The sequence below is a fragment of the Theropithecus gelada genome, chromosome 12 (assembly GCF_003255815.1).
Source record: "Theropithecus gelada isolate Dixy chromosome 12, Tgel_1.0, whole genome shotgun sequence".
Classification (NCBI taxonomy): domain Eukaryota; kingdom Metazoa; phylum Chordata; class Mammalia; order Primates; family Cercopithecidae; genus Theropithecus; species Theropithecus gelada.
The window spans coordinates 106,675,233-106,747,321 of record NC_037680.1 but is presented as its reverse complement, the minus strand read 5'-3'; the positions used below and the strand labels follow the sequence as shown (position 1 = coordinate 106,747,321).

The window sequence follows — 72,089 nt, the reverse complement described above, 5'->3', positions numbered from 1 at the left end:
TCATTTGTACCATTGTTATGGATGGAGGGTGGGAAGCAATTGAGAAGAGAAGGATTAATGAATAGAAAGTGGAGAAAACTTATTTTATAGCTCCTCTCAGTTGGGTCATATTTTGGGTGTGTCATGGTTCCTGAAGAAATAGAAAATACAATTTCAGGACAGTACCTGTGATAAACCCCATTTTCCAAAGATGGTCACAACAATATCTCCCATCCCACCTGCTCTTCTTCAGTGTGACTTTGCCATTCCTAACATTGAAAGGTGGAATTCTAGCCCCCTTCCCCTTGCATCGGAATGGTCTAGTGGCTGCTTCAACCAATCAGGAATGTGCCTGCCATGCTCCGGACCACGTGCACTTAGAGCCCTGAGTTGCCATGTCAGTAGTCCGATGACACTGAAGCTGCCATGCTGGAGAGGCCATGTGTAGGCCCTCCAGCCAACATCACAGTGGAGCACCCAGCTGACAAAAAGCATCTGCTGCCAGCCATCAGAGTGCACCACCTTGCAGGTCGAGACCAGCTGACATCTGACTGTCCACATGAGGAGCCTTGAATCAGAATGGCCCAACTGAGCCCTTCCCAAGTTTCTGATCCACTAAATTGTAAGCAAAATTAAACGTTTGTTTGTTTTGTTTTCTGATGCAGGGTTTCACTCTCTCACCCAGGCTGGAGTGTAGTGGCTCATTTACAGCTCACTGCAGCCTGGACATCCAGGCTCAAGTGATCCCTGCAGCTCAGCCTCTTGTGTAGCTGGGACTACAGGTGCACACCATCACATCTGGCTTACTTTGTTTTTGTTTTTGTAAAGATGAGGTCTCACTATGTTGCCCAGGCTGATCCCAATCTCCTGGGTTCAAGCAATCTTCCTGCCTTGGCCTCCCCAACTGCTGAAATTACAGGCATGAGCCACCGGGCCTGGCCAAAATTAAATGGTTATTTTAAGCTGCTAAGTTTTGGTGTGATTTGTCACATAGCACTAGTAAATGGAATAGTACCTAACTGAAACCCTGAAATTACAAAATCTCAGACTGTTTTCTTCCCTGCATAATTATTTCTATTTTAGTGTTTTTCCTTTTCTTGGAGAAAGATCTGAAATCCATGCTCTGTGTATGTGTGAATCATGATAATGTTATGAGCTGACCACTTTCAAAGGGCTAAAAAGAGAATGCTGGTGTGTGGTTAACCCCACTTTCAAAGGTCGATTTTGCTCTGCTTAGAACAAAGCTGAATCTCCAAATTTTCAGCATAAGGGTAAACCTTGAAGTGTGAAGAAAAGAGGCAACTACCTATGTCAGGTTGTCTGAAAGGTATTTATTTCATTTCCTTCTTGTCAATGATCTAATGGTGGAATTACAAACATCTTCACAGATTGGTGGAAGAGATTACTGGTGAGAAGAAAATGAAATAATTAATCTTTGGGCCAGGTACGGTGGCTCATGCCTGTAATCCCAGTGTTTTGGGAAGCCAAGGCAGGCAGATCGCTTGAGTCCAGGAGTCTGAGACCATCCTGGGCAAGAGGTAAAACCCTGTCTCTACAAAAAAAAAAAAAATTAGCCAGACACGGTGGCACGAGTTTATGTCCCAGCTACTCGGGAAGCTGAGGTAGGAAGATGACTTGAGTTAGGAGGAGGTCCAGGCTGCAGTGAGCCATGATCACATCACTGTACTCCAGCCTGGGTAACAGAGTGAGACCCCATCTCAAAGAGAGAGATAGAGAGAGAGAGAGAGAGAAAGAGCAAGTTCTTTGGGATTATCTGACTCTAGTGTTCCAATAAAGTAGCAGGGAAAAAGAAGGAAGCAAATACAGCTTAACAGGAGAAGGAATCTTCTAGAATTAAAGAGCTGGTGAGTGTTAGGAAATGAGCTATCACAGGTGTTCCATAATTGAACAATCAGTTGTATGGGGAGGTAAACAGGGTTAGATTGGATGAGGTGTTGACAAACTTTGTCTGAAAAGGAGAAAATAATAACTATTTTCAGCTTTGCATACCGCAAAAGCAGCCCTAGACAATACATAAGTGGACACTGTATTCTACTAAAACTGTATTTCCCCCAAATGGGTATCAAGCTGGATTTGGCCCAATTTGCTGACTCCTGGTTTAGATAATCTCCAACATCTCTTTTGACCCTTGGATACTGGTAAATGAACTTTTAGAATGCCAGCACCCCCCAATGCTGGTCCCTTAACCATTTGAACACTAGCCTGGAATTAGTTTGCAATCCAAGCCCTCGAGAGTGGACACAGGGGGGCCCCCCACTGGGGAGAGTCAGTGTGCAGAGGAAGAGAAAGAGTTGCTGGAAACTCTGGTCCTGCTTGACTAACAGGCTGTACATGTCTTAAAAACAGAGACAGTCTTTATGTGCCCAGCTTCTGTTCCAGCCAGTCTCCCCACTGCCCACTGCCACCCACTCCCCACCCCCAGATGCAGTTCAGAAACAAGAAGAGTGCTATTTGCTTCTACCACCCTGTATGTTGAAATGAATGACACAGATGCATGTTCACAGCAAGAGCAGAGGAATGGCCAATTTCATCATCCCAGTAGTAAGGCAAGTTAAAAGCCAAAGCCTGCTAACCCCTAGAGTAAGAACCTTTACGCTGTGTAGATTTACTTGGGTGTGCATTCAATGAGGAGAGCTGGCACTCTAAGGGCCACTGAGGTGGGGCCTGGGGACCCGCAGAGGAACAAACCAGCTCTCAAAGGGTTAATAACAAGGAGAAAAACTGAGCACATCAGCATTTTTTTCCCTTTGGCTTTTTAAAAATTCTTTCCATCTACTAGCTTTATTTTATGCCATTCCAAACTGAGTCAGTGGCGTAGGAATCATCTAAGGATAACATGTGCATTTTAAGGAAAATAAAAAATTGGGGGCAGGAGAGAGCCTTCACTGCAAAGATATTATCCATGGTCAGAAACCTGAGATTTTTGTTCCCAAATTCCATGGATGTTAGGAGGCTCTTCCCAAATTGCACAGCCTCTTCCCTGCGATGTCACCTGGCAGACTCTGCCACGCAGCTGTCCAGCTCCTGTAGCCTCCAGTCATCCACCAGACTCCGAGAAATCTGTCCAGTGGCCTCTCTATCATGGTATTCACATTTTGTCTTCTCTGTTCCTGTTTCTCTGAGCCACAGGAAATGAGAGACTAGGGGCATGCAAGCATCTGGGCTTTTGTGGGGTATAGTGCATCCATGTGGGATACAGTACATCCCTGTGGGGATGCATAGCTCTCTCCTGCATTTCGTTAGGTCCAGCAAGTAGACCCTAGAAGGCTTACACATAGCAGACACTCAAAAACTATATCTTTGCACCAAATTTTTTTTTTTTTTTTTTTTTTTTTTTTTTTTGAGGTGGAGTCTCTCTGTCACCTAGGCTGAAGTGCAGTGGCTCAATCTCAGCTCACTGCAAACTCCACCTCCCCGGTTCAAGTGATTCTCCTGGCTCAGCCTCCCGAGTACTGAGTAGCTGGGACTACAGGCACGCACCGCCACACCTGGCTAATTGTGGTATTTTTAGTACAGACAGGGTTTCGCCATGTTGGCCAAGCTGGTCTTGAACTCCTGACCTCAGGTGATCCTCCCACCTCAGCCTTCCAAAGTTCTGGGATTACAGGCATGAGCCACCATGCCCGGCCTTGCAGCAAATGATTTAACTCAGTCCATTTAAATGCCTAGATGTCTAATGGACTGGGCATGGTGGCTCACACCTGTAATCTCAGCACTTTGGGAAGGCAAGGCAAGAGGATTGCTTGAACCTAGGAGTTTTAGACCAGCCTGAGCAACATAGTGAGACCTCATCTCTATATTAAAAAAAAAAAAAAAAAGTTTAAAAAGATAATAAAATATAAATGTACAACATAGAATTACAACTATTTTGTACAGCAATTTGGGAGGCCGAGGCCAGGAGTGATATTCAAAATATTTCATATCTGGTAAGGCAAGATCACCAACCAATCAGAATGAACCCAGCCTTGGCAGGAGACAGGTAAGGTGTAGCAAGGAACCAGGAAGCAGCTATTTACCCACTGACCAGTCATGACAGTAATGCATCAACATTTTCATACCCTATATGGCCATAATGGAAATACCAGCTGGGCATCAGTCCTGCTGTCCTCAAAATAGACTAGAAGACAGTTTGGGACTGATCACAGGGGACTGAGAATATTGTCCTTAAGTATTATTTTCCCAATGTATGAAGAGCCCAGGGCTGGAGCCCAGGACGTGCAGAGGCCCGAGGCCTAACTGATGGGAGCTGAGGCTTGGGGAGGGGGGTGAAGTAGGAGTAAAGAGTGCTTCAAATGGGAGGACTTGATTCAACAGTGTGGGCTACAGGGGTGTGACATTATCTGACCCTTACTTCTGAAATGCCCATCTGTTCTAGCTGGGTAACCAACAGTAATGTTACCACTAAGACACTGGGGACTCAGGAGATGGGCAAATTGAACGGAGAATGAGGAATGTAATTTTCAGCCATCTAAGGTAAAGCGTGTGGGAGAGCCAGCTGGACAGGAGTAGGGGGCCAACTGACCTCAGAGGCTTGATGGGCAAGAAACCACCTGGAGAGGAACTTCAGGAGGGAAAAGATGGGCCACTGCCTTGGGAACTGACTGGGCTCCAAAGACACTTAACTTACTTTACAACATTGCTGTGGACTGTCCTTGTCTACAGACAGTCCTGAGGTTCCGAACTTCAGTCCTTTATGTTAAGACTTCTCTTTTCCTGATCAGGAAGTGGCTCTCTCCAAATCCCATCCTCTCACAATCTTTGGGTTTCCTGCTAAATTTAAACAAAACATAGAGATTGTCTACCAATGATCTCAAATGCCCTGAGAGAAACTTCGAGAGAACACACCCTTCTCATTGCCAAGGTGGAGTTTCTAAGGAAAAGGGAACAGAGGAGCAGTGGTTCCAGACTGAACAAGTAAAAAGGTGCTTTCCCACAGCAACTTGGTTTTGCCGTTGGCAACTAGGGAAAGTTTGATTTCTAGAGAAGGAAGTAGAGAACAGGATCAGCAAACCAGAGAACGCTCTCCAAGGCCCCTAGGAACACCATGGGAGCCTCAAACACACCCAACAGCAGTGAGTGTGAGTTGCCCAATAAGTCCGTATGTATAACAAGATATCTACTCTATGCCCTGTGCTGCACAGAGAATCACATGTGTATCCTTTCCCCCTAGAACTCAGAACCACGAATCATCCTAATCCAAGGCACACGGGCCGTGTGTGCATCAGGATTCTTGCACTTGCATAGGATGAACTGCAACTCACGCTGACTCAAGAGCACATATGGTTCAAGTAACAGAGAAACACAGACAGAGATTCCGGAAAGCAAGGCTGGACCCAGCAGCTTAAATGAGGCCATGATTTCTTCGTCTCTCCAATTTTTGGCTCTGTTCTGTTTTCACTGACTTTAACTTTTGATAGGGCTGTGCTCCCATAAGGCAGCAAAAGTTTCCCCCAGCAGTTCAAGGCTTAGTTTCTATCAGGTTGGCAAGCCCAGCAGACGATGCCTCTTTCCCAACAGTTACAGTCAAAGAGCTGAGATTTGAGGTACAATTGGCTTGGTTTGGGTCATAGGTCTATTCCCAAGCCAATTTCTATAGTCAGAAAAAAAGTATGCCCTGACAGGATGGGCCTGGGATCCTGTAAAAGCAGCTCAACCCAGCTGGGCACGGTGGCTTATGCCTGTAATCCCAGCACTTTGGGAGGCCAAGGCAGGTGGATCACCTGAGGTCAGGAGTTTGAGACCAGTATGGCCAACATGGTGAAATCCCATCTCTATTAAAAATACAAAAATTAGCCGAATTTGGTGATGCATGCCTGTAATCCCCACTACGTGGGAGGCTGAGACAGGAGAATTGCTTGAACCCGGGAGGCAGAGGTTGCAGTGAGCCAAGATCATGCCACTGCACTCCAGCCTGGGTGATAGAGTGGAACTCTGTCTCAACAAAAAAACAAAAAAAAAACAAAACAAAACAAACAAACAAAAAGGCAGCTCAACCCTTACCAGAGATGGCTCACCATGGGGAAAACCAGGCTGCTGTTAGAGAAGAAAAGAAGATGTGGGCTGGACAGACAATAACAGCAGAAGTGCTCCACAGAGTACCAGACAAATCTCATGGGTTCATAAAAGGGGTCCTGTTCATTTTTACCTGAGCTGGCACAGTGGCTCACGCCTGTAAACCCAACACTTTGGGAGGCCAAGACAGGTGGATCTCTTGAGGACAGGAGTTCGAGACCAGCTTGGCCAATATCACGAAAACCCATCTCTGCTAAAAATACAGAAAAATTAGCCAGGTGTGGTGGCAGGCATCTGTAATCCCAGCTACTCAGGAGGCTGAGGCAGGAGAATCACTTGAACCTGGGAGGTAGAGGTTGCAGTGAGCCAAGATCACATCACTGCACTCCAGCCTGGACAATAGAGCAAGACTCTATCTCTTTCTCTCTCTATGTATATACAATCTATATATATATATATTTGATCTGAGAGATGTGACCATTAAGGAGCTAGCTTGAGTTGAATCATGACCAAAAAAAAAAGGGGGGGGGGAGAAAAAAGAAAGGATTATGATAAATTAAAAAGTACAGTAGAAGGAGATCCCAAGCCAAGGAAAAAGCACGTGGAAACGCAAAGCATGAATGTCTTCTGGAAACTGAGGGCAATCCACTCCAACCTGGAACAGTGACAACACAGGTGTAGCAGAAGAGAACACTTGAAACGTGAACTGGTTCAGGTCAAGGAAGCCTTTAAGCACCTGGTTAGGGAGACAGGGACACCTGTTCCTTAAACCAATTGTAGCCTGCAAGAAACAGGGGACATGTCTCTCAAGATTTTTTTCACCCCCTTGAGATGTGTACTCAACTAAAGGCAGCATGCTTTCATGGTTGATGCAGGGACTGCAGAGCTGGACTGCCTGATTCACATCCCAGCTCAGCCACTTACTAGCTTCATGAACTGGGGCAAGTTCCTTCACCCGTCTGTGCCCTTGTTTCCTCACCTGTAAATGAGAAAATAATAGCCTCTCCTTCATGGAGGTATTGTGAAGATTGAACAAAATAATTCATAAAGATGTGAGAATCCAGCCAGGCTCATTGTAAGCATGGTCAATGACTCTTCTTAACAAGCACACACCAGTGGTGGGCCAGTGGAGAGGCACCTCCAGCCGGCTGGCACCTCTGTGTAACCTACTTTGCTCAGGATGGGATTGGTCAGTGCCCACACTCTAAGCATGGACCATCCTTCCAATTCCACCGCCGTAACCAACTTTAAAAATCCCAATTAGCTTAGTGCGCATAGATTTAGACCTCCATCCTATAGCTAATTAGAAGCTCTGTGTTCTTGGGCAGGGAAGGGTGTACCAATGCTTATATTTTACTACTTATTATTGGGTGGAAAGCCTACTTTGTCACTGGGTAGCCCCAAACATCATTATTTTCAACTCAACCTTTTTGAGCCTATTCAGTTTCTCCAGGGAAGAATCTTCTAGTCTCCTTTTAGGGAAAAGAAGCCAGGCTACCCTCCTGGGAACAGGAGTGGTGAAAGGTACTAGGGTTGGGGTGTCCCACCACTTAGTGCACAGATGTCACCCAACCCCACAGCTCTCTGGGTCCTCAGCTCCACCTTCTGCCCTGCCTGATACCTGAATCTAGACCCTCTCTGGTTCAATTTCTCCAGAAAATAAACACCCTGTGAGGCGAGGGGTTGAGGATTTTTTGGCTAATTCTTCTGATGCAATTGGTCTGGAGTTTGGCCTGACCCAGGTGTTCTAATGTGTAGCCAAGGCAGGGAACAATTGCCTTAAAGCAATGCTTGCCACATGTCAGTTATTTGCCTACCATCTTGCTGAACAATTATTTATTTATCACTTTCTTTAAATGAAATCAGGTTTAACTTTCTTACTTTGATAAGAAGTGTCATATCATTTGTGTAAATGGAAAGCAAGTCTACCACTTGTAAATTTGTGAAAGAGCAAAAAATCTCCTCCTCACTCCCCTCACCCTGCTTTGTTTTATTTTATAATGCTTAGCACCTGAAATATTGCCTGTTTCACTCTCCCTTAGAATGCATACTCCATGAGAACAGGAACTCCTGTCAGCTTATCCAATATAGTATTCTCCATCACCCAAGACTCACCTGGCCCTCAATAACTATTGTTAAATAAATTAATAAGAGAAACCACAAATAAGTACCTAAAAACAACATATGGTTATTAAATTCCAACTAGGTAGGGGGGCTATTTGTTGATGATTCCGAATCTGAACACTGCTCTCTCTCTTAATAAATTATAAGTGTTAAAGACTCCACCCTGACTTCCTCCTTGAGTATTCAATGAACTGAAAAAGAATTGCACATGCACATGTTTATTACTGATGTGTCAGCATCTAGACACCTGGTGTCTGGCACCTTGTAGGAGCTCAGTACTCTTTTAAAATGCCTGAAGGAGACCTAGTGTTTGTTACTGCTAGTCAGTGTGGGTCTAAAATTACCAGTGCTCCCAGTTCGCCCTCCAGAAGATACTGCCTCAAATCATTCTGACAGTCCTGATACCCAAGAAGCACACCCTCCTATTTTTGCAACCAGTATAACCTCTATGAACAATGTCCTTCTCCGTCCTCTCACCTCTATACGTATTGAGGAGGATCAAACCATTTTTTTCATTCTTCCCATTGGTAGACCTCTTTCCATGGAGGTTTAAAACCCCATGAACTGCCTTTGATTATGGTTTTTGTTTTACCCCAAGTATCCTGAAGGCCCCACTGTGGTTCAAGTGTGTGGGAGTCTAGGCTAGTTACACATCCATATCAATGCTGGCCTTCCTTACAATGAATCCAGATGACTATGTTTTATTAGGCGCTGTCAAGTCACCAACAAACACAATAATTTGGTCCTCTCATCCCAAGGTAAAAGTCATTGAAGATTGGGTTCAGGATTTAGCCATCCATGCATGACAAGAGTTTTGAGAAAACTAACCCCAACTAACTAAACCTAAGTTATATTGCCCTTGTCTGGCCATCCTGGTCCCTAGGGAGCTAGTCACACAATAAATTGGGAAGGTAGGCATTTTTATGTGACACCACCCCTCCCCCATGTCTCACCTGATTATCCAATCCCACATGGGAGAGGAGATCATAGAGAACTATTTAAAAGCCTTCTGGCCGGGCGCGGTGGCTCACGCCTGTAATCCCAGCACTTTGGGAGGCCAAGACGGGCGGATCACGAGGTCAGGAGATCGAGACCATCCTGGCTAACACGGTGAAACCCCGTCTCTACTAAAAATACAAAAAAACTAGCCGGGCGAGGTGGCGGGCGCCTGTAGTCCCAGCTACGCGGGAGGCTGAGGCAGGAGAATGGCGTGAACCCGGGAGGCGGAGCTTGCAGTGAGCCGAGATCGCGCCGCCGCACTCCAGCTTGGGCGTCTGAGCAAGACTCCGTCTCAAAAAAAAAAAAAAAAAAAAAAAAAGCCTTCTTTGGGAGATCCACTTCTCTGCAAATATCCCACTCCTCTCTGCTGAGCAACCCTCTCCATGCTCAGCAGCAGGTTTCCCTGCTGAGGCAGAGGAGCCTGATCCACCCAGTCCTTCCTACCCTGGGAGCTACAGGTGGGCTCAGCCTCCACCAATAAACTGAGACCCATAAAAGGGGAGTGGAGAGAGGTAGGGAGGGCAGAAGGAACCAAGAGGAATAGAGAGGTGTTAAGTGTGAGAAAATGAAAGTCCTTGTAGCTTTTCTATATTTTCTTTTATGTTTTCTTTTCTTTTTTTTTTTTTTAACTTTTTTAATTAAAAACAAATTGTGCGTACTTAGAGGATGTGTATATTTATGGGATACATATTTTCTGGAACTGCATAAGATCGGAAACCAAACACTGGGAAACAGGAAAAGAAAAAGCAGTTAGATTAGCCAGTTTCCTGCAGCATTGTTAATGAAGGTCACCATAGCACTGTTGGATACTAAATGGAATTCGGCACTGCAAAAATTCAGCTAGAAAATAACAGCTAACACCCATGGGTGCTATGTGCCAAGGATCATTCTAAGAACTTTACATGCTTTTAAAAAATTGTTTTTTACTTCTAAATACTTCAGCGAGCATTTCTTTTTTAAAAAAAGACATTCTCTTACATAACCACAGTACTGTAATTGTTAAAATCTAAAAAAACTAATAGGCTTATAGTGTTATTACCTAATCTCAAGACCTTAATCAGATTTAGCCAATGGTCCCACCACAACCAGTAAAAGCAACTCTGGATCACGTGTTGCATTTATTTGTCATTTCTCTCATGTCTCCTTTAAACTGGCCTCTTCATGAATCTTTGCTTACCCTTGGTGATGCCAACCTTCTTGGGAAGGATAGGCTAGTTATTTTGTAGGATGTCCCTTAATTCAACTTTGTCTGATGTTTCCTCGTGATTAGACTTATGTATTTTTTGTCAGCAATCTCACAGAAGGGCTGCTGTGTTCCTCTTAGTATATATCTCATCAGGAGATACAGGTCAATGGACTTCATATACTCTTTTTATTTGAGACAGTCTCACTCTATTGCACAGGCTAGAGTGCAGTGGCTCACTGCAGCCTCAACCTCCTGGACTCTGGTGATCCTCTTGCCTCAGCCTCCCTTGTAGCTAGACCCACAGACATGTGCCACAATGCCCGGCTAATTTTTTCATTTTTCTGTAGAGACAGGGGTCTCATTTTGTTGCCCAGGCTGGTCTCGAACTCCTGGACTAAAGCAATCCTCCTGCCTCCACCCCTCAAAGTGCTGGGATTCCAGGTGTGAGCCACTGTACCCAGCCTTCACATACTTTAAATCATTTACCCATCACAACAACTCAAGAGGTAGCTATTATTATTATTATTAAAATATATTTATATTTTTATAAAATAAAATATAAATAAAAGTTACATTTATTACTTATAAAATAATAAAATATTGTTAAAATATTTATATATGTTATTATCATTATTAATCTGCTACTGTCTGAAAGTTTGTATCCCCTCCAAATTCAGACACTGAAACCTAACCCCCAAGGTGCTGCTATTAGGGAGGTAGGACCCTTGGGATGTAATTAGGTCATGAGGGCATAGCTCTTATGATTGAGATCAGTGTCCTCATAAAAAAGACCCCAGAGAGTGCCCTTGCCCCTTCTATCACGTGAGGACACAGTGAGAAGGTTTTGTCTATGAACCGGGAAATGGGCCCTCACCAGACACTAAAATCTACAGCACCCTGATCATGGACTTCCCAGCCTCCAGAACTGCAAGAAATAAGTGTCTGTTGTGCATAAGCCACCCAGTTTATGGTATTTTGTTACAGCAGCCCAAATGGGCTGAGACATTTTCATCTTACCTAAGATGACACTGAGATGTAGAGATGCTAAGCAACCTCATTAACCGATAAACAGGTGAGTGGTGAATGTTGGGATTGCAGTTCAGCAGTGAGGCTCCAGGCTTTATACTCTCAATGACTCATTTATACTGCCTCTCAAGAGGGCTCTCGTGTCAGGCAATTCTCTCTATGAGGTGGAGTAGGCTTGGATGACACTCTTATCACTACTTTAGAAATAAGTACCCTAATGATGTGCCGAGCGCAGTGCTGTCCACGTGTTATCTTACTTAATCCTCACAGCAACCCTTTGATGTAGGTGCTGGTATTCCACCCACTGCAGCGCTGATGCCGGGCCATGTACACACAGAGGGAGGAGCTGGGCTTTCGGTCTGGCTGACCTCGGAAACAGCTCAACTCTGTGCGTTCTTGGCTTTCGCCATAAATGCTCTGCTGCTTCGCAACAAGGAAGAGGAGAGCTCTTTATTTTCATAATCACTGATTACACAGTCCTAAAAGTTCTCTAATGCTGGTATTTGGTCTTGGCAATACAATGATATCTCCTGATCCTTTCTTGCAGAGGAGACAAAGTAAGCCCAGCTGGGGACTGGCCTGGTGAACCAGGGTTACAGAATCTGCCTGGGCTGTAAGGCCCACTGGTGTTTGGGGAGATGTCTTTTCATGGATTTAGGTCTTTAATTTCATTCAGTAATGCTTTGTAATTTTCAGAGTACAAACTTGGCACTTCCTTTAAGTGTATTCCCAATTTTTAAAATTCTTTTTGATGTTATTGTAAATGGAGTTGTTAGTGTATACAAATATCATTAATTTGCATACACTGATCTTGTATGCTGCAACTTTGCTGAATGCACTTCGTAAGTCCTATTTTTGTTAGTGGATTCCTTATGTTTTCTGTATATATCTGAAATAAATTATATATCTGAAAATAGAGATAATTTTATTTTCTTTTTTCTATTTTGGATGCCCCTTTTTTTAAAATTTGTAATCTTTCATTTATTTATTGCCTAATTCCCCTGGTTAGAACCTCCTAGTACAACATTAAATAGGAGTGGCAAAAGTGGATATCCTTAATCTTGTTCCTGATCTTTAGAGAAAAGCATTCAGTCTTTCACCATTAAGTATGATGTTAGCTGTGAGTTTTTGTAGATGCCTTTTATCAGGTTGAGGAAGTATCCTTCAATTACTAGTCTGTTGTGTGTTTTTTTTTTAAATCATGAAAGGGTGTTGGATTTTGTAAAATACTTACTCTGTATCTATTAAGATGATCATGTGATTTTCGTTTTTTCCTTTTTTTAATTTGTATTTATTTATTTATTTATTTATTTATTTTTGAGAAAGAGTCTCGCTCTATTGCCCAGGCTGGAGTACAGTGGCATGATCTCAGTTCACTGCAACCTCCGCTTCCTGGGTTGAAGCAATTCTCCTGCCTCAGCCTCCTGAGCAGCTGGGACTACAGGCATGTGCCACCGCACCTGCCTGGATACTTTTTGTATTTTTAGTAGAGACAGGGTTTCACCATGTTGGCCAGGCTGGCCTTGAACTCCTGACCTCAAGTGATCCGCCTGCCTTGGCCTCCCAAAGTGCTGGGATTACAGGTGTGAGCCACCACACCAGGCTGGTTTTTTTTGTTTGTTTTTTGTTTTTTGTTTAGATCTTGCTCTTTCGCACAGGCTAGAGTGCAGTGGTGGGATCAAAACTCACTGCAGCCTCAAGCAATCCTCCCACCCCATTCTCCTAAGTCGCTAGGACTATAGGCTCATACCTCATCCTTTATTTTGTTGATACTATCTATCATATTAATTGATTTTCAAATACATACCAACCTTGCATTCCTGGGATAAGTCCCACTCGTTCATAGTAAGTTTACTATTTTTATGTATTTATTTATTTTAGAGACAAAGTCTTGCTTGGTTACCAAGCCTGGAGTGCAGTGGCACCATCACAGTTCACTGTAATCTCAAACTCCTGCGCTTAAACAATCCTCCCACCTCGGCCTCCTGAGTAGCTGGGACTACAGGTGCATGCCACCACATCCAGCTGTTATTTTTAATTTTTATTTTGTAGAGATGGGGCCTCACTATTGAGGTGGCCCAGGCAGGTCTTGAACTCCTGGCCTCAAGCAGTAACCCTGCCTTAGCCTCCCACAGTGCTGGGATTACAGGGGTGAGCCACCACGCCTGGCTAAGTTAATTGTTTTTAATAATGAAATAAGTGTCCATGAAACCAGCATGACAATAAGGCACATCTAATCATACCCATCCCTTCTCTCTGTCATCCCTGACCTAAATCTCATGTTCATCTTTCTTTGCTTCCCTTTTTGGACAGTTGCACTGCACCTAGATGCATTCCAAACATATTTCGTTTAAGTTTTGTAATTTTGCATAAAGAGTATTTATGCAAATAAATACTTGTTTATTTATTTATAATAAATAACGCCGTGCCCGGCCCCCTCTGCTCAACTCTCCAGGGCTTCCTGTCTCTGCTTTTTTCTACTTAATATGTAATTTCTAAGATTCAAACATATGGTGTGTTAATGGAATTGATCCCTTTGATTGCTGTATAATATTCCGTTGTGTGACTACTACGTATGCCACATTAAAATAGTAATTATGTAAGCCTTAACTATGTATCCCATGTAACTATTAAAAATAGTAACTACTAAAAGAGCAACTATGTATGCCATATTAAAATAGTAACAGGTCCAAATCTGAACTCCTAATATCTCCCCCAAACAAGCTCCTCCTGCAGTCTTCCCATCTTTGTTAATGTCAGTTCCATTCTTCCAATCACTTAGGTCAAAACCTTGGAGTCATCCTTGACTCCTCTTTCTCTCACACATTCAATCTGAAAGCAAATCCTACAACTCTGCCTCCAAAGTATATTCAGATCCAATTTCGTTTTACGACCTTCATTGCCACTTCTAAGGTCCCAGTAGCCATTGTCTCTCCCTTGGATTATTGTAGTCATCTCCTAACCGATTTTTCTGCTTCTGCTCTGTTGTCCTGCATCCTCTTTCCAATCCAGTAGCCAGACATATCTTGGTAAGTGTCATGTCACTCCTCTACTCAACTCAACTCTTTTTTTTTTTTTTTTCTGGAGACAGAGTCTCTCTCTGTTGCTGGAGTGCAGTGGTGCCACCTCAGGTCACTACAACCTCCACCTCCTGTGTTCAAGCGATTCTCATGCCTCAGCCTCCCAAGCAGCTGGGATTACAGGCATGCACGACTACGCCCAGCTAACTTTTGAATTTTTAGTAGAGACCGGGTTTCACCATGTGGGCCAGGCTGATCTCAAACTCCTGGCTTCAAGCGATCCACCCACCTCGGCCTCCCAAAGTGCTGGAATTACAAGCGTGAGGCACCGTGCCCGGCCCCCTCTGCTCAACTCTCCAGGGCTTCCTGTCTCTGAATAAAAGCCAATTTCTTTTCTATGATTTTCAAGGCCTTAGGGTGACCTACAGACACTTCCCTCTGCCTCGTGGTCTCTGCATCTGCTACTCTTACTGTTAGGATGAGCTTCCTCCTGTCATTCTCATGGCTCGTTCCTGCACTTCTTGTTGATGCTTTCTCTCCCTTCTAAAATTTCCCATCACAACAACCCTTCAATTTCCCTGTCCTTGCCTAATTTTTTTCTTAGTGCTTATTACTAATTGTATACATATGTATGTCTATACATACATATATATATATAGAGAGAGAAATAAATACACATACACATATACGCATTACATATATATAACTTGCTTGTCTTGCTCACTGGAATATATACTTAGGGCAGAAAAGCATTTGTGTTGGTTTTGTTCATTGCTGTATCCCCAGCACTTCATAAAATCACACCATACAAGTTCAACAAATATTTGTTGAATGAAAAAATAAATGAATAGCTGAAAAGTAACTACTAGCACATACGGTTCATGGATAAAGCATAAAAATGAGGCCTTCCTGAAATCCGAAAGTAAATTTATGAGGCACCCAGAAGCCACGACCAATGTTATCTCAGTATGGTGGTTGTCATGAAGCTCCAGGCTGCTGAAGGCTGCTATCAGCCCTGCAACCTCCTTCTGTCCCCACGAGCCATGCTGAGGTCTGAAATCCCTGGAGGCTGGTTTGGCGGCAGGCAAAGACTGAAGATACCTGCCGAGACCAGATGTAACCAAGGTCCCCACTTGGTAAAAACATCTACACTTAAGGAAAGATGAATCCAGTCACAGGGAGAAAGCTGGGTGGGCACAGACTGACCCACCAAGCCAAGAGGTGGCAAGGATTTGGCCACTGCACTGGGTTTCTGGCCCTGTGTAAGAGAAAGCATTTCCTTCCTCCTTCATAAAGCTTCGTCTGGCTGTGCAGTGTGTGGCTAGCCCTGTGGTTTCTGAGCACACTTGCATTTCAGGCATATGTGTTTTGGGTTCTAGTCTTTGATCTCCCCACATGAAACTCAGAGGAGTGGGGAAGAGGGCTGCACTGAGCGACAGAGGATGTTCTTGGTGACCATGTGGGCTGCGGGTCATCTTTACATCTGGGCTGGTTACAACAGTGAGGCAGTCATGGTGACACTTTAAGGCATTTCTCTCACCCCTTCGATGTTCTGTGCTAACAGCTTCCTCAAAAGCTAATTCTATCCCCCTCTGTGCCTATTCTACACCATTAAACCACCAAAATTAAGGCACAGATTGTCCAAATTCTTAGTTTCACCCCACCTCCAATGTGGGATTATGAAATCAATTGAGAACATGATTAGAACTAAGAGAAGAGGCTTTTACAGGCAGCATGTGAATTAGTTTACATTCTTAAGAGGCAAGGTTGTTAACTAATGCAATTCAATTAAAGGTAAGATTGTTATTGAGCGAAAACATATAATTTGCCTAAAAATCAAGAGAGGATGTCAGGTTTCTCTACTTCAGATACGTGAAAAGAATTTAGTGCTTATATTTTACATCCTAATTGAAGGTGGATTACCTTTTTTTTTTTTTTTTTTTTTTTTTGGAGACAGAGTCTTGCTGTATCGCCCAGGCTGGAGTGCAATGGTGCAATCCTGGCTCACTGCAACCTCTGTATCCTGGGTTCAAGCGATTCTCCTGCCTCAGCCTCCTGAGTAGCTGGGATTACGGGCATCTGCCACTACGCCCAGCTAATTTTTGTATTTTTAGTAGAGACAGGGTTTCACCATATTGGCCAGGCTGGTCTCGAGCTCCCAGCCTCAGGCGATCCGCCCACCTCGGCCTCCCAAAGTGCTGGGATTACAGGTGTGAGCCACTGCGCCCGGCCTGATAGTGGATTTCTATTTATTTAACCCAGACATACCAATGTATGGGTCACAGTCCTCTTTGCTTTTGGCCTGTTCTCAATCCACCTGTGTCACTGAGAGACCAACAGACAGCTAAGAGCAATGAAACTTATGAAGACAAAATAATTGATCAGAAAAGCCTTCATGGTCCAGAGTAGAAGCTTCTCAGAGAGCCAGTTAAAGACTTCCTGGGTGTGTGAAGGTGGGATGAGGGTTACAAAGCAGCACAAGGAAAATTTTGGAGTCATTTGATTGAGGTGGTAGTTCCATAGACGTGCTGTAACTCATCAAACTGTACACTAAATATGCATAGTTCATACCAGATCCATCCCACCTCCATATGCTGAAATTCATCAAATTGGACACTAAATATGCACAGTTCATATGAGATCCATCATACTTCCATAAGTGGGCAAGTTTTCAGAGAAAAAAAAAAAGACTTAAAAATCTTACAGACTTCTTTTCAAACAAAATGGATCATCGAGAATTGAAGTGCTTGTCAGGAACCCTAATCTTGCTGTCAAAAGCCTGCTTGAAATGAGTGGATATGAGAGGCACCACCCAAGGGAACACTAACCATCCAGTTGCCCATATTCTTATCAGCAAAAGTAAGATATGTAAGCCACTGCAGCCTAGTACCTCATCAGAATGCCCTCACTTGGCCACAATTTCTCACAATTTTCAATCTTTTTTTTTTTTTTTTTTTTTTTTTTTTTTTTTGAGACTGAGTCTCACTCTGTCACCCAGGCTAGAATGCAGTGGCGCGATCTCAGCTCACCTCCCAGGTTCAAGCGATTCTCACCTCCCAGATTCAAGCATTATCATGCCTTAGCCTCCCAAGCAGCTGGAATTACAGGCAGGCGCCACCACACCCAGCTAATTTTTGTATTTTTAGTAGAGACGGGGTTTCACCATGTTGGCCAAGCTGGTCTTGAACTCCTAGCCTCAAATGGTCCACCTGCCTTGGCCTCCCAAAGTGCTGGGATTACAGGCGTGAGCCACTGTGCCCAGACTCAATTATTTTTAAATCAAGAGTTGATATAAGATTAGCTGGGCATGGTGGCACGCTCCTATAACCCCAGCTACTCAGGAGGCTGAGGCAGGAGAATCACTTGAACCTGGGAGGCAGAGGTTGTAGTGAGCCAAGATTGCCACTGCACTCTAGCCTGGGTGACAGAATGAGATTCCATCTCAAAAAAAAAAAAAAGGAGAGAGAGAGTTGATATAAGAAATAGCAATATAGGCTGGGTGCAGTGGCTCATGCCTGTAATCCCAGCACTTTGGGAGGCTGAGGCAGCCAGATCACTTGAGTCCAAAAGGTCAAGACCAGCCTGGGCAACATAATGAGACTCCGTCTCTATAAAAAGTCAAAAAAATTAGCCAGGGATGGTGGCGTGCACCTGTAGTCCCAGCTACTCAGGAGGCTGAGATGGGAGGATCACCTGAGCCCAGGAGGTTGAGGCTGCCGTGAGCTGTGATCATGCTACTGTATTCCAGCTTGGGTGACCGAGTGAGACCCTATCTCAAACAAACAAACAAAAAGGCAATATGAAATACATGTGACTTTTTTTTTCGAAGAAACGAAAAAGAAGGAAGAAAAGAAAAAGGGAAGGAAGAAAGAAGGAAATCTGTGCTGGCAGAATAATGGTCTCCCAAAGATGTCCACATCCTAATCCCTGGAACCTCTGAATTTGTTACCTTACCTGGCAAAAGGGGAATTAAGGCTGCAGATGGAATTAAGGTTGCTAATCAGCTGACCTTAAAATAGAGAGATTATCTGGATTATCTCATTAGACTCAATGTAATCCCCAGGGTCCTTAAAAGTGGAAAGGGGTGGGGGCAGAAAAGAGGAGACAAGGCAATGTGAGTATGGAAAGAAGACAGAATGACGCAGCAGTGCTAGCTTTGAAGATGGAGGAAGAGCCACCAGCCAAGGAATGTGGGCGGCCCGCAAAAGCTGGTTGCTCTCCCCTACAGCCACAAGAAGGAACACAGCCTTCAAGGTGCCAGCACCATGATCTTAGCCCAGTATGACGCATTTCAAACTTCTGACCTCCTGAACTATAAAATAGTGAATTTGTGTGGTTTTCCTCTGCTATTACTGTGTTTATCACAGTAATATCGCAGTTTATCACAACAGCAGTAGAGAACTACTGCAAAACCTTCAGGTGGGAAAAAAACAGCACAGCCTTCATCGACTCATGCATTCACCTCAATAATACAGAAAACTGTCCAAGGCAAAGCACTGTGTTGTGTGCCCTGCTGGGAATGAGGTAGGGAGACATTGAGATGAAAGTTGTGCCTGGTGCCCACGAAAGTAGGTAATGGACGTGCAGAAAGAGCAAGGAGAGGTGGGACCCAGAGTGGAACCAAGAATGAGGGACTGACTGGTCACGGTGGCTCAGCTTGTGATCCCAGCACTTTGGAAGGCCAAGGTCAGAGGATCCCTTGAGTCCAAGTGTTGGAGACCAGCCTGGCAATGTAGTGAAACTCATATCTCTAAAGGAGAGAGAGTAAGGGACTTTGAGTCCTCTTTGGCCAAAAATATTGCAGTAAGGGTCTGTTTCATCCCTTCTCTAGCATCTCAGAGAAATGGAGGCTACTGCTAGTCTCACTTGCATCCTGGATTAGGTTTCAGGACCTTTCCTCCAGTGATAAATGTGCAGCGCCTTAGTGGAACCTCAGCCAAAGCTATAAACTTCAACCGGCCACAAGAGTGTGCATGTGAGGTGACTACATTTTTTTTTCCCTGCCAAACCAGAATTAGCCGGTATAGGAATGAACGAGCATGAAGATTTGAAATTGCTCCGATTGGAAGGAAGCCCAGGTTAGGTTTGGGCACCTCCAAACGCACCCTTTTTAAAGCCACCTGGACTGCGGCGTCGAGCTTTCGGCTCCACCAAACGCTCATCTGGCCTGGCAGCGAGCGGCGGAAGACCCCGGGAGCCCGGCACAGAGCGCACCGAGCCCGGCGGAGAGCAGAGCTGTAGGCACCCGCATCTCCAGGATGATAGGCAACATTGCAACAAATCTCTATACCCAGCAGCTCAGGGGGCTCCAAGCAGAGCAGCAAGTTCGAGGATCCGGGCGTGGAACCGAGTGAAGCCGCAGCCCAGCGGGCCTCGGGCGGTGAGTATCCGAGGCCGCGCGCGCCGCGGGCCTGGGGAATGGAGCGGCGCTGGGGGCATCGGAGCCTGGTTTCGGATGGCCGCTGCACCCCAGGAACCCCCGGGAAGGGCTGGCCCCAGCCCAAGGCAGGCTCCGGAAAGGCTGCCCGGGCGGTGGAGGGCGAGGCTGTGCCGGGGCGGGTGGTAGTACAAAGGCCGCCGCGGGGGCTCGGGAACTGCGGGCGGGCAGAGTAACCGGCGGTTCAGGGCAGACCGCCAGGCGGACCCTGGGGACGCGCGCCTTGCTGCTCAAGCCGGCCGGGACCCCGCAAGCGTCATCCGGGGCACCCCCGTCTGGCTGGAGAGGCGCTCTCTGCCCGGAGCCCAGCCTCGCTGCCCGTCTGCTCTCCAGGCCGGTTTGGGACTCGAACTGGACAGTGATGAGGCGCAGAGCGGAGGACCCCAGGTTGCGCCTAGAGACATCGGGGGTTGCGGATGCCTCTCTGCACAGGCTGTGGTGCTGCAGCCTGCCCGGCTTCCCCGCGGGGCTGCTGGCTTCCGAACGCGCCGAGGGATGCGGGGTGCCCGAAGCGGGGACGTGATCTCGGGGTGCCGAGGGGGAGCACCAAGCGCGGGTGGGGGAGGGAGCTCGGAGGGTGGGGCGCGGAGGCCGTACCCCGCGGGCACGATCCCACGCCCAGGGCGCGCAGAGGCTGGGCCCCCTTAGCGCTTCTGATCGAGGCTCCTCAAGAGAGGCTGAAATGGGGTGAGGGACCGGGGACGGCCATTTCGGGGCTAAACGCTGCCAAGGCCATGACGATGTTTTAGGAGCTCAACTCTGCTTTCCAATTAAGCCGTGTTTTGCCTGAGGAAAAGTTGATTCGGGCTCATTAACAAGGATGACTGAGGGCCATTATTGGGGATTAGAGAGATTCTCCTTTGCCTTGTCTGGCTTCTTTGTTTGCGTGTGCGTGCGTGTGCGGCTGTGTCTGTGTGTGTGTGTGTGAGAGAGAGAGAGACGAGAGAAAGAGGAAAGGGGAGAGAGGGAGTGTTGGGGGTGGGAGGAGGTAAAACAGGCTTGGGATCCTGCAGGCCTGATTTCCGATTTGGTTTCCACCGCCTGCTAGTTTAACCCCTCTAAGCTTCATTGCTCCCATTTGATGGCTCAGATTCTTCATCTGTAAAATGGGGACATTCATGCCAATGGGACTGGATCGCGTTGGAGAAGCCACCAAGCACAGTCCGTGACCCAGAAGCATGTATGTGTTGAGTCCTCCTTATTCTGTGTGATTTTTTTGGTTCTGTTTTTCTCCTGGGCTGTCTCTGCACCAGCTCAGCTCCCCAGCCTTCTCTTCAGCCTGCTGGCTGCAAGTGCGCCCTCTAAAGGCCCCAAATGCCCTGTACACACCAGGTGGAGAGCGCGGAAGTGCCCGCGGAGCCGAATTAAGGGTGAACCCCGCACTCCCCTGCATGGGATGCAGAGCCGCTACCACCACGCTCTGCATAACTTTGGGGGAGACGGTAATTTTAATTTTAGCTTGGTGCCTCCCGCTTTCCTTATGTGTAATGAGCTCACCACATGCAATGTAATAACAATAGCCAAATTGAAAATGAATGACTTGGCCCGGCGGGGTGGCTCACGCCTGTAATCCCAGCACTTTGGGAGGCGGAGGCGGGTGGATCATCCGAGGTCAGGAGTTCGAGACCAGCCTGGCTAACATGGCGAAACCCCTTCTCTGCTAAAGATACAAAAATTAGCCAGGTGCGGTGGCACACACCTGTAGTCCCAGCTACTCGGGAGGCTGAGACAGGAGAATCGCTTGAACTCGGGAAGCAGAGATTGCAGTGAGCCAAGATCTCACCAGTGCACTCCAGCCTGGGCGACAAAGCCATACTCCGTCAAAAAGAAAAGAAAAAAAAAAAAGACTTGCTTGTAAAACTTTCTACACAGCTGTAGAAAATTTAATTTTGTTCCAATATCTGATACACCCTAGAAGGATCTGTTATTTTCATTTCTGCCTATTATCACGTAAATATGTAGCTGACCCAATTTCATAGCCTACATATGTTACCCCCCATTTACAATTTCTTTTTCATCGTCTATGAACTCATTTGGGGAGAATGGAAGGCTGACTATTGCTCCCGTAATCTTCCCATTTTCTTATTTCACCCTCTTCAGAACGAGGCCCTAGTATTTTTTGCCAAGCTTCCAATAGCAAGCTTGCTTAGAGTGGGTTACTGTTTACTTTTTTTTTTTTTTATTGGGGCAGAGTCTCCTTCTGTCATCCAGGCTAGAGTGCAGTGGCGACATCTCAGCTCACTGCAACCTCCATCTCCCAGGTTCAAGCAATTCTCCTGCCTCAGCCTCCCGAATAGTTGGGACTATAGGTGCACACCACCACACCGGCTAATTTTTGTATTTTTAATAGATAAGGGGTTTCACCATGTTGGCCAGGCTGGTCTCAGACTCCTGATCTCAAGTGATGCAACCCCCTCAGCCTCCCAAAGTGCTGTGATTACAGGCGTGAGCCAGCATGTTCTGTCACATTTTACATATTAATCCTTAGTAGAAGCCCCACATTCACTGCGTCAGTGTGCCACATGCATATTGTCCTTCTACATGTATGTCAGGATATAGAAAATGTAAGGGAGCTCGAAGGCCCTACGGTGGACAAGGATATGGAGCCTGGGGGTACAGATACACCCTCTAAGTTCTCCCTCTCGCCAGGTGTGGAGTAGGATTATAATATTAAAGTTATTCTTATATCTTATATAAATACATATATAATTATATATGCATATAATTATATGAATGCTAAAAGCAATCTTGGAGTTGAAGGGATAAACATTTGTTTTTCTGTTTTGTTTTCATTAACTAGTTAGAAAAGAAGTTAACCATGAATAGTCAAAACAGTAATTACTTTTGGAGAGATTTCAGTGTGAAACACAAAGGACTCCATTGCTTAGCAGATCTATAGGGGCCTCTTGAGGATCCAAAAGAACTTTTTGGGCCAGGCATGCTGGCTCACGCCTGTAATCCCAGCACTTTGAGAGGCCAAGGCAGGTGGATCACTTGAGGTTAGGAGTTCAAGACCAGCCTGACAAACATGGTGAAATTCCATCTCTACAAAAATACAAAAATTATCTGGCATGGTGGTGTGCATCTGTAGTCCCAGCTACTCAGGCATCTGAGGCAGGAGAATTGCTTAAACCTGGAAGGTAGAGGTTGCAATGAGCCGAGATCGTGCCACTGCACTCCAGCCTGGGCAACAGAGTGAGACTTCGTCTCAAAAAAATAAAAGAACTTTTTGCCCCACCCCTGCCTGCCGCCACTGCTCTGCATTTGACACTACATTCTACATGCACCCTTGTGCCTCTTGAATAAAATTTGTCCATTAAATGCTATTCAGTGTCACTTATTTATGAACAAACTGGAAATATCAAGAGCAGTTTGATGGCACCTACATCTCTTCACCCATAAATAATTCAGTAAGAATATAAAGTTCTTAACATTGATTTAGAAAAGTGCTTAATATTTCAACCCATGGGCTGAAAAACTATAACTTTTGTATTTTTGTTGTTGTTATTCGTTAGTTTTGAGATGGAGTTTCGCTCTTGTTGCCCAGGCTGGAGTGCAATGGCGCGATCTTGGCTCACTGCAACCTCTGCCTCCTGGGTGCAAGTGATTCTCCTGCCTCAGCCTCCCGAGTAGCTGGGATTAAAGGCATGCGCCACCACACCCGGCTAATTTTGTATTTTTAGTAGAGACAGGGTTTCTCCATGTTGGTTAGGTTGGTCTCACACTCCCAACCTCAGGTGATCTGCCTACCTCGGCCTCCCAAAGTGCTGGGATTACAGGCATGAGCCATGGCGCCCGGCCTAAAAAACTCTAACTTTTAAATTTGTATCACTTCAAAGCCTTTCTTGTTGTAAATGAACTTCAGGAAAACGCCATGTGTTGTTGTTTCATCATATTAAACACAGCTGAGCATTGTCCCATGGTTAGCAAAATGATACTTCTATGAGCCGTTCACACCTTGTGTCAAGCTGCCTGGTTCCCCTTTTTCTGGCTCCTCAGGATTCTGCACACAACAGAGGCAGAGGGAAGACAACCACCAGCCATCCCTTCTGAACCCTCTTTGGGCTCATCCACTGGCCCTTTGACAGTGCAACTCTGCCCTGCGCTGTGAGCTTTGGAGAGCAAGGGCTGCCCCATCCCTTTCTAGCCCCAAGCAGGCTCAGACACCGGGAGGGTGACAGACACACACACACAGACACACAGACACACACACACAAGCCCGAAACCCAAGACAGACTGGAAGACTTCCCAATAGAGGTCATCTTGTTTTGTTTTCTCTTTTGCAAGTCAGCCACTAATTTACCTGAAGGTAAGAGGCTGATCCAGACAATATTTAAAAGATATGCCGGGCGCGGTGGCTCAAGCCTGTAATCCCAGCACTTTGGGAGGCTGAGACGGGTGGATCACGAGGTCAGGAGATCGAGACCATCCTGGCTAACACGGTGAAACCCCGTCTCTACTAAAAATACAAAAAACTAGCCGGGCGAGGTGGCGGGCGCCTGTAGTCCCAGCTACTCGGGAGGCTGAGGCAGGAGAATGGCGTGAACCCGGGAGGCGGAGCTTGCAGTGAGCTGAGATCCGGCCACTGCACTCCAGTCTGGGCGACAGAGCGAGACTCCATCTCAAAAAAAAAAAAAAAACATTAAAAAAAAAAGATTTTTTTAAAATATAGTTTTTTTTTTTTTTAAAAAAAGGAAATATGTATTTATTAAGGAATTTTTTTTTTTTGAGACAGGGTCTCACTTTGTCTCCCAGGCTGTAATGCAGTGGCATGATCACGACTCATTGCAGCCTCAACTTCCCAAGCTCAAGCAATTCTCCCACCTCTGCCTCCAGATAGCTGGAACCACAAGCATGCCTCACCACATGCGCCTGGCTAATTTTTTTTTACGGAGACAAGGTCTCACTGTTGTCCAGGCTGGTCTTAAACTCCTGAGCTCAACTAATCCTCCTGCCTCAGCCTCCCAGATTGCTGGGATTACAGGCATGAGCCACCACACCTGGCATATTGAGGAAATTTCTCACCACTAAGATATGTAGAAAGAAGGGGGAAATTCCTGATAAGACCATCGTTCAAAGAATAATCTCCATCAACATTTTTCTTTGTTTTTCTTTCTTTGTTTTGCTCCAGTCTTTTTTCCTATGGATACATGTCTTGGTAGAAATAACAAAGAGATGATTACATATGTCAAAAATAAAGCTGTCTAGGGCTCTTTGAAAATGTAGAGGGTCACGCTAAAGTGTGAACTTTATTATAGATGACAGACCTACATTGTCTAGCTATGCTACAATCGATTGATTTAACAAATATTCTGATGTTGGAATAGTAAAGATGTTTTCAGGGTCTTTTTTCACTGTTTCAGGGTTTCACTATTAAAAATTAGCTGAATCTTGAAGGATGAGCAGAAGAGGGTGAGGAGGCCGGAAGGAGAGAGGAGGGGAAGGAGAGAAAATCACACACAATAGCTGGGAGAAGGTGCTGAAGGGACTCCATCCTAATGATAACTCGAAGGGATGAAGAAATTGGCGTTTGCTTTGTTTTGTTTTGTTTTGAGACGGAGTTACGCTCTTTAACCCAGGCTGGAGTGCAGCGACGTGATCTCGCCTCACTACTGCAACCTTCGCTCCCACAGCTTCAAGCAATTCTCCTACCTCAGCCTCCCGAGTGGCTGGGATTTTAGGCGCCTGCCACCATGCCCAACTAATTTTTCTCTTTTCAGTAGAGACGGGGTTTCACCATGTTGGCCAGGCTGGTCTCGAACTCCTGACCCCAGGTGATCCACCCACCTCAGCCTCCTAAAGTGCTGGGATTACAGGCGTGAGCCAGTGCACCCGGCCTGGAAATTGGCTTCTGAGATAAACATTTTATCACTCCCAGCAATCTGGATAATGGCAGGTAGCGAGATGTGTGAAGGAGGAAGGACCCAGGCCAAGAGCAGCACTGCACATAGGGGCTGTAGTGGCTGAGGACTGGACAGCTGTTGAGGGATGGAATAACTTAAAAGGTAAAAATAATAATGAGAACAAGGTGTGACAGAAAGAAAGAAGATGAACCCCAGACAGATCCACTAAGTTGCTCTTCCACTGGTACCCTTGGTTCCCCTACACTCATTTTTCCCCAATAAACCTTTAGCCAGAACCAATGCTCTAGTCCAGGGGTCAGCAAACTTTTCCTCTAAGGGGTCAGAGTATTTTAGGGTTTTGGGGAAACATAGCCTTTAAAAAGGTAAAGTAATCGAGCACTTTGGGATTGCAAAGCAGGAGGATTGCTTGAGACTAGGCTGGGCAACATGGTGAAAGTCCATTTCTACAGAAAAGTTTTAAATTAGCCAGTTGTGGTGGTGTGTGCCGGTAGTACCTGCTACTCGGGAGGCTGAGGCAGAAGGATCACTGGAGCCTGCTAGTTCAAGGCTGCAGTGCGCTAAGATTACACCACTGCACTCCAACCTGGGTGACAGAACAAGACCCTGTCTCAAAAAAAAAAAAAAAAAAAAAAAAAAGGTAAAAACAAACAAAAACTTCTTAACTCAGGTGCGGATAGAAATAGGCTGTAGGCACTGTGCAATTTGCCACAATCTGCTCCTCTCTCCTACCCGTCCACATCAGAACACTCCTGAGAAGGGCCCTACAATTCGAGACTTCTTAGTGACTTTGACACCCAGAATGGATCGTTTTTTACATCACCCTCTGCCATGGCAACAAAATGATTTTCAGTAATAATCATGTAATGGTCAGTAATACTCATTATGTTATTTTTCTTCTGTTTAAAAGAAGAATATATTTCAATTTTAAAGATATTGAGCCGGGTGCAGTGTTTCACGCCTGTAATCCCAGCACTTTGAAAGCCGAGGCAGGAGGATCACTTGAGGTCAGGAGTTCAAGACCAGCCTGGCCATCATGGCGAAACCCTGTCTCTAATAAAAATACAAAAATTAGCCAGGTGTCGGTGGCACATGCCTACAGTCCCAGCTACTCAGGAGGCTGAAGCACGAGAATTGCTTGAACCCAGGATGCAGAGGTTGCAGTGAGTCAAGATTATGCCACTGCCCTCCAGCCTGGGTGACAGAGCAACACTCTGTCTCAAAAAAAAAAAAAAGGTATTGTTCAAATTGAGAAAACGTTTCAAGTATTAATTTAAAATGTAACTTTCCAAACCAAGGTTTTGTACCTCACAGTCTTCACTGTTTCACTATTTTAAATTGTAAATTAGAATCTCCAAGTGAGTACATAGAGTGACAGAAGTGAAGTGACTCGAGATCTGGTTCTTTTTCTGGACAATAATTGTGCTGGCACAGTTTACCTAGAGTGTTCTGAGAAAGGCGGGAACACGTAACGCCACAGGGGTTGTGGGTGTGGATTTTGCCAAGTGGGTATCGTTTTACCAACAATTCTGAACTCTTAGGAGCTTCCTCTCCCAACTAATGTGTGTAGCTGGCGCTACACACGTGCCAGGGTCAACTGTAAAACCAGGAGTTCTTGAAATAACTTCCGTGTAGAATACAATGTTTACAAAAGGATGAGAAATGAAAACTGACTAATTTGAAGCATACACATACATAATTAAAACTCAACATAATTGGAACTTAGACCAGCTAAACATTTTTTTCAGTGTAATTGTCTAGAATTGCTGGCATGTAGTGATGATTTAGAAAGCAGACCAACTTTTAGCTGTTGGTTGTTTTTAAGTCCTCCAGCTTATTGCAAGCTCCGGGGCAGAGTGCTCCCTGGCTCTGTCCTTGGTGCTCCATGGCCATAGCTGGGTAGTGGGACCCTGCAGGGCTCAACCTGACCTTTGAAACTGCCCAGCAATCATTTCCACTCATTGTAGGCAACAGTCTCTTCCATTATTTTGAGCATTAAGGCTCCTACACAACCTCCGCCCTCCTCATTCTCAGCCTATAACCTAACTTCCTGCTTCACCAAAGAAATTAAACCATCAGATGTGACTTTCCATCCCACTACTTACCATCATAGGTCCATCCACCCGCTCCTTCCTCCAGACTCAGAGGATGGGTCTCTCTTCCTAATCAAGACCAATCTGTTTCGCCATCTCCAGGATTAGTCATTATCATCATCATATCATCATATCTCTGTCTCTCCACCTGCAACTCCTGCTCCTTATCCTGTCTTTGTACACACACTTAATTCTCATCCAAAAAAAAAAAAAACTATGAAAAATGAAACGGGCCAGGCACAGTGGCTCACACCTGTAATACCAGCATTTTGGGAGGCTGAGGCAGGAGGATCGCTTGAAGCCAGGAGTTCAAGACCAGCCTGGGCAACATAGTGACATCCTGTCTCTACATACATACATACATACATACATATATACATAAGAAAATTAGTCAGGCATGGTGGCATGTACCTGTAGTCCCAGTTATTCAGGAGGCTGAAGTGGGAGATCCCTTGAGTCTAGGAGTTCAAGACCACAGTGAGCTATGATCACACCACTGCACTCCGGCCTGGGTGACAGAGCGAGACCCTGTCTCAAACAAACAAAAGAGGAGCTAGCATCCTCTAGCTCCATCTAGCCTCCCTCCTCTCATTCAAACATCTTGAGAGAGAGATCTATGCGAAGTACCCATCTCATTATGTCTCCTCCTGATGTAAATTCAGCCAATGGCTGTTCGTTATGTACAAGATAAACTACAAGCCCCTTATTTGACTCACAAGAGCCCTGCATGATCTACCCCCTGCCTACCTGGTAACCTCACCTGGTGACCTGTATGTCACCATAGTATCTATTCAAACTCCTTTAGTCTGATACCCTATTTTTGAAGTAATTTTCTAGTAACGAATTAAGTGCCCCATGTAAATACTAGGAATGGGGATGCGTGGAGGGGGGTAAAGTATGTGTCTTGCATAATGAGACATAAGTACCACCATTATTAGAAAGCTATGTCTTTCATTGTAATCAATTGGCATTATCAGTCTCTCCTGAGTTGGGTTAGCATGAGCCAGACCCCCTGAGGCTAATCCACTCTGGATGCAAATTAACAAATTAACATTTGCACCCACAAAAACTGAGAACCAGATCCTCTTCTAGGGGCCCCACCAAGGTGAAGCTACCCTGAAAGGCTGCCAGAAGCCAGATGTTCCTTCTCTGACATCTTTCTTGTCACCTGTCAGTATCCATCTCTGTAAGGGAGACAGGGTATGGGGTTTGGAGTCAGGACTAACTGGGGTCAAATCCTAGTTTCCCAACTGACCACACTAAATACAGGCCTTAGAAAATCACCTTACTTCTCTGAGTCTATTCCCAAGATTGTAATACCTATATATGTGATGGCTGTAAGATGAAATGGGTTTCATAAAAGCATCTGATCCTGGGAAACAGTAAGGAGCATCTTCAAATCTGTATGGTGACAAAGATGAACCTGAAGATCAGATGTGATACTGGAGCCACTTTGACCATGATGGGGAGGTAGAGCTGTACAGAGAAGATGAAGGTATTTTTCATTTAGATGTTCCATGAAATTATTTGTTATATGTATTTCAGAAAAATCTTGGAAAATGTATACCAGTCATGAAGATATTGGGTATGATTTTGAAGATGACCCCAAAGACAAAAAGACACTTAAGCCCCACCCAAACATTGATGGCGGATGGGCTTGGATGATGGTGCTCTCCTCTTTCTTTGTGCACATCCTCATCATGGGCTCCCAGATGGCCCTGGGTGTCCTCAATGTGGAATGGCTGGAAGAATTCCACCAGAGCCGTGGCCTGACCGCGTGGGTCAGCTCCCTCAGCATGGGCATCACCTTGATAGTGGGTATGTTCACGTGTGACCTGTTGTAAAACTGAATCATTATCAAATGACAATTTCCCACTGTAAGTAATGTTTTATATTGTTGTAACATTTGATATTGGATGTGACTAGCTACTATTTTTTAATTGTGATAAAATATGCATCACATAAAATTTACCATTTTAGGCCAGGCACGGTGGCTCACACCTGTAATCCCAGCACTTTGGGAGGCCAAGTCGGGTGGATCAATTGAGGTCAGATGTTCGAGATCAGCCTGGCCAACATGGTAAAACCCTGTCTCTACTAAAAATACAAAAATTAGCCAGGTGTGGTGGTGTGTGCCTGTAATCCCAGCTACTCAGGAGGCTAAAGCAAGAGAATTGGTTGAACCTGGGAGGTGGAGGTTGCAGTGAGCCGAGGTTGTACCATTGCACACCCGCCTGGGAGACAAAGCGAGACTCCCTTTCAAAAAGAAATAATTTTACCATTGTAAAATTATTGAATCCCATTAAGTACACTCATATTGTTGCACAACCATCACCACCATCCATCTTCAGAACTTCTTTTCATCTTCCCAAACGGAAACTGTATTTAATAAACACAAATTCCCCATTCCCATCTCCCCTCACCCCTGGCCACCACCACTGTACTTTCTGTCTCTATGAATTTGACTATTCTAGGTACCTTATGTAAGTGAAATCATACAATATTTATCCTCTTGCCTCTTGTGTGATATAACAATTTAAATACTTTAAACATTTGGATTATTTTAAAAATTCATCATTTTGGCTGGTCCAGTGGTAGTGGATTATCAGAACTTATTAACATTAGTGTCACTAAAGTTGGTAAACAAACCCTGACTGCTAAATTTAACTGGCTTAAAAAAAAAAAAGAAAAAAGAAAACTTTCATTTAAAAAAACTTTATTTAGCCCCAAAGTCTGTTTGCCTAACCATTATAATTCATTATCTACCATTATAAATATCTGCTTATTTAACATTTATGAATATTTGTAAAGATAAAAATGTTAGATAAAACACTATAAAAGTCCAGTAACAATCTCATTTCAGAGTTCTGATTTTTTTTTTTTTTTTTTGGACAGAGTCTCGCTTTGTCACCCAGGCTGGAGCAGAGTGGCACAATCTGGGCTCACTACAACCTCTGCCATCCAGGTTCAAGCAATTCTCCTGCCTCGGCCTCCCTAGTAGCTGGGACTACAGACACCACCACACCTAGTTAATTTTTTGTATTTTTAGTAAAGACAAGGTTTCACCATGTTGGCCAGGCTGGTCTTTAAACTCCTGACCGCAAGTGATCGCCTGCCTTGGCCTCCCAAATTGCCGAGATTACAGGTGTGAGCCACCGTGCCCAGCCCGAATTCTGATGTTTTCAATTTGAGATATTATTGATCACTCATTATTGAAAAATCTTCTAAACTGTCTCTAGAAAGCTTACTGATATATAGCTAACAGAAAGTAATAACAATATATTCTTGTATTTTCTTTTTTTCTTTTGAAATGAGGTTTCTCCATGTGGCCCAGGCTGGTCTCGAAATCCTGGCCTTAACAGATCTGCCCACCTTGGCCTCCCAAAATCCTGGAATTACCGGCCTGAGCCACTGTGTCTGACTGCATTTTCTTTTTTTAAAAAAATTGTTTAACATGGGAGCATAGATTCAAGTTTTCCTGAATATATACTACCTATTGTTGTACTTTCTAGTGAAACCTAACCACACAGCAATCTATGAAGTCAAGTCTTATATAGCTGGAGATACTAAACCTGGGAAGTTATTATAAATATAATGCTATGATGGCTAATGTGTTTCAGTTTGAAAATGAAATAACTCTTACTGTCAATTAATATTTAATAAGCATCTATTATATACTAGGGGCTTTCCCTTACATTATCTCATTTAATTTTATTTCCTTCCCTTAACAATGCTCTGAGGTAACCACCACTCTGACGTTTTTCAGTTGTTTCACTTGAAGGTGAAAGCCATATATTTATATCTAATTGTTTGAATTTAAAATATTTATAATATATTTTATCCTGGAAACATAAATGGCCTCTAATCTGTTTTTGGTTTTGTGCGAGTATGTGTATGCCAGGCCAATGTGTGTCTGATTGGAATCTGTGCTTTTCAATGATTTCCAATTAGTAATTAATTTCTTGAATCCAATTCAGAGACTTGTTGATCTTGGCTGGCATTCAACTTATTTTTGTTGTTGTTGTTTTTTACTTTTTTTAGAAACAGGGTGTCACTCTGTTGCCCAGGGTGGAGTGCAGTAGCACAATCAAAACTCACTGCAGCCTTGAACACCTGGGCTCAAGCAATCCTCTCACCTCAGCTGCCTCAGTACTAAAACTACAGGCATATGCTAACATGCCCTGCTAATTTTTAAAACTTTTTTGTAGAGATGGGGCCTTGCTATATTGCCCAGGTTGATCTCAAACTCCTGCTTTAAGAGATCCTCCTGCCTCAGCCTCTCAAAGTGCTGGGATTACAGGTGTGAGCAATGTTTTGTTTTTGTTTTTTTTTTTTTGTTTTTTTGAGACAGAGTCTTGCTCTGTCGCCCAGGCTGGAGTGCAGTGGCACAATCTCAGCTCACTGTAACCTCCGCCTCCTGGGTTCACGCCATTCTCCTGCCTCAGCCTCCCAAGTAGCTGGGACTATAGGCGCTTACCACTATGCCCGGCTAATTTTTTGTATTATTTAGTAAAGACGGGGTTTCACTGTGTAAGCCAGGACGGTCTCGATCTCCTGACCTCGTAATCCACCTGCCTCGGCCTCCCAAAGTGCTGGGATTACAGGTGTGAGCCACCGCACCCAGCCAAGCAATGTTATTTTTGATAATACAAACAATATTAAGGCCAGGCGTGGTGGTTCATGTCTATAATTCCAGCACTTTGGGAGGCTGAGGCGGGCGGATCACCTGAAGTCAGGAATTTGAGACCAGCCTGGCCAACATGGTGAAACCTCGCCTCTACTAAAAATACAAAAAATTAGCCGGGCATGGTGGCAAATGCCTGTAGTCCCAGCTACTGGGGAGGCTGAGGTAGGAGAATTGCTTGAACCCAGGAGGTAGACATTGCAGTGAGCCAAGATGGTGCCACTGCACTCCAGCCTGGGCAACAGAGTGAGACTCTGTCTCAAAAACAAAAACAAACAAACAAAAAAACAACCAATATTAGTTATAATGGTAGTCCTAATGATAGACAACAAGGACAAAGTGTTATTTCTCAAGTTATGTGGCATAAATCATTTTTGTCTGTAACATTATTGAACTGACTTCTTCAAATCTGCATTTGTTTTGTTAAACTAGGACTATTTGTCATAGGAAACATGCAGGTAGGTTTATTTCAGCGTCGGGCATGTTCAAGTTTTATGTCAGTTGTAATTCTACTTTCTTAGTAAAGGAAAACTGTGTTTCTATAACACTTAAAATCCAGCTTTCTCTCCTTTTTAAAAATATATTTGTAAGGGGTAAAACAAAACACATGTAGATTTAATCTTGGAAGTGTACGCACACAGTAATGTCAAAAAAAAGACTCAGAAGAAGGCCAGGATATGAAATGTCCCAATATTTTCCAAACCATCCACTAAGTTGGTCTTAGATATTATGTTTCATAAGTCCTATGGAAATAAGCAACAGAAACCAGTCCTGAAATGATCGGATATGGTTTTAAAGATGATTCCCAAAATAAGAATCCCTAACTCATGGTGAAATGTGATGGTCACACTTAATTTAATTGAGAGGTAACTGTGTGTTCAGAATTTTGTGTGAGAGTCCTCGAATTCCAGACTGTGGAATTTCAGATTTTAGACTAATCTTTCTACAGGGAAAGCTGCCTGCCAGATAAACATTTTTTGCTCTGAGTCTCAGAAATCATAACACAGCAGGCCTCATAGTTACATAAATGAAAGGTCTTTTATTCTATCTATTTACCTAAAATTACTGTTCATTATCCCAAGCCTCCTGGTACAGGGTGGCTGCAGATTTGTTGAGCAACCTCAGGGAAGTTTTTCAAGCCAGAAACCAACAGTAACAGCTCTCCTTTATTGAGCACTTACTGCATGCCAAATGCATGTTAATGTACACGATCTCATTTGATCCTACAACACTGGAGGACAGACCATTGTCTGTATGTTACAGAAGAAGAATATGCAACACTCAGAGACATTAAGTAACTTACTGAAGGTTGAACAGCCAGTAAGTGTAGGGCTGGCTTTAAACCTGGTCCATGGGACTCCAAAATTGTGTCTACCATGACACTGCCTGCCATTACATCAAATGAGAACTGAAAACATACTTGAAATGAATAATACAAATGGTTTTTATGTTCTAATCATTGTAAGCACAATTGGGCTACCTCTTAAATTTAAAAAGGTCCTTGGTTTTTTGTTTTTTCTTTTTTTCTGAGAAGGAGTCTCGCTCTGTCATCCAGGCTGGAGTGCAGTGACACTATTTCAACTCACTTCAATCTCTGCCTCCCAGGTTCACACATTCTCCCGCATCAGCCTCCCGAATAGCTGGGACTATAGGCGCCCGACACCACACCCAGCTAATTTTTTGTATTTTTAGTAGAGACGGGGTTTCACCGTGTTAGCCAGGATGGTCTCGATCTCCTGACCTTGTGATCTGCCCGCCTCGGCCTCCCAAAGTTCTGGGATTACAGGCATTAGCCACTGGGCCCAGCCAAAAAATCCATGATTTATATGACAGCAGTTAAAAGTCCTCTCTCTTGGGCAGTGGTTTGCATATGGCAAATTCAATAAATATGCATCGTTTCCTTCTTTTTTTTTTTTTTTTTTTTTTGAGATGGAGTCTCACTGTGTCACCCAGGCTGGAGTGCAGTGGTAAGATCTCGGCTCACTGCAATCTCCACCTTCCGGGTTTACACCATTCTCCTGCCTCAGCCTCCTGAGTAGCTGGGACTATAGGCGCCCACCACCATGCCCAGCTAATCTTTTGTATTTTTAGTAGAGACGGGGTTTCACCTTGTTAGCCAGGATGGTCTCGATCTCCTGACCTCGTGATCTCCCCTCCTTGGCCTCCCAAAGTTCTGGAATTACAGGCATGAGCCACTGGGCCTAGCCAAAAAATCCATGATTTACATGACAGTAGTTGAAAGTCCTCTGTCTTGGGCAGTGGTTTGCATATGGCAAATGTAATAAATATACCTTGTTTCCTCCTTTTTTTTTTTGAGACAGAGTCTCGCTCTGTCACCCAGGCTGGAGTGCAGTGACAAGATCTCGGCTCACTGCAACCTCTGCCTCCTGGGTTCAAGTGATTCTCCTGCCTTAGCCCAATGAGTAGCATGGATTTGCCACTGTCCTGCAGAAGGTCCCAACTTTTAATAAAATGTAACCACCTCATTTGTATTGTAAACCAAAAAATATCTGAGACTGGTCTCAATCAACCTGGAAGTTTATTTTGCCCGAAAGAAATAAACACAGGATCACAGAAACAGTCTGTTACCTGTGCCTCTCTCCAAAGATGATTTTGAGGACGTCAATATTTAAAGGGGAAAAGTGGCCTGGAGGGGAAAGGGAGGCTACAGTAATCCACGTGTTGCAAGAGAAAAGGTGCAGGTCAGGGAATCATCAATTTCGTATTCATCTCACACTCAGTAAATCGGCACTTTGACATAAAATAAGGTGAACATAGAGCAGCTACCTGTGGAGCTGTATAACCCTTTCTCTGTGGCTATCTGCTTAGGAATAAAAGGAAAAGCAGTTGCTTGCATGAGTCAGCTTTCAGCTTAATTTTTTTCTTTTGGCAGAGTGAATTGGGGTGCCAAGTTTGTATTTTCCTTTGACAGTATCTATAGCAGCCTTTGTGATAACTGCTCTCTGAATAATTCTTGGTGGATGCCTTATCGTTGGGGGAATCCACAGGCTACACAAGATAGATTACTTGCTAAATCACTTTAGAGCAGTGATTGTCAATCTTGATTGCACATCAGATCCACCTGGGGAGCTTTACGCTCCCCACCCCGTGCTCAGGCTGCACCTGGGATGGGCTCCAAGTATCAGGATTTATTTTAAGCTCCTAAGCGACACCACTGTTCAGCTAAAGCAGACAGTCATTGATTTAGAGGCTCCTAACTCTTTACTATGATGAGGGGTTACCCTAAGAGACCTGGAGTTCAAAGAACTACCTACTTCCATCCCCCAGCACTGCCAAGGCTCACCTGTGATTGCTCCTCTCTTCACTGGTGCTTTTTCTCCCCTATCAGCTGCCAGGATGGGTCAATAAAATATAACTTCCTGAGGGTGTTCCCCACAGCAATGGGACACTTTTTGTTTGAGATGAAGTCTCACTCCGTCATCCAGGCTGGAGTGTAGTGGAGCAATCTCAGCTTACTGCAACCTCTGCTGCCCAGGTTCAAGCGATTCTCCTGCCTCAGCCTCCCCAGTAGCTGGGATTACAGGCACCCGCCACTGCACCTGGCTAATTTTTGTAGTTCCAGGCTGGTCTTGAACTCCTGACCTCGTGATCCACCCGCCTTGGCCTCCCAAAGTGCTGAGATGACAGGTGTGAACCACCACACCCGGCTGGGACACTTTATTACAGTGGGAAAGGGTCCAAGATTCAGATTCCTTCTGAAAATGAAAAAGATAATCTGGATAATCTCATCCCAAAACACTGAATTACTCTATAAAAGTGTGAGTCGTGGTCAAAGGATTGTATCTCAATTGTATGATTTCCCCTTCTCCTTAGATTGTGTGGGAACTTCTTTTATTTTCTTGAAATGGTGGTTTGATTTTGGCAATGCTAGTGGACCATCAGTAAACAGTGTGCAGAAAATGAAACTGAGCCGGCGCAGTGGCTCATGCCTGTAATCCCAGCACATTTGGAGGCTAAGGCAGGTGGATCACCTGAGGTCAGGAGTTCGAGACCAGCCTGGCCAATATGGGGAAACCCCGTCTCTATTAAAAATACAAAATTAGCCGGGGTGGTGGCGCATGCCTGTAATCCCAGCTACTCGGGAGGCTGGGGCAGGAGAATCACTTGAACCCGGGAGGTGGAGGTTGCGGTGAGCCGAGATCACGCCATTGCACTCCAGCCTGGGCAAAAAGAGCGAAACTCCGTCTCAAAAAAAAAAAAAAAAAAAATATATATATATATATATATGTACATACACAAAAAATTAGCTGGGCATGGTGGCGAGCACCTGTAATCCCAGCTACTCAGGGGGATGAGGTAGGAGAATCACTTGAACCCAGCAGGCAGAGGTTACAGTAAGCCAAAATGGCGCCATTGCATTCCAGCCTGGGCAACAAGAGTGAAACTCCATCTCAAAAAAGAAAGAAAGAAAGAAAAGAAAGGAAGAAAGAGAAAGAGAGAGAGAGAGAAAAGAAAGAAGGAAAAAGAAAGGAAGGAAAGAAAGGAAGGAAGGAAAGGAGGGAGGGAGGAAGGAAGGAAGGGAGGGAACTGAGAGTCAAAGAGCTTGGTTTTTTTGTTTTTTTTTTTAAATGTACATATATTTTGTAACCATGGAGAAGTCACAGCATTTCTGGGTCTCGCTTTGCTCATCTGCAAAACACAAATGACTGAAGCCCCAGCATGCGAGAGTTGATTGAGTTGATAACAGTGTCTGGCTGTTTAGTTAATGTTTTTAGCAGTAAAATAGTTATACTTTATTTAATTTATAAAATTCCTCCAGATATGAATATTTGCACTGAGTTTGGAATTTTCTCCTTTTTTTTTTCTTTTTTCTCAAGCGCCTTTTTAATGTAATGTTTCATAAAGCACCTCAGAAAAATTTGCTTCTGGGCCCTTTCTGTGAAGTGGAAAACATGATTGTGCTACTGAACTGTGATCTGCTGACCTTTCAAAGGGCTATAAACAGCAAACTGACAAGTCATGCATTTTTCTGTTTTTTACCCACTCATCCAAGCTAGGCGTAGTCAAGTAACCATGGGTTTAAAAAAACAAAAATAAAAATGTGTGAAGAAATCAAATAAGTATGTCTAACTTATGGTATGTGAATTTCATTTAACCCCAGTCATTCCATCAGATTTTTAATCAATGCATTTATTTTATATATTATTTCTATAATGTGCATATTTAATAACATTTATATAAAGTATGTTTAATATATTAAGTCTAGGCCGGGCGCGGTGGCTCACGCCTGTAATCCCAGCACTTTGGAAGGCCGAGACAGGCAGATCATGAGGTCAGGAGATCGAGATCATCCTGGCTAACACGGTGAAACCCCTTCTCTACTAAAAATACAAAAAAAAAAAATTAGCCGGGCGAGGTGGTGGGCGCCTGTAGTCCCAGCTACACGGGAGGCTGAGGCAGGAGAATGGCATAAACCCGGGGAGCGGAGCTTGCAGTGAGCTGAGATCGCGCCACTGCACTCCAGCCTGGGCAACAGAGTGAGACTCCGTCTCAAAAAAATATATATATATAAAAAAATATATATATATATATAAATATATATATATATAAAAATATATATATATATAAAAATATATATATATATATAAAGTCTATTCTAAGAAGTTGATTTACTGAATTATTTCCTGTAATGCAGCAGAGTTAATTATATTAATAAGTCTTTACCTTCATAGTTTTTAGGATTAGGCACCCACAAAACCACTAGACAAAATAAACTCATTAGCAGACTCTATCTAAATATACACATGAATATAGTTAGAACTTTAAAGGAAACTTTATTTTAGTTTAAGCCAAAAGGGAAGCTCTTTAAACAAGTTTTTAACATGGTTCTTCTGCATATAAGGTTTCATAACTTTGTAAAGTAATGATCAACAATAAGATGATGATTAAAATATGCCATCTTACTGAATATTGAGTACTAGCTCATATAAATCTGGATTCCTATTTGAACTAGGAATCATTGATCACAGGATAAGCATTCAGCTCCAGTGACATCAGAAATTACCACAAAATCAGGAGAACAAAGAAGGTTGACAATTAAGAACTAGAAAGTCAGCCAGGTGCCGTGGCTCAAGCCTGTAATCCCAGCACTTTGGGAAGCCAAGGCAGACAGATCGCTTGAGCCTAGAAATTCTAGACCAGCCTGAACAACACGGAGAAACCCTATCTCTATAAAAAATACAAAAGTAGCAGGACATGATAGCACAAGCCTGTAGGTCCAGCTACTCAGAAGGCTGAGATGGGAGGATCACTTGATCCCAGGGAGGTCAAGGCTGCACTGAGCCGTGATCACACCACTGAACTCTAGCTTGGGTGACACAGTGAGACCCTGTATCAAAACAAAAGCAAAAATAAGAAAACAGAACAAAACTAGAAAGTCAGCGTAAAGGAAACAATCAGAATGCATTTCATAAAATACTGTGCTCTTGCGAGTGTTGTCACAACTTACACAATGGAAATGGATTCCCGAATCTCCATAGCCTGATAGGTCTGGTCAGAGACTGCACACCAGCAGGGATGGGAGTCTGCATGAAGTGATGACAACTAGTTCTTTTCAGCTTGGTTTCAATCTGGGTATCCTCATGAAAACAGGCTATTAGTTTTCTGCCTGAAGCACAGGAGTTCTGAAGATTCCCTTTCCGTACTCCCTTTTGGTCTCAGTTTCCTTATCTGAAAAATGGGTATAATGAAGAGAGCTTAGTTTACATGGTTGTTGAAACCATTAAATGACATAATTTGTATAAAGCACTTAGCGAAGTGCTCGGTAAATGATAGCTAATAGATAAATATGGTAATATATATACATATAAAACATATAAGCTTAAGTATGTATCTTTCAATAGAAGGTGAACATAATAACCTTCTGTCCATATAAATCCCCAAGTTGCTTCTTGTAATGTATATCTATACACACACACACAAAGCACTTCTGTATCTTTGAAGCATAATTTAAAAATCATTGATTGAAGGACCTGATAACAGTTCTTTTTTTTGCTCATTATACATAATACATTTTTAATATTTCTATTTTAGTCAAAAACTGAATTTTTTTTTTTATTTTGAAAGAAGCCAAAGAAATAATGTAAGTGAAGCCAGGTTTTAAGACCAGAGGGAAGGATGGAGACTGTAGCAAACTGGAAAGGGTGTCTCCCAGTCAAACGGGCTCAGTCACCGCACAGCTCCAACTAACTTTGGTCCTGTGGGAAGGTAGTCTGTGTTGCCACTGGACTTTTTGTGAATACTCTTCATTTTTAAACATCAGCAACTAATTCCAGACATTTTTTAGACTTTGTATGGGATCGACAAAACGCATCCACAGGCTAGAGATAGCTCCTAGACCACTGGTTTTGTTGTAGACGAAAGAATGAATGTCTATTTATTTCAGGTCTGCCTTTCTTGAAAACCTAGAACCTTTGCTCTCTGATGAAATTACTTAAAATCATCTTTGCATGCTAAAAATGTTTGGCATATAAAGCAATGGGGGCTTTTTGTTTCATTTAACAGCTCTAGTAACATTTTATTATGTGTCTTCACATGAAGATTTATGAGAAAGAATGAAACTGAAGCGCCTTTAGTCAATTCCTTTTCCAATGCTCTGTGACAGGCCCTTTCATCGGCTTGTTCATTAACACCTGTGGGTGCCGCCAGACTGCGATCATTGGAGGGCTCGTCAATTCCCTGGGCTGGGTGTTGAGTGCATACGCTGCAAACGTGCATTATCTCTTCATTACTTTTGGAGTGGCAGCTGGTAAGCATGTGGCTTTTTTTAAACTCGATTTTAAATGTTTTATAAGAAATCTTGGCAGTGGATTTAATTGTGGGGAAGAGACCCATTAAAACATTCTGTTCTGTTTCCTCTATCCCACTTCACCCCAACCCCTCCCTACACTCCAGGAAATACATTTTAACATTACATTTTACTATGCCTTAAGTGGGGGAAGCCCACCCAGCAACAATACTTGGCCTCCCTAATAGAATCAAATTCTATTTCCATGCCTGGTTCTAAATGCCAGTGCTATCTCCAGTGAGGGACAGGAAAAGGAAGGCAGTAATGTTGACTTAGGTGAATGGACCAAAGATTAAGGAAATTACATCAGTGTGGTGTGGGAAATAAACTAAATAATAGGCCAGGGGCAGTAGCTCATGCCTGTAATCCCAACACTTTGGAAGGCTAAGGTGGGCAGATCCCTTGAGGCCAGGAGTTCAAGACCAGCCTGGCCAACATGGTGAAACCCCCGTCTCTACTAAAAATACAAAAAAAGAAAAAAATTAGCCAAGTGTGGTGGCACATGCCTGTAATCCCAGCTCCTCAGCAGGCTAAGGTATGAGAATAGTTTTAACCCAGGAGGCAGAGGTTGCTGTGAGCTAAGATTGCGCCACTGCACTCCAGCTTGGTTGACTGAGTAAGACTCTGTCTCAATAAAAATAATAATAATAAAGCCTCCTGTGTGAAAATAGAAAAGAAAAAACATAGATAAGTAAACATTAAAAAAACAAAGACTAAGGAAATCAATAACATTCATTTACTCTTTAATAATCATTTGCTCTTTTTTTTTTTTGAGATGGAGTTTTGCTCTTGTTGCCCAGGCTGGAGTGTAATGGCACAATCTCGGCTCACTGCAACCTCCACCTCCTGGGTTCAAGCAATTCTCCCGCCTCTGTCTCCCAGGTAGCTGGGATTACAGGCATGCACCACCATGCCCAGCTAATTTTGTATTTTTAGTAGAGACGGGGTTTCTCCATGTTGGTCAGGCTGGTCTCAAACTCCCGACCTCAGGTGATCTGCCCGCCTCGGCCTCCCAAAGTGCTGGGATTACAGGCATAAGCCACAGCACCCGGCCTTATAATCATTTACTCTTTTAGCCCTGTTCAAATTCATAAAATAGCATAAACCACACATATATGTAGAGACTAAGAAGCAAATCTAGAGTACAGTTAGGTTGTCATTCCCCCGTGAAGAGGTTAATATTGGCTGCCAGGTACCACAATCTGCATATCTATTATGCAAAATATATTCCCAGCCACAATTTCCTTTATCAACAGGTAGTGTGATTCACACAGATGAGTAATTACTTGTACAATTGCATTTTAAATAAACTGAATCTCCAGCTTGACATTCTTTTTGAGTACAGAGCGACAATGAATGTGTTAGCATAAGAGTTAAAAGTTAGCTTGGAATTCTGGCTTTTCTTTTTTCATTGCTATTATCTGTGTGACTTTGGGCAAGTTATTTAACCTACTTACACCTCAGTTTCCTTTTCTGCAAAATGGGTATAATGAAGAGCTTAGTCTACATGGTTGTTGAAACCGCTAAATGACATAATTTGTATAAAGCACTAAGCAAAGTGCTCAGTAAATGTTAGCTAATAGGTAAATGTGCTTTTATATATATATACACACACACATATATAAAAAACATATAAGCTTAAGTATGTATCTTTTGATAGGAGGAGAAAGTGAACATAATAACCTACTGTCCATATAAATCCCAAGTTGCTTCTTGTAATATATATCTATACACATACACACATAAAGCACTTCTGTATCCTCTGAAGCATAATTTAAAAACCATTGATTGAAGGACCTGATAACAGTTCTTTTTTTCCCTCATTATACATAATACATTTTTAATATTTCTATTTTAGTCATAATTGACGATGGTAAATATTTGTGGAGTCAAATGTGATGTTCTGATACATGTATATATTGTAGAATGATTGAATAAGGCTAATTGACATATCCATCACCTCACATACTTGTGATGAGAACATTTAAAATCTACATTTAGCAATTTGAAAAATATACAATATATTATTACTAAGTACAGTCACCATATTGTGCAATGGATCACTAGAACATATTCCTCTGGTGAAAACGGTTCTTTAAAAATATCAGATGTTGGCCAAGAGCAGTGGCTCACACGTGTAATCCCAGCACGTTGAGAGTCCAAAGCAGGTGAATCGCATGAGCCAAGGAGTTTGAGACCAGCTTAGGCAACATGGTGAAACCACGTGTCTACAAAAAATACAAAAATTAGCCACACACGGTGATAGTCCCAGCTACTTGGGAGACTGAGGTGGGAGGATCATCTGAGCCTGCGGAGTTGGAGGATGCAATGAGCTGTGGTTGCACCACTGCATTCCAGCCTGGGCAACAGAGTGAATCCCTGTCTCAAAAAAAAAAAAAAAAAAAAAAAGTCAGATATTTTCCCTGAGTACATTAGAAACTCTTCCCTATAATCGTCCAATAATAGGGCTAGCACGGGGGTTTTTGTGTTATAGGTGAGGAAATAAACACTCCTTTTGCTGAGACTAAGGAGCCAGGTTGGGGTGTCTGGACACATAGTGCAATCAGGGGAGGCTAAAGACAGCAGAGGTCCTCAGAGAAGCCATTCATTCTCCCAGCAACTTGCTAAGCACATGCTGTCTGTTCTGGGCAGTCCTGGGCATACCAGTGGTGAAAATACATGGTCTTGCCTGTCTGGAGCTTATATTTTTCTGATGTGAGAATGCGGCTCCATTTTGTTATTGGAGGAACTTGTGCCGCAAAGCCTGTTGGGAAAAATGGCGGGCTAGAAACCTGCTTGGCTGGATGGTCTTTCTGCCGCTTATCCCTGAGGGCTGCTTTTAAAATAATCACTGTTACAGCTTTGTCAGAAATAAAAAAGCGTAAATAGATGCTAATTAAGGAAATGCAAGTGATCTTTGCTGCAAATTCTGGATCTGGCCACTGATGTTGCACCGTGTCTTTTCTTCCCCTGTCGGCCTGTGCAGGCCTGGGCAGCGGGATGGCCTACCTGCCAGCGGTGGTCATGGTGGGCAGGTATTTCCAGAAGAGACGCGCCCTCGCCCAGGGCCTCAGCACCACGGGAACCGGATTCGGTACGTTCCTGATGACTGTGCTGCTGAAGTACCTGTGCGCAGAGTACGGCTGGAGGAATGCCATGCTGATCCAAGGTGCCGTTTCCTTAAACCTGTGTGTGTGTGGGGCGCTCATGAGGCCCCTCTCTCCTGGGAAAAACCCAAACGACCCAGGAGAGAAAGATCTGCGCGTCCTGCCGGCGCACTCCACGGAATCTGTGAAGTCAGCTGGACAGCAGGGAAGAACAGAAGAGAAGGATGGTGGGCCCGGGAACGAGGAGACCCTCGGCGACCTGCAAGCCCAGGAGTGCCCCGATCGGGCCGGGCACAGGAAGAACATGTGGGCTCTCCGGATTCTGAAGACGCTCAGCTGGCTCACCATGAGAGTCAGGAAGGGCTTCGAGGACTGGTACTCGGGCTACTTTGGGACAGCCTCTCTATTTACAAATCGAATGTTTGTAGCCTTTATTTTCTGGGCTTTGTTTGCATACAGCAGCTTTGTCATCCCCTTCATTCACCTCCCAGAAATCGTCAATTTGTATAACTTATCGGAGCAAAACGACATTTTCCCTCTGACGTCAATTATAGCAATAGTTCACATCTTCGGAAAAGTGATCCTGGGCGTCATAGCCGACTTACCTTGCATCAGTGTTTGGAACGTCTTCCTGTTGGCCAACTTCACCCTTGTCCTCAGTATTTTTATTCTGCCGTTGATGCACACGTACGCTGGCCTGGCGGTCATCTGCGCACTGATAGGGTTTTCCAGTGGTTATTTCTCCCTAATGCCCGTAGTGACTGAAGACTTGGTTGGCATTGAACACCTGGCCAATGCCTACGGCATCATCATCTGTGCTAATGGCATCTCTGCGTTGCTGGGACCACCTTTTGCAGGTAAACTCTGTGAGGTTTTAAGAGCTCAGAGTGCATGTAGATATGGTGTGTTATGTTATAAAGTTCAAGATAAGAAGGAGGTTTCCATTTGTGCACATGTTCCTTTTATCTTCCTATTCCTGCCCCTAATTTCTCATTTATACATTTGAGTAAGTTAAAGGCTATTCTTTCTTTTCTTTTGTTTTCTTTTCTTTTTTTTTTTTTTTTTTTTTTGGAGACGGAGTCTTGCTCTATCACCCCAACTGGAGTGCAGTGGTGCGATCTCAGTTCACTGCAACCCCTGCCTCCAAGGTTCAAGCGATTCTCCTGCCTCAGCCTCCCAAGTAGCTGGAATTACAAGTGCACACCACCACGCCCGGCTAATTTTTTATGTTTTTGGTAGAGATGGGGTCTCACCATGTTGGCCAGGCTCGCCTCGAACTTCTGACCTCAGGTGATCCACCTGCCTCAGCCTCCCAAAGTGCTGGGATTACAGGCATGAGCCACCGTGCCCGGCCAAGGCCATTCTTTTATGTAGAATGTAGATGAAATGTAGATGAACTTTCGATCCTATCCACATGATAAGGCAGTCAGGCTGGTAGAGTGAGGAAATAAAGCGGATGGGTTGATGGAATACTGCCGGGCTCCTTACCCATTTGAAGAAGGTGGCCTCTGGGCAGTTCCAGCTGATTTCTGTCACCAAGAAATACTGAGAATTGTTGCCAGATCTTCTGGGTGTTGTTTCTCCCCAAAGGGAAGCTAAGAATCTGTACTGTTAGGTAGCACTAACAGATTTCCAAAACACCATGTGGCAGGTGCAACAGAACACATCCATGGACTCAATCCAGCCCTGCATTCGCTTCCTATTGTTGCTGTAATAAATTGCCAGAAACTTATGGTGGCTTAAAACAATGCAGATTGGCCAGACGTGGTGGCTCACACCTGTAATTCCAGTACTTGGGGAGGCCGAGGCAGGAGGATCACTTGAGCCCAGGAGTTCGAGACCAGCCTGGCCAATACAGTGAGACCCCATCTCCACACAGACACACACACATGCATGCATACACACAAGCACGCACACACACACACACACACACAAATACAGATTTATTATCTTACTGTTCTGGATGTCAGCAGAGCTGAATTCCTTCTTGAGGCTTTAGGGGAGAATTTGTTTCCTTGTCTTTTCCAGCATCTGGAGGCCACTTTCATTCTTTGGCATGTACCCTCTTGCTCCATCTTCTAAGCCAGCAGTGTAATGTCTTCCCACCTCTCTCTGATTCGGACTTCCTGCCACCTCCTTTCACCTTTTTTTTTTTTTTTTTTTTGAGATGGAGTCTCCCCCTGTCACCCAAGCTGGAGTGCAGTGGCATGATCTCAGCTCACTGCAACCTCCACCTTCTGGGTTCAAGCAAGTCTTCTGCCTCAGCCTCCTGAGTAGTTGGGATTACAGGCATGCACCACCATGCCTGGCTAAATTTTTTTGTATTTGTAGTAGAGATGGGGTTTCACCATATTGGCCAGGCTGGTCTCGAACTCCTGACCTTGCGATCCCTCCCACCTCGGCCCCCTGAAGTGCTGGGATTACAGGCGTGAGCCACCATGCCTGGCCACCTCCTTTCACTTATAAGGGTGCCTATGATTACATTGGGCTCACCTGATCCTGGATCATCTCCCCAGCCCAGGTTCTAAATTAATCACACCTGCAATGTCCCTTTTGCCCTAATTAGGTCACATATTCATGGGGTAGAGAAATTAGGGATAGGAGCATTCTGCCTACCACAGGCCTGAAGGCCACTAGCTGGCAACATCTAGGATACGATCTCTGTCATGTATTCCCTTCATTTACAAGAGGCAAATTCACCAGAGAACTTGGTATTCGGGCATACCAGAAGCCTTGGGCATCAAGGAATCTTGTGTCTGGTCCAGTGCCTTTGTGGAAAGGCAAGTCAGGTTTGGGCAGGTAGACTCATGCCCCAAGACACCAGTTGCTGGGTGAAGATAACAAGGTCTATCTTCTGTCCAAGAACTGGAGATAGGAGTCTGCATAGCATGGCAAAGGCTGGGGCAGAATGCCAATACAAAGGTGCTCTCTGGTGGTGGCCCTCAGCCAGCCAGCCAGGGCTGGTAGTGATTGTCAGAGCTGCTGGAGGTTTTGTGCAGAGCCTCGAGCTAACCCAGTGGAGCCTCACCTGTTCAGATGTCCCCTCCCCCAGCCACCCCCAAGCACCCTCCTGTCTGGGCCCTACAGGCTCTTTATTCTCATATCCTCTGGCAGGAGTATCTCTCCCCAGTGGGTGAAGGAATCCCATGGGTACAGGACAAAGCCCTCCCTGCCCCTTTTTTCCTAGTCTTTCTATAAGTCATAAAGTCACCTCCTCCCTTAAGACCCCCACTGGCAGAGAGCTTGTGCCAACAAACACGCTTTTAAATCCCCTTGAAATCTAAAGTACAAGAAATCATAGATTTTTGCCTATGCAGCAGACAACACCGGCAGTCGGCTGACTAAAGGTTTAAGGTCCAAGAGTCCCCTTAGGAATCCTCAGGGCTGCATATAGGGCTCCTCCTGGAGCAAGCTGCTCCTGGTGTCTGCCTGTGCACAGAGATGTAGATGCAGCATTTTTAAGTGAAAATGGCTATAGCAACAGAGCAAACTATATTGGCAGTTGAAAGGTCTAAAATTGCTCACTGATCTCATGTAAAATTCTCTGTCAGGTAGGTCAGAATGCATTTGATTATAACATCCTGACAATGATGGTTTAAGCATATTTCTGTCACATAACCAGAAATATAGAGTTCAGGGACTGGAGGATGTTGGGGCAATGTCTCAGAGATCCTCTTGGCCCTTTCCTCATGCTAACTGCCTCATGGTGACATAATGGTTGCTGTATCTCCAGCCACTGCATCATCATTTATAGCAGGGAGAAGGAAGTGGGGAAAGGCTCAGTCCCATCAGAATTCCACTTACATCTGATTGGCCAGAACTATATCACACAGCTAGTTCAAGCTTCAAGGGGAGCTGTGAATGGACTATTTTGCTTTCCAGCCTCTGTACTAGAGGAAGGAAAGGAGAAAAGAATTGGGATTGGCAGTTCAATCAGTCAGCCAATGGTGCCTGCTAGAGATGTTAAATATCCATTGGAGGTATAGGGACCTAGTAGTTGCTCCTCTGCCCTCTGATTGGAGGTCCTTCAGATACATTGTATGCATAAATGGACTCTGTCACTGATGGTTCTTTGCATGATCCAGGGGTACTTTCTTCTAATGGGCTGGCTCGGGTTGTTTTGTCTTGATCCATCAGATTTCAATGGCAGCATCACAACACAACTGTGAGGTGTGGCCTGAGTAATTCTCGTGATCAGTGTTAGTCAAAGCACCAGAGTTTGCCAGGATAGTTTTCTTATCCCATCCCTGTAGTCCTGTGCTGTCCATTCATCTGCATTCTAGTGAGCTTTCTTGAGTGGAAGAGAGAGGAATGACAAGTAGAGGACAGGGAGTTATACCCAACCCTCAGTCATCAGGTCTTATCTCTTGACTGCTTCGAGGTTCCTCCCTAGAGGTGGGTTCTGTAGTGGAATGGGATCCACCATGGATGATAGAAAACGTTGTGTTAATGGTTGGGAGCCTTCTATGATTCGTATCATGTGGTGCTATGGAAACCCCAAAATCAACATTCGGATGTGCCTGTCTAGGCCAGCAAGCTAAAGGGGACTTTGTTTATTTGCATTTGTTGGTTTCTTCATCTTCCATTGAATTCGTGCACTAAGGAATGATGAACAACATTCGTTGGCTACCTGAATGATGTTTCATTTATTGACTTTCCAGACCAAGGAGCCAACATTGCAATGAGATGCAAGCCACCATTTATGTGCACTGTAGGCTCAGAGCAACTGGCAATATGAGTGACTAAATGACCACATTACACTCTTGCTAGAAATTCGAAGTGCACTAGAAATTATTGCTTAGCTGGGTTTGCTGCAAGGAAAATTACTGTTCACATTTCCTTTTTTTTAAAAAAAAAATTTCAAGAATGTACAATCAGAGATATTGAACAGACATTTCAACCATATCATTCAGCAGCATGGACTTCTTGATCTAATTTATTTATAATATTGTTGGGTGTTTTGTTCAATCCCTTTAAAGATATAATATAGGCCGGGTGCGGTGGCTCATGCCTGTAATGCCAGCACTTTGAGAGGCTGAGGTGGGCGGATCACCTGAGGTCGGGAGTTGGAGACAGCCTGGCCAACATGGTGAAACCTCATTTCTACAAAAATACAAAAATTAGGCACCTGTAATCCCAGTTACGTGAGAGGCTGAGGCAGTAGAATTGCTTGAACCTGGGAGACGGAGGTTACAGTGAGTCAAGATCACGCCACTGCACTCCAGCCCGGGTGACAAGAGCAAGACTCTGTCTCAAAATTAAAATAAAATAAAATACAAAATTATGTAACAGTAGTACATACTTTCCTAGATGTTTCAGTGTATAATATGGCAAAACCTCAGCCACCAGATTTGACTGACCAATATTCCACACACATCTCTTCCAGTCACATAAAATCTAACACCTTAATAATCTGAAATGTTTTCCACCAAAAGCCAGGGCCCTTATTTAATTAATAAGAAAAACAGCATTACTTATTTGACAGACTCAAATGAAAAGAAAATGTACTTTAATCGGGAACCAGATTTTACTTTGAAGCTATAGGTTTGAATTGGTGCTTGGATGAGGGTTGCCAAGAATCCTGGGTTGCCAAGAATCCCAGGTTCCAAATGCAGGAACTGAGGTCAGACCTCCAGGATGGGTGGTGAAGGATGCATGAGGAAGGCAGCTTGTGGGAACTGTCTTTTCTCTGAAAAAGTTGTGTCAACATGTGCTGAGGGTCAAAGCTCCTGGTAGAGTCCTGTCTCTCTTGACCTGCTTTACATCTGACTGGGTTTGAATTCAAACTAGCAGAAATATTAAAACAGGCACCAAAGGGAGATGGCAGGATCCAGAGTTATTTATAAATAAATCCTAAAGGTAGATTGGAGAAAACCTATGGGATTAACTTAACATGAAAGTTAGGACTACTCCTACAGTTAGTGCTATGTTAAATTGTTCAGTAAAGTTGGGTGTGCTTTTTTTAAAAAAAAAAAAAAAACTGATATGAGTTACATTTGAAGCTTGGGCATGTGGAGATGTTTTTACAAATATTTATATTTTTAGAGGAAAGAGGACCATTAAAAATAATAATAATAATGAATTTGGCCAGGCGCGGTGACTCACGCCTGTAATCCCAGCACTTTGGGAGGCTGAGGTGGGTGGATTACCTGAGGTCAGGAGTTTGAGATCAGCCTTGCCAACATGGGGAAACCCTGTCTCTACTAAAAATACAAAAATTAGCTGGGCGTGGTGGCGCATGCCTGTAATCCCAGCTACTCGGGAGGCTGAGGCAGGAGAATTCTTCAACCCAGGGGGTGGAGGCTGCAGTGAGCCACGATTATGCCACTGCACTCCAGCCTGGGTGACAGAGTGAGACTATGTCCCAAATAATAATAATAATAATAATAATTCAACCCAGAAGGGGGAACAGGACATGTTCAAAGAGCCAAGAGAAATGTGTTTGAGATGCTAACAAATTCAGCATGGCTTGTGCTGGTGAGCAGGGGAGAAAGCTAGGCAGGGGCCACATCACAGAGCCTGGAGCTTATAATCAACCCCTTCCACCAAAAAGTAAATACATAGTCTGAATGAAATACAGCTTAATTTTCCAGCCAGGTGGGATTTTGTCCCATTTCTGAGGTCCATGTTAAGCAGCAATAATAGTTCGACTTGTTTCAGCCATTTGAAACAAAGCATTCAGGTGTTTGTTACTTAGAGTCATCATTCCTGCTCTCAATCACTTGATCATGTGGAAAGCGAGGATTTAGCCGTTAAAATGACCTGGTCAGCTTTCATATGGAGATAAGTGGACTATGGGAACCTCATTTGTATTTATTGATTTTTTTAAAATTGTAGATTACAGTTATTCCCATCACTACTCTGTTGATACAGATCACTCTGCATTATTTGCAATTGAATTGCTCATTGTGTCCTAATTCACAATTGTCCACAGTTGCCAACTGGTAACACTGAGTAGAAGTTGGGTGTGTTTTTGTTCATAGGTCAGTGTCAATTGCCTTTCCATTCAATTCTGAAGCTGAAGCATTACTTTTGGATTATGTTTAATCTTTTTTGTCCCCCTTGTCTCCAATTATAGATTAAGAAAAGATGATAGAGCATTTTACTGAGCCACTTCTAAAGAGTCGGATTTTTTTTCATTTCTATTTTTTACATAAAATAACAAATACAGAAACTTGGTTTACTTTTAAAGTAGATACAAAATTCATACCTTTTAACTTGTTGCTTTTGTAAAAAAAATTATAGATTTGTATGCAATTGTTTGTTTTTCTTTATGAATGCCTTGACTGATCCCTGTAAATAGATAATCCAGGCATAGTCATCACACACTAGATACAATAAACAAAGAGATACAGATAACAACCGGGAGTCGGAGGGACTGGTTTACACCTTTCCTAGTTGCTTTTGTGTGGCTGTTTCTTGATAGGAGAAGTTTAAGTTGCATTTATGCACTCGTTTGCCAATTAGTTGTTTTAAAGATGTTTCTGAAAAGTGGCCACGGAATACTATGTTTGATCATAAAATCTTATTTTTTTATTTCATTTTATTTTTTGAGACGGAGTCTTGCTCTGTTGACCAGGCTGTAGTGCAGTGGCACATCTCGGCTCCTCTGCAACCTCTGCCTCCTGGATTCAAGCAATTCTCATGCCTCAGCCTCCTGGGTAGCTGGGATTACAGACATGCACCACCACACCCAGCTAATTTTTGTATTTTTTAGAGATGGGGGTTTTGCCCTGTTGGCCAGGCTGGTCTCGAACTTCTGGCTTCATGTGATCTGCCCGCCTTGATCTCCCAAAGTGCTGGGATTACAGGTGTGAGTCACTGAGCCTGGCCATTAAATCATTTATATTTTAAGTCTTTGCTAATGTGCTTACTAAAAGGGGAAAAAAATGACATTTTTACCATAAATAAAACTCTTGCGTGTAGCTCAATCCATTCAGTTTGCGTAGTTGACTATGTGGGAACCATGACTTGTGACCCATTCTTAGAATTAATCACTGAAATATAGGAAACTGATTTCATAGATTCTGAGACACGTTTTTCTCATATTTTAACGTCTGAAATTAGAATGCCTTTTACAAAGTCCTGAGGAAATACTGAGTCATATTTGAATTGACAAGAATATTTATTTTTTACTGATATATAAAATAATGGCACATCAGTGTCTTAGAATTCATGAAATATAGTGGTATTTTACAGAATGTCTAATAAGATGATTATATTAAGCTGTTAAATTATAATATTAAATTATTATTTGAAAATAACATAATTTAGTCAGCATCTTTGGCAACTTAGAATTTTATAAATGTAAATATTAAAGTTTTGTGGCTATAAATGTGAATTTTATAACACCTGAAGATTTTGATTCTTTCTAGAACAGATGTGTACCCTCAAATACTTCAGAATGAATGAAAGTTCAAATGTCTTCTGCCCAGCCTCTTTTGATACACACTAAAAACTTTAGAATCATTTTTGTAGGTTTTAGAAAAATTTGTGTTTGCACTTGTGAAAAAAGAAAATCATTGGATTCGCTTTTCACTACTGGCCTTGTGAGGGCCTTCGAGTGAACCAGAAGGTTCTCCCCATAAGTCAGCCGGGAATTGCTTCAAACACCTTCCAAAGCAACCAAATGGCTTTATGAATGCAGCCCTCCCCAGGCACGGGGAACACTGGTGTATAGCACACCCTTAAAAATTGCTAAATGAGAACCAAAAAATATAAAAAACAACAACAAAAAAAAGGAAAAGAAATGGATAAATGAAACATTTTATTGGTATGAAATGACATATGAATTCTTTTAGAAACATTCATAGCAGCCATAAATGCCTGCTTTATATTCTTGACTTTTATTGTATCAACTCCATGACAGTGAATATATTCTTCTTTGTTTTGTAGGGTGGATCTATGACATCACGCAAAAATATGATTTTTCCTTCTACATATGTGGTTTGCTTTACATGATAGGAATACTCTTTTTACTTATTCAGCCGTGCATTCGAATTATAGAACAATCCAGAAGAAAATACATGGATGGTGCACATGTTTAGTATCATGTAATGTTCCGTGTGGGTTTCACTGTAATACTCATGCCTACCTCGCATGGTTGCTGTGAGGCACCTATGACAGGACGTGGGAAAGCATTTTGTACAGTAACTGGCACTGTCATTTGTAAATGCCATTGTCACAGCCTCATTTGTAAGCAGCACTGCCTCTCTGTTTGGGGAGATGTAATGCTGGAAGGTATTAAGGACTACATGCATTCTAAAGATGACAGTGTTGTTCAAAGACAGCCTAGTAAATAATTGGTAGAAATACCCTTATCAAAATCATTCTCTTGTCATCTACTGGAACTAGGTTTTTAAATACAGCTTTTAAAACACACACAGGGAATAAAAGCTTTTCAACTCAACCACTTCTTTATAAGACAAAACCGAAGTATCTGTGTGCTTCCAGAAAGATTCCAGATCAATGGGTTTCAAGCACAAGAATATTCAGACGAGATTTCAGAAATTAATTATTACAGGGAGCTATTGATCTACTAGCATCAAACAAAGGCAAGCTCTAATTCCACAGGTAATACAATTTAGTACAATTAAAGAAACACAGCTTGTATTTTTATGAGGGAATTCTGCAGCTAGGGATCGGGCTTCATAAATCCTCCTCTAAAAGAAGACATTTGCCATTAATCCTAATTCACTGTTATCCAGTTATAAATGGAATCTTGAGACAAAACCTTAACAAAGAAATAACAATAATGATTTCCTTAGCAGAAGCCGGATTTGTACACACAACATTAAATAAAGGGCTACAATTCAAGCACTTTTATTCATATCATTGGCCTCTTAGATGATAAACATGATCTGGGGCCTGTAATATTTTTTTCTGAGTTTCTTCTGCCCAAAAAATGTAACATAGAACTAATTGCTAACTGACAAATAAAGTTAATAGTTAAATCATCTCCAAGGAATGTTGCTAATCCAAAATATAACACTATCAATTTGTGAGGGTAATAAATAGAATGCCCTTAGTGTAGATGTCTGTGCCACACCTGACATTGGAGTAGTGATAACAAATAGCCCATCTCTAGACTCTCGTGTTGTTATGTAGACCATTCGCCTGAGTGTGGCACAGTTTTAAAAATAGTTCTCTGGATTGATTTCATACAGAAGATGACTGTGATCCATGACATCTAATAATGCCCGTTCTTTATCTGAGATGTCTATTTTTCTAAACCAAACTTTTTCAGACTGTAGAATGTTCTTCCCAGATCGTTTGAAATTTCTGACTGCCTTAGTTGTTTACAGATAGTTTAAATCTATTTAAATTTCTACTCACAATTTGATCATCACACCCACACAAATCCTTGACTATCATTGCCAGTGTCTTAGGTCAAATTTATCTAAAGTGAATACAGCCCATTCTCAATTATCCTTGACAATTAGAGGCAGGAATGCTACTAGGAATTGGACGCAAACAATGTCACCCCCAGCGTAATTTTAGCCAGCAGTTTCAGTTATACTCAACCATACCCTTCTGAGCTGTTAACAAGTCATTCAATGGACAAGTTCTCTTTTTGTTCCATCTCCATTATTTCCTGCTCTAATGTCTAGTGGGAGGGGTCATATCATGAAAGGACCACCAAAATAATAAAAGGCAGCTAATGGAATGGAGAAACAAAAGCATGGTTAACATATACACTCAATATTACCTCCAATGACTCGGGAATTGCCTGCACATTATTATAGCCAATAGATTGCATGTCATATTCCATTTGGTTCAACACAACAACCTATGTGTTATCATTACAGCTTTGGCTGCTGTTAAAGAATCCAGCTCTCTATTTTGATAACGACAGTCTTAAAGGTGAGGCAATGCTCCCTCTTCTATCTCTCTCTATGTAATTTGCCATAGAATTAGGATGATTAGATTGAAACACATGTTATATGTTTTAAAAACTGCATTGCTTCATTACTTTCATTTTCCGACAACATCAAATTAACAAGAGGCAGTGTTAAATATTTTAAATGGTGCTATAGCCAATGTATTTGGATGCTTGCACTGCTGGTTGTGTATCATCAATATAAACTTTTTATCCAATGACTCGACTTTAATTACATCTAAGTTAGACTTGTTCACGTTCAGTTTGTACAGTTGTGTGTTGACTTACTATGTTTTTGAAAGTGGCGACTTCTACCAAATGAGAAGTTCCCATTGTCAAAAAAAAGAGACCTGCTTGCAGTATTCATGTTGACAACAGAGTAAAAGAGAATATTGTAAAGAATTACTGCAAATATTTCCTGTTTGTTATTTGCCGTTCTTTGAAGATATTATAAAAGGTTAATTGCATATTTATATCATGTGCTTTATCATTTTCCCTCATGTATCCAAGTAATTTTTATTTACATATAACTAAATAAATGTTGTCCTCTTTGAAGATGGTCAGTGAGTTTTTGTATAACATTTCTATTTTGTTGGCCTCGAAGAGAATACTCCTAAAATGTAGGTGGTAATTATTTGTTTCATTCTTTCCCCTGAAAAACTATTTCTGTAGGTGCGTTCACAAACCATGTGGACAGAATCACTTAGAATGATTGTGAAAAGTGCTGCGTCTAAGTATTAAATTTAAAATGCACACACCTTTGAATCCAGCAATTGCATTTCTAACATCATTTTCTACATATGAACACAGACTAATATGTAAGGATTTTTTGTTTATCATTTGTTATATAAAAGACTGGGCTGGGTGCAGGCGGTTCACGAGATCAGGAGATTGAGACCATCCTGGCCAATATGGTGAAACCCCGTCTCTACTAAAATACAAGCGGGGCATGGTGGCATGCACCTGTTGTCCCAGCTACTCGGGAGGCTGAGGCAAGGGAATCGCTTGAACCCAGGAGGTGGAGGTTGCAGTGAGCTGAGATCGCACCACTGCACTCCAGCCTGGCAACAGAGCAAGACTCTGTCTCAAATTAAAAAAAATAAAAAAATAAAAGACTGGAAACAATTTAAATGTCTACCAATAGATAACCGTTAAAATATAGTATAACTGTTAAAGTACAGTATAAAGTATTTTAAAGTATAGACATAATAATACAGTGGAATTTGTAGAATTATTAAACAAAAAAGGCAGATCTATGTGTAGAATTTGGAAACAGTCTGAAGATATAGTGCTTAAAAAAAAAAAAAAAGCAAGATAGGCTGGACGTGGTGGCTCACGTCTATAATCCCAGCACTTTGGGAGGCCAAGGGGGATGGATCACTTTGAGCTCAGGAGTTTGAGACCAGCCTGGGCAACATGGCAAAACCCCGTCTCTATTAAAAATACAAAAATTAACTGGGCATGATGGTGGGCACCGGTAATCCCAGCTACTCAGGAGGCTGAGGCAGAAGAATCGTTTGAACCCAGGAGGTGGATTGCACCATTGCACTCCAGCCTGGGCGACAGAGCAAGACTCTGTCTCAAGAGAGAGAGAGAAAAAAGGCAAGATAAAGCAATATGTTTAATATTCCCCCAATTATATGTTTTCATTACCAAAAAAAAGTCATTCATATATATAATAGGCTTAGACATGAATTGAAAATTGCTGGGAAGAAACATAAAGAAGCATAAGAAAACGTTAACAGTTGTTGGCTCCAGGGAAGAAAATCTGTGGACTAAGGTAGGTCTGATTTTTTTTTTTTTTCCTTATGCCCATAATGCTTTTTCAATTTAAAACTTGTATCCAAAATTATTTTGAATGCAGATTCCTGGGCCTACTTAAAACCTAGAGAATTAAGAATGGGACCAGTAAATCTTCCTTTTAGATAAGCTTCTCAGTTAATTCTTGTGCATATTAAAATTGCACACCCGGTCTCAACATATTTAAGGGCAAAATATTCCAATGAATTTCAAATACTTGTCCTGAACCTCTCTCGTTATTTCCTTTTATACAGCATTCTGGTCAATTACTATCTATGAAGCCTTCACAGTGTATAATCTTTTACTCGGTCCTTTTCCAATCAGCAAATGTGGACTGTGGTTCTATAGGAGCAAGGCAGGCTAATGCTAAGCCCCTGCCCTCAAGCAGCCTGCATGAATAAGTAACCAATACTCCAGCGCAGGAAGAATGATAACAAAGCCAAGGGAAATGAATCCTGATGTGTTTAAATGAAACTATAGCCGAGCGTGGTGGCTCACGCCTATAATCCCAGCACTTTGGGAGGCTGAGGTGGCTGGATCCCCTGGCCAAGGTGGCTGGATCATCTGAAGTCAGGAGTTCAAGACCAGCCTGGTCAACATGGTGAAACCCCATCTCTACTAAAAATACAACAAATAGCCGGGCGTGGTGCCGTGTGACTGTAATCCCAGCTACCTGGAAGGCTGAGGCAGGAGAGTCGCTGGAACCCAGGAGGCAGAGGCTGCAGTGAGCCAAGATCATGCCAACGCACTCCAGCCTGGGCGACAGAGCGAGACTCCATCTCAAAAACAAACAAAAAAAGATGTAATAAATAATATGAAAGAAGGAGGGCTGGGTGTGGTGACTCACGCCTGTAATATCAGCACTTTGGGAGGCAGAGGCTTGAGCCCAGGAGTTTGAGACCAGCCCAGGTAACATAGTGAGACTCTGTCTCTACGAAAAAGTTTAAAAAGTTAGCTGGGTGTTGTGGTGTGCACCTGTAGTCCCAGCTACTTTGGAGGCTGAGGTGGGAGAACTACCTGAGCCCAGGAGTTCAAAGCTGCAGTTCATGAGCTGGGATCACATCACTGCACTCCTGCCTGAGTGACAGAGTGAGACTCCATCTCAAAAAAAATAAGAAGTAGAAAAATTCAATAAAACAGTTAAAGAACTAAAGAACTTTCACTAGGAATGACCACTTGTCAAATGAAAGATACAGACTACAAGGGCTAGTGTTACAGTTCTGAAACTTGGGTTTCAAACACAAACAGCTTTAAATAGTGATTCCTCTAGACCTCTAATAAACAAATATGCCCCACCATTGGTATAAATTTCAGAAAGAAAAAACCAGGAAACAGGAATGTTTGCTATTAACCCAGCTAAAACCTGATAAAAATATTTTAAGAGCTGTACAGTCGAAAGTACACGTAATGAAAACCGATATTTAGGCTATATATGTATACGTACATTTATTTGAGTCCTCTGTTCTCTCTGTGACAGCTTCTCAGTCAACTGAATTTCTCTCTTCTGAAACCCCTGCTAACTATATGTGCTCCCTCTGTTTCTCCTTTCGTTGACATGATTTTTTGCCAAGGATAATGTAAAACCTTCTTGGCCATTTGGAAAACAAGATCTTCTGAAACTGGCTACTCTAGGACTTGTTCTTCCATTTACTACTGTCTCTTCTTCCTCTTGCCACTTTTGACACCAAGAAAACTTCTAGCAGCCCAAGGACCCTTCAGGAATACAGAAAGGACACCACAGACTCCTCCTTTTTGGGTAGGGTACCCCTGTTTTTCCTCATGGAGCCCCAAGAATTGTGGGGTGGACAGGCTCCCCTCAGTCTAAAGCTCTACTCTTTTTTTTTTTTTAATTTTTGATACAGTTGAGCTCTGTCACCCAGGCTGCAGTGCAGTGGTATGATCTCGGTTCAAGGCAACCTCTGCCTCCTGGGTTCAAGCGATTCTCCTGCCTCAGCCTCCTGGGTAGCTGGGACTACAGGCACGTGCCACCACACCAGGCTAATTTTTGTATTTTTAGTAGAGATGGGGTTTCACCATATTGGCCAGGCTGGTCTCAAACTCCTGACCTCAAGTGACCCACCTGCCTCGGCATTCCAAAATGCATGCTGGGATTACAGGCATGAGTCACCTCGCCCAGCCTAGCTCTACTCTCTTTTATATTGAACTCCTTGATCTTTTCAGCTTTCAGATGCATACATGTGTATGTGTATGTGTATTAGTTATATGTCGTGTCTACATATATGTATATGTCTATACTTGTGTTTGGATATTGTCTACATAGTATCAAATTGACATAACAATAAATGAGTAATCAAAAATTAAATACATAAGCCCAAATATTTTTCAAGTTCATGTGACTTGAGTAAATCTTTTGGTAAATATGAGTAGTTTAATATTGTTGGTTTAATAAAAACAAATGTCTTTTGACTTATCAGCAAAATATGCATGTATTTAATGTTAAGGTGATTGCTTTTATGATATTTAGATAATATATGATAATATTAATAGCAAAATGGTTAATAGAAAATTTAAGTTGAGATGATGGCTGGATTTGTTTAATGGCTCATGAGATTTTTTGAAACATAGTTGTTAAGAATGAATAAGGCTGGGCATGGTGGCTCATGCCTGTAATCCCAGCACTTTGGGAGGCTGAGGCAGGCAGATCATGAGGTCAGGAGTTCGAGACTAGCCTGGCCAATATGGTGAAATGCCATCTCTACTAAAAATACAAAAATTAGCCAGGCGTGGTGGCGCACGCCTGTAGTCCCAGCTACTCGGGAGACTGAGGCAGGAGAATCGCTTGAACCTGGGAGACGGAGGTTGTAGTGAGCTGAGATCGCACCACTGACTCCAGCCTGGGTGACTGAGTGTGAATCCGTCTCAAAAAAAAAAATTATTATTATTATTAAAATAAATGTAAATAGGACAAAAGTTTATAAATTGACTTATAATAATTATGTTTTATAATATATTTACTTTAAGAGGTTTCTAGGCTGGGCGTGGTGGCTCACACTGTGATCCCAGCACTTTGGGAGGCCAAGGCAGGCAGATCACTTAAGGTCAGGAGTTCGAGACCAGCCCGGCCAACATGGCAAAACCCCGTCTCTAGTAAAAATACAACAATTGACCAGGTGTGGTGGTGCATGCCTATAATCCCAGCCACTTCGGAGGCTGAGGCAGGAGAATTGCTTGAACTGGGGAAGCACAGATTGTGGTGAGCTGAGATCATATCACTGCACTCTAGCCTGGGTGACAGAGTGAGAGTCCTTCTCAAAAAATACAATAAAATAAAAGGTTTCTATATCCTTAGAGTTTTGCTAAGGCAAATTACATGATAAATATTCATTAAATATGTAGGTCATTTCCAAATAAGATATAATGCTATGACACTCAGTACTAAATATTAGTTTAATCTTACATACTTTTGGCTTCTTATTTCAGAGAAATGAAATATATCTGGATGTTAGTAAATATGTTCTATTCCACATTGAAAAGTGGTTCCATGGCCAGGTGCTGTGGCTCATTCCTGTAATCCCAGCACTTCAAAAGGCCGAGGCAGGCCTGAGGTTGAGAGTTCGAGACCAGCCTGACCAACATGAAGAAACCCCATTTCTACTAAAAATACCAAATGAGCCAGGCATGGTGGCGCATGCCAGTAATCCCAGATACTTGGGAGGCTGAGGCAGGAGAATCTCTTGAACCCGGGAGGAGGAGGTTGTGGTGAGTCGAGATCATGACATTGCACTCCAGCCTGGGCAACAAGAGCAAAACTTCATCTCAAAAAAAAAGGAAAAAAAAGAAGAAAAAGAAAAATAGTTCCATTAGAAAGCTTATGTTTCCTACAGGCTTTAAAAAAGGAAATAAAAGAAAAAGAGCCTATGTTTTTAAAAACTGTAAAATGTATATTCATAAATTGTTGGGATGTGGTTGACAGTTACTATTCCTTCCTCTATACTCTTAAAAACCAATGAGAAACCAAAGATATTTGGCTTTTGCTGGCTATATCTACCAATATTCACCATATTAGAAATTGAAACCGAGGGCCAGGCTCAGTGGATGACACCTGTAATTCCAGCCCTCTGGGAGGCTGAAGCGGGAGGATCACTTGAGCCCAGGAATTTGAGACCAGGCAGGGGCAACAGAGTGAGACCATGTCTCTACAGAAAAGTACAAAAGTTAGCCAGGCATGGTGGGGCACACCTGTAATCCTAGTTACTCAGGAGGCTGAGGTAGGAGGATCACTTTAGCCAAGAGATTAAGGCTGCAGTGAGCTGTGATCACACCACTGCACTCCAGCCTGGGTGACACAGTGAGACTCTGTCTCAAAAAAAACCAGAAAAATCAAAACTGAGAAATTAAAAAACATTTACATATTTCTTCATTTTAAAATAATAATATTGAGACTATCATGTTAATATAAGTAACATATTTTTATGATAAGTAACTACTTTTTAAAAAAAAAAATGAGTAAGGATAGCAGCATTGTTTGGCTGGGCGTGGTGGCTCACGCCTGTAATCCCAGCACTTTGGGAGGCTGAAGCAGGCAAATCATGAGGTCAAGAGATAGAGGCCATCCTGGCCAACATGGTGAAACCCCGTCTCTACTAAAAATACAAAAAATTAGCCAGGCATGGTGGCGGGCGCCTGTAAACCCAGCTATTCAGGAGGCTGAGGCAGGAGAATCGCTTGAACCTGGAAGGCGGAAGTTGCAGTGAGCCGAGAACACGCCACTGCACTCCACCATGGTGACAGAGCAAGACTCTGTCTCAAAAAAAAAAAGAATAGTAGTATTGTTTTACATTTTTGCAAATTTCATTAATGTTTGGCTTAATAGAAAATAGGTTGATTCTCATATTTGCTTCTGCAAATATAAATATAAATGTATTTTTGATACCACATCAGACTCAAGAAGTGGTATTTCTTAAATGTTCATGGTAGTGTGGAATGTGAAACCATATGAATAAACTTCCCATACAATATTACATTAAAATCCATTGATCTAGCTTACACTTTGAATGAATCTTTTGCCCATTTCTGATTTTGTAAAATGATGTTTTGATCACTTGGAAAATATTGCTCCACTGAGTTTTGTAGATCTTCTAAAATTTTTCATATTTTATACAGTATTTTGGAAATCACAGTTATTAGTTGTGTAAAAAAATCAGTTATTCCATTTATATGGAATGTCCGGAGTAGGCAAATCCACAGAAACAGAAATTATATTAGTGATTGCCAGAGCTGGGGACAGATGGAGATAGAAAGTGACAGCTCATAAGTACGGGGTCTCTTTTTGAGGTGCTGAAAATGTTCTGGAACTAGATAACAGTGACAATTGCTCAATTCTGTGAATATAATACAAAAAGCACTGATGTATATACTTTTTTTTTTTTTTTTTTTTTTTGAGACAGAGTCTTGCTCTGTCGCCCAGGCTGGAGTGCAGTGGCGCGATCTCGGCTCACTGCAAGCTCCGCCTCCCGGGTTCACGCCATTCTCCTGCCTCAGCCTCCCGAGTAGCTGGGACTACAGGCGCCCACAACCGCGCCCGGCTAATTTTTTGTATTTTTAGTAGAGACGGGGTTTCACCGTGGTCTCGATCTCCTGACCTTGTGATCCGCCCGCCTCGGCCTCCCAAAGTGCTGGGATTACAGGCGTGAGCCACCGCGCCCGGCTGATGTATATACTTTTAAAGGGTAAATTTTGTGATATGTGAATTACATCTCAATTTTTAGAATCACATGTTTTAATACTACTAGGCAGTCTGATGAGATGGGTGGTAATAAAATTTTCAAAGTATTTTAAAGTACTTAAGAATACTTTAAGTATTGGAAAGTGGACAAGCTCATGGAAGTTGGTGTAAGTTATCCGAAATATAATTTTACTTTTGAAAGTTTGAATATTATCATTGGCAAGGAAAACTGCGCTTGTTTACCCTAAAGGGATAGCCTCATTTCCAATAATGTGTCTGCCAAGTATAAACATGGTGTTTCATGAAAAAAGGGGTAGTTGAACTCGTGATTCATCACACAACTGCTTTTCCTTATGACAACCGTGACACTCTGATGTGCAGCAGATGTGCTCTTGCTTCTTCCCCGCTTTGTCACACAGTATTAAAGATGGCGCGGTGGCTCATGCCTGTAATCCCAGCACCCTGGGAGGCAGGCCAATCACTTGAGGCCAGAAGTTTCAGACCCGCCTGGACAACATGGTGAAACCCCGTCTCCACTAAAAACACAAAAATTAGCAGGGCGTAGTGGCGGGTGCCTATGATCCCAGCTACTTGGGAGGCTGAGGCATGAGAGTGACTTGAACCCAGGAGGCGGAGGTTTCTGTGAGCGGAGATGGTGCCACTGCACTTTAGCCTGGGTGACAGAGGGAGACTCTGTTTCAAAAAAAAAAAAAAAAAAGGAATTTGATTAGTCAATGTTGATACCAGATGAACACAAGCAAAACATCAAGCGCAGCCTTATCTACTGACTTGGACATTTGTAAGACACCAGTACAATCCTGCAGAGAAGAGATTAACTCAGCCTTCATGTTTGCTGCTAGAGCTTTAATTTGACAAGTTACTGTGTCATTAGAAAGTGGCACTGTTTGGCAAAACCCTGTCTCTTCCAAAAATACAAAAATTTGGTGGGCGTGGTGGTGGGCATCTGTAGTCCCAGCTACTTGGGAGACTGAGGCAGGAGAATCGCTTGAACCCAAGAAGGCGAAGATTGCAGTGAGCCGAGATTACGCCACTGCACTCCAGCCTGGAGGACAGAGCGAGACTCCATCTCAAAAAAAAAAAAGTGGCACTGTTGTGATTTTCTTTTGCTGAGTTTCCATCCAGCAAGCACTTGGCAGTGCCAGCTGAATGGGCTTGTGTGTGCCTTTCTGAGGGCAGTTCAGTAACTTACCCACTTCAATGGCTTTTTCGTTTCTGGTTTAAAAAGCTATAATGATACATTTTGGGCTTTTAAGAAACTCATCATATCTACATTTAAAATATTCAACTCCTTTTTTCTTTAGTCTCTGAATGATTCATCTCAAAGTGATGCCACAACTTGAGGGGTCCAAAAAAAGTAAAATTTTAACACTATAAAGCCCCGGAAAAGTGCCTTCTGAATCATATTTATACTTCTTTTTACTAGTTTTTCCCTTATGTGAGTTTGAAAACTCCTTAATATGCAGTTTCATTTTTTTGTTTTAGCATCTTTAGTCTTAGATAGTGCAGTTGTGGGCTAAGAAAGCAAGATTTCCCATATCCCCTTTTAAAGCAAATGATCCATCCTTAAATAGAATAAAAATATAAATGTTTAAGTTGTCAATAAAATATTAAATTCTAGAATTCACATTTTAGGGTTTAAAAGCTATTTTAAAAAGTATTTTGGCTGGGCAAGGTGGTTCACCACCTGTAATCCCAGCATTTTGGGAGATCAAGGCGGGTGGATCACCTGAGGTCAGGAGTTCGAGACCAGCCTGACCAATATGGTGAAACCCTATCTCTACTAAAAATACAAAAATTAGCCGGGGATGGTGTCGGGTGCCTGTAGTCCCAGCTACTTGGGAGGCTGAGACAGGAGAATTGCTTGAACCCAGGAAGCGGAGGTTGCAGTGAGTTGAGATCGTGCCACTGCACTCCAGCCTGGGTGACAGAGTGGGACTCCCTCTAAAAAACAAAACAAAAGTACTTTTAAATATTATTGCAAAGTAAGACAACAAAGTATATCTACTTCTTGTGTTTCCACAGAGATAAACTTCAGAATACCAATTTACTGGATGAGAATGAGGTTACATAAAAGATAGCAGGTATAGGCTGGGCGCAGTGGCTCATGCCTGTAATCCCAGCACTTTGGGAGGCTGAGGCAGGCAGATCACGAGATCAGAAGTTTGAGACCAGCTTGGCCAACATGGTGAAACTCTGTCTCTACTAAAAATACAAAAATTAGCTGGGCATGGTGGCACGCACCTGTAATTCCAGCTACTTGGGAGCCTGAGGCAGGAGAATCGTTGGAAACCAGGAGGTGGAGGTTGCAGTGAGCCGAGATCATGCCACTGTGCTCCAGCCTGGGCAACACAGCAAAACTCAGTCTCAAAAAAAAAAAAAAAAAAAAAAAAAAGATAGCAGGTATAACAAAGATAACTAGCAAGAGCACAGTGGAAGTACTGAAAACAAACTAGGTTAGCCTCTGAAAATTCAACAAATTCGTACCCTAAACCTACTACCTTAGAAAAGTCTAGAAAACACAAAAATAGACAAGTGTGCATTCCACTAGTCATCAGAGTAACAACATCACAGTTCACACAGCCTCTGGGAAATTCCACTGCTAACTTGTGAAAGAATGACTACAAAAGGGGCCAGGTGTGGTGGCTCTTCCCTGTAATCCCAGCACTTTGGGAGGCTGAGGTGCGAGGATTGCTTGAGCCCAGGAGCTTGAGAACAGCCTGGGCAACATGGTGAAACCCCATCTCTACTAAAATACAAAAATTAGCCAGGCATGGTGGCACTACCTATGGTCCCAGCTACTTGGGAGGGTGAGGTGGGAGGATTGCTTGAGCCTGGGTAGTAGATGTTGTAGTGTGCCAAGACTGCGTATTACACTCCAGCCTGGGTAAGAGAGTGAGACCCTGTCTCAAAAAAAAAAAAAAAAAAAAAAAAAGAATGAATGAATGAATGAAAAAGGTAAATAATGTCTTAGTTTTATTATGAAAATAGTTCTGACCTCACAGACCACCGAAGGGTTTTGAGGACTCCCAAGATCCCAGCAGCACACTTTGTGCTAGGGAAATCAGAAGGAGAGACGGCTGAAGTGTGAAGTGGCCCTGGAGGCTGGGCATGACTTGGTTAGGGGGCTGGCATGATGACGGGGCAACAGGAGAACAACATGGGTGAAAACACAGACCCGGAAAGCACAGGAGGAGCTCAGCTTCAAGGAATAGCCTGAAGTAAGCAGGAATAGGGATAAGGCCAGGCTGCACAGGTAGGGGAAGGTTGGTTGTTCAAAACCTTGACAGATAAGCTATGAGAAGTTCACGCTGACAAGCTTAATCTCTGCAAAGTGGGAGGTCAGATTGATCGTCAAGTCATGGGTCTCATAAGTATTAATCAAAAGAACAGGATGGTGGTCGGGCATGGTGGCTCATGCCTATAATCCTAGCACTTTGGGAGGCTGAGGTGGGTGGATCACCTGAGGTCCAGACCTCAGGTGGTTGTTCCAGACCAGCCTGGCCAACATGGCGAAACCCTGTCTCTACTAAAGATACAAAAATTAGCTGGGAGTGGTGGCACCTGCCTGTAATCCAAGCTACTCAGGAGGCTGAGGGAGGAGAATTGCTTGAACCTGGGAGGCAGAGGTTGCAGAGAGCTGAAATCACACCACCACATTTCAGCCTGGGCGACAGAGCAAGACTGTCTCAAAAAAAAAAAAAAAAAAAGGCTGGGCATGGTGGCTCTCACGCCTGCAATCCCAGCACTTTGGGAAGCTGAGGCGGGTGGATCATGAGGTAAGGAGTTTGAGACCAGCCTGGCCAAGATGGTGAAACCCCATCTCTACTAAAACTACAAACATTAGCCAGGCGCAGTGGCGGGCGCCTGTAGTCCCAGCTACTGGGGAGGCTGAGGCAGGAGAATCGCTTGAACCTGGGTGGCAGAGGTTTCAGTGAGCCGAGATCGCACCACTGTACTCCAGCCTGGGCGACAGAGTGAGACTCCATCTCAAAAAGAAAAAGAAAAAAAAGAACAGGATGGCGCTGAGAATAAACTCTACTCAGAGGAGCATATCGGAATCTCCAAGGAAGAGGTTTCAAACTCGATCACCTTCCTAATCCTTTTATCCCCTCCCCTACGACCCCCAACGAAGGAAGCCACATGAGAACAGGACCTGTTCTGTCTGCTTCCATGGCACTCCCAAGCGTGAGCACAGTGCCTCCAAGCACAAGGCAGACACTGAAACACCACCTGGAGAAAGTCCTCTGGAAGTGTGCCCCATTTCCCAAGGGTGTGTGAAAGGAGAAAGAGTCACTCAGCTCTCTTCAGGGCAGCATTCCTTGGATGGCCTTGGATTCACCAGCAGCCCTGTAGGACCCACACTGCTGGCCAGTGAAGGAACAGCTGCAGGACTTCCACAGGTGAAAACAGGAGAAGAATCCTTCAAAGGTGGAAGAAAAAGAGTAGAGAGGTAGGAAGTAAAGCCGGCTAGTGAAGAACCTCGGATGTTATGAAAAATGGGGAGCGTTTACTGACTGAACTTGCTTGTGGACAGGGCTGTGTTCTAGTTACGCAAGTGTTTCCAGGGCTTAGCCCTGGCACAGAGTAACTAATAAATAAACAGTATTTATTTATTAGTTTTTATTTATTTTCGAGACGGAGTCTCTCTCTGTCACCCAGGCTGGAGTGCAGTGGTGCGATCTCAGCTCACAGCAACCTACGCCTCCCAGGTTCAAGCAATTCTCCTGTCTCAGCTTCTAGCCATCATCTCAACTTAAATTTTCTATTAACCATTTTGCTATTAATATTATCATATGTTATCTAAGTATCGTAAAAGCAATCACCTTAACATTAAATACGTATTTTGCTGATAAGTCAAAAGACATTTGTTTTTATTAAACCAACAATATTAAACTACTCATATTTACCAAAAGATTTACTCAAGTCACATGAACTTGAAAAATATTTAGGCTTATTTATTTAACCTTTGGTTACTCGTTTATTGTTATGTTAACTTGGTACCGTGGAGACAATATCCAACACAAGCATAGACATGTACATATATGTGGACACAACATATAACTAATACACATACACATGTATGCATCTGAAAGCTGAAAAGATCAAGGAATTCAGTATGAAAGAGAGTAGGCTAAGCCAGGTGCAGTGGCTCATGCCTGTAATCCCAGTGAAGGGGTGGCCTGCCCCTCCACACCTGTGGCCGTTTCTCGTTAGGTGGAACGAGAGACTTGAGAAAAGAAATGAGACACAGAGACAAAGTGCAAAGAAAGAAAACGTGGGCCCAGGGGACCGGCGCTCAGCATACAGAGGACCCACGCCGGCACCGGTCTCTGAATTCTCTCAGTATTTACTGATCGTTATCTTTACCATTTTAGAAAAAGGGAAGTGGCAGGATAATAGGATCATCGTAGGGAGGTCAGCAGTAAGACATATGAATAAAGATCTCTGTGACATGAATAAGTTTAAGGAAAAATGCTGTGCCTTGATATGTGTATGCAAACATCTCCATAATCCTTTTTAGTGCATGAAGAGCAGCATTGCCGATAGCATGTCCCACCTTCAGCCCTAAGGCGGTTTTCTCCTTTCTCACTAAACAGAACATACAATCGGGTTTTACACCGAGATGTTCCATTGCCCAGGGACGGGCAGGAGACAGATGCTTTTCTCTATCTCAACTGCCAAGAGGCCTTCTTTCCTCTTATACTAGTCCTCCTCAGCACAGACCCTTCACGGGTGTCAGGCTGGGGGACGATCAGGTCTTTCCCTTCCCACGAGACCATATTTCAGACTGTCACATGGGGAGAAACCTTGGACAATACCTAGCTTTCCTAGGCAGAGGTCCCTGCGACCTTTGGCAGTGTACGTGTCCCTGGGTACTTGAGATTAAGAGAATGGTAATGACTTTTCACAAGCATACTGCCTTGTTTAACAAAGCACACCCTGCACAGCCCAAAATCCTTTAAACCTTGAGTCACCACAGCACATGTCTCTTGCAAGGACAAGGTTGGGGGTAGGGTCACAGATTAACAGCATCTCAAATATAGAACAAAATGGAGTCTCTTATGTCTACTTCTTTCTATATAGACACAGTAACAGTCTGATCTCTCTTTCTTTTCCCCACATTCCCAGCACTTTGGGAGATCAAGGCGGGTGGATCACTTGAAGTCAGGAGCAGCTGGGACTACAGGTGCATGCCACCAGGTCTGGCTAATTTTTGTGTTTTTAGTAGAGATGGGGTTTCACCAGATTGGTCAGGCTGGTCTCAAATTGCTGATCCCAGATGATCCACCCATCTTAGACTCCCAAAGTGCTGGGATTATAGGCGTGAGCCACTGCACATTGCCTAAAACAGTATTTTTAAATGAATTAACAACGGGAGCTGAGAAAGGGATACTAGATTAGAAACTCTCGGTAGCAGCTAAGAGAGTAGCTTCAGAAGATGAGCAAGAGAGGCTAAGGAATTGCGGGAATAGCAGAGGACAAAGGGAAGAGTAATTGTTATAGCTGTTCAGTGGCTCAGAAGGAGAGAAATAAGAGGGCACTGAGAAGGTCATTAGAATTAAGTTTCTTTTAAGGAGAGACCTATATTCTTTTTTTTGTAGAGACAAGATCTCACTTTTCACTTTATTTTTCAGGCTTATCTCAAACTCCTGGACTTAAGGGATCCACCCGCCTTGGCCTCCCAAAGTGCTGGGATTACAGCCTGGCCGATTCCTACATTCTTAGGAAAAGAAAAGGGTGCCAGATGCAGTGGCTCATTCCTGTAATCCCGGCACAGGAGGCCAAGGCAGGAGGATCATTTGAGGCCAGGAGTTCGAGACCAATCTGGTCAACATAGCAAGACCCTGTCTCTACTTACATAAGTATTCAAAAAAGAAAAAGAAAGAGAATCTGTGAAGAGGAGAGATGGAAGATATAGAGAACGAGGAGATGAGAAAGACCAGAATCCTTAACAATGGAGAGGTGAGCACTGTAAATAAGTCAACTCCTCCCTCTGAAGGCAGAAGAAAGACAAGGTGGGCCCAGGACAGGGAGGTTTCATGCAGGAGACAAGAGAAGCTATGACATTCACACTGAAAAGCTTAATCTCTGAGAAGTGGGAGATAAGGCTTGAAGATCCACTGTGAGAAGCCCAGGAAATAGGTAATGCAAGGCCGGTTAAGGCAATGGGTAGAAGCCGAAGGAAGCCAGGCTAGGTCAGTCGGGGGCCAAGGAAGCACATCTGATGTGCGCGAGCGATGCTCTGCCGTCTGACCATAGGGAAGAGGATACAAATCGCCCATCAGGTGGACAAGCTGCAGGTTACGGGGCAAGAGTGTTTCACGCGTTGAGTGTTTCACTAATCCTGGAATTCAGAGAGGGCAGGCAATCAAGTACAGTCAGGGAGGGGCTACTGGATGAACAGGCAGTAAGGGACACAGGTTAGGGCAGAGAGCAAACCGGTCACATCTACAGATTCACAGAAGCTTAGAAGTGAGCTTTGGAAATGAGGCAACTCCTCAAGATGGTAAGGAGGCTTCCCTCCAGAAGCAATGGCTCCACACCAGAAAGCTCAGATGTGAAGGCTGTGGAAGGATAAGCATTCCAGGTTGCCCAGGTTGGAGCGTGGTATGTGTGGATGGGAGGTCTCCAGCGTCAAAATGTTCGGAGAACAGTGAGGAGGGGATGGAATGCTGATGTTGAATTGCAGAGACTGGAAAGGGGAAGCAGTTGTCATCTATGAAAAGGAATTGAGCCATGGTGGAGAGCGGAGACCACTGCGATGCAGGAAAGGTGCTACAGTTGGACTGTGAGGAGAGAGTTGGGTTGAGGGTCTCCAATTGGCACTGGCAAGCAAGGTGAGAGCCAATCCCACCTCCTCTTGAATTGCCAGGTGAAATAGAAAGAGGTAAGGGTTTCTTGGCAGAGGCAGATTTCCAAGTGGCCTAGTAGAGGAAAGTAGCAGGAAGAGGGGACTAAGTTTGGGAAAGAACCAGTAAGCTGTATTTCTTCACCCCCTTTACTCATCCTGGTAGTTTTCCATAAAAGTATATGAGGGGCTCAAAGAAGAATTTACCCCTTACTCATTATTTAAATGCCTTAAGACACTTTAGGCTAGGTGCTGTAGCTCATGCCTGTAATCCCAACACTTTGGGATGCCAAGGTGGGAGGATCACTTGAGCCCAGGAGTTTGAGACCATCCTGGGCAACATGGCAAGACCTCATCTCTACACAAAATGCAAAAATTATTTGGGTGTAGTGATGTGTGCCTGTGGTTCCAGCTTCTTGGGAGGCTAAGGTGAGAGGATCACTTGAGGTTGAGGCTGCAGTGAGCTGTGTTTGTGCCACAGCACTTCAGTCTAGGCGACAGAGTGAGACCCTGTCTCAAAAACAACAACAAAAGATACTTTATTAAAAATAGGCAATAATTTAGTTCATCAAAAGCTTGGCATTTTCTCTGGGCAACCAATCTTGAATAGTCTCATATTATGCTCAAGGCCCTCTCCTTATAATTTCAAATATGACCGCACAAATGCCATCACCTTTTTAAGTTCTGTTGGTGAGATGTAGTGTTAGCTCTGAAAGGAGCGGTGCTGTGGTATTTGTGGTTAAGAACACAGACTTAGTAGGTAGAGATTTGAGTCTCAGTTTTATAAAACTATGAAAAAATTAACTTCTCCTCTCAGAATAATTAGATTTTGCAGGCAATTCAGTCCGTGTTATGACTACTACCTAATGCTGCCATTGTAGTATGGAAGCGACCATAGATAACACATAAATGCTGTTCCAATAAAGCTTTATTTATAAAATCAGGAGGCTGGTCAGATTAGGTCCATGCCATAGTTTGTAGACCCCTGAGAGAAATGACAGAAATAATATTACTTACCTTTAAGGACTGCTGTTAAGAATTCAGTTGTTCACTATCTGTTTATTTCTTGGCACATGGTAGACAATAGATAGAAGCTGCTATTATTATTATTATTGTTATTATTATTATTTCTGAGGTTATTCCAATGCAGTCTGTAGCCATGGGCAGAACAGATTTCCCAATTGAAAATAACTTTCCTGAGTGGAAAACCATTTTTGAGAGAATGTAATACAGGTAGTCCTCTGCAGCGCCCCACCCTGACAGTTCCATGTTGCAAGGGCAGGCTAATGCTGCCTCAGTGTGCAGATGATCTTATTTGAAAATGAAGTCGAAGTGAAGCTATTAATTTTATTTTGTAAAATGACAATGCATATTGTTAGGGTGTTAACTGCAGGTGCCATTTTTCTTCAGTGTGGTGGCACTTTGTTCACTTGATGTTTTTGGTTTTTTTAAATATAAATTTTATTGCGTATATTTGAGAGTTATAGCATGATGTTGTGGGATATATATAGACAGTAAAATGGTTACTATAGTGAAGCTGATTAACAATATCATCTCATATAATTCCTTTTTATTGGTGACAAGTGCAGCTAAAATCTACTTATTTAACAAAAATCCCCAACACAATGCATTTTATTAACATCAGTCCTCATGTTGTACATCAGATCTCTAAACTTTTTATCTTATATATTTCCTATTTTATATGCTTTGACCCATATTTCCTCATTTCCTCTCTCCCTAGACTTTGCCTGTGGTAACTACTGTTTCATTCTCTATCTCAGTGTATATGAGTGCGTATATATATATATAAATATTTTCCAGGGCTGGGCATCGTGGCTCATGCCTATAATCCTAGCATTTTCAGAGGCTGAGGTGGGAGGATCACTTGAGCCCAGGAGTTTGAGACCAGCCTGGGCAATATAGTGAGACCCTATCTCTACAAAAAACTAAAAAGTTAACCTGAGCGGGGTGGCACCCTAGTCTCAACTACTCAGGACAGGAGGCTGAGATGGGAGGATCGCTTGAGCTTGGCAGGCAAAGGTTGCAGTAAACCGAGATGGTGCCACTGCACTACAGCCTGGGTGACAGAGCGAGAATTTTCTCAAAAAAATTATACACACACACACACACACACACACACACAGATATATGTGAATATATATTAATATATATAATTAAAAACGATATATATTTCACATATAAGTGAGATTAGACAATGTTTTTCTTTGTTTCTGGCTTATTTCACTTAGTATCATATCCTCCAGGTCCATCTGTATTGTTGCAAATGCTAGGATCTCTTTCTTTTCTAAGGTCAAATAGTATTGCATTGTATACATCTACCACATTTACTGTATCCATTTGTGCATCAATAGATATTTAGATCGTTTCCACACTGCTTATTGTGAGTAACGTTGCAATGAACATGGGATTGCAGACATCATTGCGAGGTGGTGATTCATCTCCTTTGGATATATACCCAGAAGATGGACTGCTGGTCA

At 43.2% G+C, this 72,089-nt stretch overlaps 1 protein-coding gene across 1 annotated transcript; it reads left to right on the top strand.

Annotated features, from left to right (window-relative positions):
- The first annotated feature begins 19,301 nt into the window (after positions 1 to 19,301).
- SLC16A14 (solute carrier family 16 member 14) lies at positions 19,302 to 54,802 on the top strand. The gene is made up of 5 exons (XM_025405548.1): positions 19,302 to 19,747; positions 29,304 to 29,576; positions 40,067 to 40,210; positions 43,236 to 44,213; positions 52,252 to 54,802. Exons 2-5 carry the CDS (start codon positions 29,318 to 29,320, stop codon positions 52,401 to 52,403), a joined length of 1,533 nt encoding a protein of 510 aa, XP_025261333.1. The 5' UTR covers positions 19,302 to 19,747; positions 29,304 to 29,317; the 3' UTR covers positions 52,404 to 54,802.
- The last annotated feature ends 17,287 nt before the right edge of the window (positions 54,803 to 72,089 follow it).

Excerpts from the sequence above, each read along its gene's own strand:
- SLC16A14 (XM_025405548.1), top strand. The coding sequence starts at position 29,318 with ATGTATACCAGTCATGAAGATATTGGGTATGATTTTGAAGATGACCCC. Across the intron at positions 29,577-40,066 it reads GGGCATCACCTTGATAGTGG|GCCCTTTCATCGGCTTGTTC; the intron begins GTATGTTCACGT and ends GCTCTGTGACAG. Across the intron at positions 40,211-43,235 it reads TACTTTTGGAGTGGCAGCTG|GCCTGGGCAGCGGGATGGCC; the intron begins GTAAGCATGTGG and ends CGGCCTGTGCAG.